Genomic DNA, 72,089 nt, shown 5'->3' on the forward strand with positions numbered 1-72,089 from the left:
TACCAGTAATTAGTGAATCCCCTCAGTGCTAATAATTCACTATGTGAATCCCTTCAGTGCGAATAATTCACGTGCAAGTCCCTCTTAGTACTTGTAATCCACCATGCTAGTAATTCACTAAGTAAATCCTCATCAGTGCTAATAATTCACTAACAGAATTAGCATCTCATAGCTGGGCACTAACGAGTAACTTCTTTATTATGGGTTGCAGCTCATTGCATGCTTAGCAGTATATATGTCACATGATAGTCTTACTAATCTTTTTGGAAATGTGTAATATCTCCATTCATGGCCATGCAGAGCACCTCATGTGGTACAGAACAGGATCTGAATTGTATTCCTACACTGTCAGAGTAACTAGAGACCATCTCTCTACACATTAGACACTTCAGTGCAGCTGAACCATCCTGAACAGGCAGATACTAATTTACCATTCTATACACACATAACTGAAGAACACATTTATATAGCTTAGTAATACCACTGTAGTTTAATTGTCACCCTGTGAGCAAAATGTCTGTGTTTATTGCTATTATGAAGCTATGTGGTAACCATTATTATAAACATGGCCCCTTTTTAACTTCAATATGCAGGTAATGATTGGTGAAATTATTTTTCCCATAACTTAATGGACTGTATCATGATAACGCGAATGATAATGTGTTTACCATCCCATTGTTAAAAGAGTGATAAGGTGGTAAGTGTAATATAAGATGAGAAGTCTTCCTGATCTTCTGTATTTTTAATTTTACTATCTTGGAGTGTGAATTTTTTTCATATACTGTAAACTATAACTGGAGCTTTTCTCCTCAGGTCTTCACTGAAAATGTGCTCCTGGCCCAACTGGACTAACCCGGGTAACAAATGTCAATAAATAAATAAATAAATTATGTAGGCTGACTAATAGCATATTAATATTATAGTATACATTTAATGATTTATATTTGGTGAAAAAAAAACACAGTGAAATGTATGTACTGATTTTGAATTATTATATGTCAAGTTTTAAAGGAAATGTAGTGTGAAAAACTACATAATCACTCCTCAGCCTGTTTTGCTAAAACAATCTGGATCATTAAGGCTTCAAGTTGTTTCATTGCACTGTTGACACTTTCCAACTCTTCTATATCCTTGGTTTGGGAGTGTATCATTTATTTTTTTGTGTTTTCATTTTTTTAGGAAAAGATATTTACAGTTTTGGCCTGTTGCACATGATGTGTATGTGTGAGTGACTGTGTGTTTGTGTGTTAGTGTATGTGTGGTGTGTTTCTGTTTATGTGGAGATCATTATTCAGGGACAGAATTTTTGGCTGAACCTGGCTACACCCTTAAACCCTTAAAGTGAATGTCAGAAAAATCTCTCTGCAGATTTTTCCACACTTTTGTTTAATAGAGATCTGTGAAGGAGACATTTTACAGGAAGAGGTATTATACTTTACAGGAAGAGAGGTTACTCTACAGATAAGGTCTAACAAAGATCCAGCTTTGCCCTTAGCACACCATACCAGGTTCTCTTGTTATAGATTTATTTATTTTATTTTATTTTATTTTACATTTGTTGACCGGGCTATTCTGGCTGGATATATGTCCATTTTCAGTAGAGGCCCGGGGAGATAAGCTCCAAAGTTTAAAATGAATTTACATTAAAGAAATACATGAAAATAACAGAGTAAAAGAAAGCATTGTAACTGGAGACATAGTTTTAAAGTGTAAAAATGCAGTAATTATAACATGAATGGTAAAATATTGTGACAAAAATATTGTTACAAGTGACATTCTGAGAGAATACTAGCGTCATGTACAGTAATAGAGGATAAAGGAGATTAAGAGGAACGTAATATATGAAGATAGTAGGAAGGAGATATAGGTCTGTTGATGTAAATGAGAAGTAGACTTTGGGTTTTAAGGTATAGCTTTTAGTCAGGTTTCAAGAGCTAGAGTTAGTCAGGATTAGTACAGGGGCACAGCCATTGTGATTTGAGGTAGAGCTTAAGTCTCTTTTTAAAGAGAGATTTTGAGGGAATAGTAGAAAGCTCAGAGGGAAGCAGGTTCCAGTGTTTTCCAACAGTGTTAGAAAAAAGGGAATCTCCAGCCTTGTTGTTTGCTTTGTCAGTATTTGCTAAAAGCTTGTGTGCGGATCTAAGGGACTTTAAATTTTGGTAGGGGTAAATAAGAGTAGATAGTATAGGTGTTTTGTCAGGTTGATAAAGAATTTGATGGGCTATGGCTAGTTGATTAATGTTTAGTTGCTGCTGTAATTCAAGCCAGCCTAGTTGCTTTAGATTAGTACAGTGGTGGGTTCTGAAAGGGTTACCTGTAGCAAATCTAGCTATGTTGTGGTAGGAGTTTTCTAATTTCAAAAGATTCTTTTTTGACAAGTTAGTAAATATGGGTGAAGCATAGAGAAGGGGAGAGATAAGGTGGGAGTGGGCAATAGTTTTTCTAGATTCTGGTGTGAGGAAAGGTTTGATTCTGTAAAGAGAGCTTATTTTTTTATTAATAGTTTTCAAAGTGTTGCTTATATGGGTATCGAAGTTAAGGTTGTTGTTGTCAATGGTAGTGCCTAGTAGTTTGGTAGTAGGATCTTGTGAAATAGGTGTGCCATTTTTAGATGTTATTGTAAAGTCTATATGGGGCAATTTACTGGAAGGAGTAAAGAGAAGTAGTTTAGTTTTTTTGGGGTTAAGTAGGAGACAGCGTTGTGAAAACCATTCTTCTACAGAATTAAATATGTGTTGTGTAAGGGAGTGAAGATCTGATACAGATGTAGCTGAGCAAATGAGTGTAGAGTCGTCTGCATATTGTATGCATGTAGCTTGGGGAACTACTTGGTGGAGGTCATTGATAAATAAAGAAAACAGGAGGGGACCCAGAATGGACCCTTGGGGGACACCAATGTTAACAGGTAGCTGGGAAGATAGAGTGGAGTTCCAGAGTACTGCTTGATGTCTGTTATTTAAGTAGGATTTGAACCAGTTAATAGGTTGGATTTCAAGTGACAAAGATTGAAGAATGTGTATGAGTATTTGGTGGTTGACCATGTCAAAAGCCTTGGACAGGTCTAAGAAAAGTGTAGAGGAAAGGATGTTATGGTTACGATTTTTGTTGATTGTGTCTGTAAAGGAGAGGAGGGCAGTGGTGGTACTGTGGGAAGGTCTAAAACCATGTTGGGTATTAGAGAGCAAGTTATTTTGGAGAAGATAGTCAAGCAGTTGCTTGTGTATACATCTTTCCATAATCTTAGATAAGGGAGATAGTAGGGCTATAGGGCAGTAGTTTGAGATTTCAGTGGAATTTCCACCCTTATGAAGTGGGATAATATGGGAGACTTTCCAAAGTTTAGGGACATATCCCTCAGTGATGGTTCTGATGATGAGTATGGAAATTGGGTAGGCTATGGATTTGGCTGCTAATTGCAAGTATTCTGCGGGTAGTAGGTCAGCAGAGGGAGTACATGGTTTGAGTTTTTTGATAAGGGAGAGAATGTAAGTTGTTGGGACAGGTTGGAACAGAAAAGGGGGAGGTGGGTTTAAGTTGCAGTTAGATATAGTTGTGTTTTTACTAGAGAGTTGACTTGCTAGAGTTTGAATTGTTTCGGTGAAAAAGGAATTAAAGTCATTAGCAATTTGGTTGGGATTGTTTATGTCAGAGCCTTGTGGGTTGGGTGTGACAGGTTTACTTGGCTGTAGTAACTGATTTATGTTTGCCCAGAACTTTTGCGGGTTATTTTGGCGAGTTTGCTGAGATTTCAGGTAATAGTTTTTTTTATCAGTCATTATTGCTTTTTTGGTCTCATTTCTCAGTTGTTTGTAGTGATGGTAATCTGTAGTGTTTTTAGTTAAGTGAGATTTGTTCCAGATTTTATTTCTGAAATGGATTTTTTGCTTAGTTTCTTTTGAGAGCCAAGGGGCAGATTTAGTTCTAATTCTAATAGAGCGAGTGGGGGCATGGTAGTTAAGTATGACTAGGAACTTAGCATTAAAGAAATCTACAGCTTCATCAAGAGAAAGGTGTTTTAAGGGGGACCAGTTACATGCATTCATTTCACTTTGAAATAGCTCCAAGTTGAAGTTTTTTTTTGGTTCTGATTGTTCTAGTTATGTTTTGGATAGGTGGGTTGGTTTTGAGCCTGATAATGTAGGTTAGTAAGTGATCACTTATATCATCAGGGAGGGTTCCTGTTTCATAGGTATGGGGTTGATTGTTGGTGAGTATCCAATATAGGGTGCTTTCTTTTTTGTTAGTCTTATTTATTCTAGTGGGGGAGGTGATAGTTTGTGAAAACCCATAAAGATTAATATGGCTAGTAGGTTGTGTGTTGCTGCAAGATTGCCAATCAATGTTTAAGTCATCTAGGATGATTGTTTAATTGTCACTGAGTATGTGGTAGCACATTACTTTCTACAGACTATGTTTGCATAGTAAGTTTGTTGTATTCATCATATCCTTGACCTACAGATTAACAATTCATTTGATGAAATATTAAACTGAGGCCCCTTCTGCCTGAGTTGATGGTAGGTCAGGTAGATGTGAAAGATCTCATGGCACCTATTGAAAAGAGTAGGGGAAGTTCCCCTGATGCCCAGGTCAAATTTCCCCTAGTAGTATAAATACCACCTCAGGTATCCACTGAAAACAGACTGCTAGCCTAGTGGGACTAACCCCATCAACAAAGGATGAATACATAAACTTTCCCTTCTGTATTGGTAGCATTGTCATAACACATATGCTTTCAAACAGGGCAAGAGCATGGTGGATGGCAAGAGCATAGGGTCTAAGATAACAAGATGAGAATAAGCTATTAAAAATGTTGTAATATAGTATGCTGTGCAGAAAACCAAATGGAATAGTTAGTGTAAAGCCACAGAATCTCCAAAAAGTTTGGTATCCAAGACTAAAAGAAACATTTCAAATTAAATCTTGTAGTATTTGTATCCAGTTCACTTTGCTTTTATTCAAGACTGAAAATTGCACACAAAACTGAGACAGTAATGCTTTCACATTATTCTTTTGCAAACAAGTAGCAGTAAATTAGAAACAAGGAGACTGACACTTTCCACTTATCTGCCATGTTAGAGTGCCCAATAATTCAACTGACAGTCTACCAGCTTAGTACAGAGGATTAGGGCAATGAGCTGCTAAAACACTTCATCCTGTCGTCCTAGAGATGACGTCTTCAAACTTTATTTGCCTGTTGATTGATAGTGAACAAATCACACCAGGTATTGATCCAGGATTGACCCTGAAAAGCAGAGAAAGTTATTCCTAGTGAGTTTGTCCACATAAAAATAAGTGAAATAAATAAAACTGCATCACCTGTTTATCAGATCAACACTCCAGACTACTGTTTTTGTTCTGTAGACTTTTAAACTATACCAAGTGCTTCTATTTGTTCTTGGAAACAACACATAGGTGAAATATTAGCAAGTGATACTGAAAGGCAAGGTTGCAGTGGTAAGAAGCTGGTAATATGCTGTATGTCCAAAGTTTCCAATGGAATAATCCAGGACTGTAAATGTTTTGATAGCTTCCACCAGAGGACGGTTCTCTTTCTAAAATATAACAAGAGTATCTTTGAAGCAACAGGGTGCATGAATATGTGGATCTGTTTGTGTGTTTCTGTGTGTGCTTGTGCCCATGTGTGTGTGTGTGTGTGTGTGTGTGTGTGTGTGTGTGTGTGTGTGTGTGTGTGTGTGTGTGTGTGTGTGTGTGTGTGTTTGTGTGTACATCAGTAAATAGTACTTCTAAAACTGTGGTGATATGGATAATTTTGTCCAGCAGATAAGTTAAACTGATTGGAAATATCCATAAGATTGGTAACATTTTAAGCACTGATTTAAGTTTTATATGCTAGCGGCTTGGTAAGATGAGAAAAGTGACTGCAAATTCCACCCCTGAGCTGTGGCGCCATCTTTAAATACTTAGACCATCTGCTCCCCCTCCAGATTTCCTACCTTACTGATAGTTTTCTTTCCAGATAGCAACTCCGCAGTTGATTTCAACTCGCTCTGTTGGCCCTCACTGCACTCAGGCTCACTCCGCTTCCCCTGCCTTACCCCCATTCCCACTCACCCCCACATCAGTTACATTTATACTTACTCTAGCGCCTCCCCCTACCCAACCACCCAATTATCCCCCTCCAATTCCCCTCTCATTACACCACTAGCCACACCTCTTCACTTCCCCTCACATTACACCATTAGCCACACCTCCAACCAAACCCACACATACCCAACATCTTAACTCCTTCATTACCCCATCAGTACAGCCTCTTCTGCACCACCGCATCTCGCTATTGCACACTAATTCTCACTCCTTTAGTCACCTAGATTCCATACTACAATGTCCATCTCTACTATCACTACTCTACTTACTTTATCACTCTCTTTCAATATCCTACTACATCTAACCTCTCTACATCATTCTTCTACCTATTCCTCCCACAGCCCATTATCTCACTCCTCATACAGTCTGAGCGCACATCTTCCTACTCATAAATTTCAGCCAGCCTTTACAACACAAGCATATTATTATGTACTAGAGTAAAAATCCTCCCCCACCATCACCACAACAATAATATTTTCTCTGTAAATTATCCAGTTAAGGTAAAACAGAAACTAGAATACACTACTCTCTCATATCCTGTAACAAACCTATCGCTATGCAGAGACATACAGCCCAACCCAGGTCCCATCTCCTCTCCTCTGCAACCCCACAGCTCCCATAAATCAATAAACTTCTCTACAATTAATCTACAAAGCATCAGAAATAAGATACCTGACTTCCATGCATGGATAGCCTACAACAAACCCAATATTATTGCCACAACTGAAACATGGCGAAAACCCAATATTAAGGACACAAAATTCCTTCCCCCAGATTTTGCCTCTCTTAGGGCTGACAGACCCTGAAAAAAGGTGGAGGCATCTCTCTAATATACCCCATGTCCTTCACTATTGTCCCATACACAACATAAAAACCCATCCCATAGTTCTCCACAACTGAATTTCTAGTTTCTTTCCTTAAAATGAATAATTTCAAAAACCTCTGTATGACAGTCATTTACATTCCCCCAGGCAATAATCCTTGCCTGGGCAGCTACTAACATAGAAAATGAGACTATCATACTGGGAGACGTAAATATCAACTGGCTAGACATAGTCCCACACCACTCTAACTGCAATATCAGTCTATATAAGTTCACCCAGCTAGTTAACACCATAACCAAGCATAATAAAATTAATACTAATGGCTCAGTCCTAGACAGGATTTTAGTGTCCGACCCAAATAAGATCACATCCTCTGGTACACCACTTACCGTTTTTTATACAAAGTGAATGTACCACAACAATTAACAAACATCAGTACAGGGTTACCAGAGATGAATCTCAGTTCTGTCCATCTAGCTTTAACCAAAGATTGCTTAGCATCAACTGGGATGCACTAAAATCACTTCTCCTTGTTCTTCAACTCAACCTTCCTCAGCATACTAAACAATCTCGCTCCCCCTGACAAAAGAGAGTAAAGACCAACCATTCCAGTTGACTAACAAGATCCACTGTGGATCTCATGAAATGCAAGGACAAACCATGGACAATCTGGCAAAAAAACCCAAAAACCCATCTGACCTCGCCATATACAAACAGTTCTGAAACCAGGTTAAGTGCTTAGTACTACAAAACAAAAAAGAACACTACCTTACATTACAAAATCAATACAAGCAAAACCCAAAGAAATTCTGGAGCTCTCTCAACTCTTTATTAAACCCAGGCATTAGTAATAATCCGTGACCAGACCCAAATAAAACACCCACTGAAATTGCTGCAACCTTCAACTCCTAGTTCATAGATAGTATAGTCAATCTAACTATTACCTTTCCCAAGACCAACTTATCCACCACAGACCCATCCACAGTTAACAACAGTACACCGCCTATTCCCAACTTTACTCTGTCACCTATACCCAACTCACCTATTAAATAATTGCTTCTAAAACAAACCATGCACAAATGCCTCTGACAAAATGCCCGCCAAGTACCTGCAAATCTCAGCCAACTCAATCGCTTACCCTATCAGCATACTTCTCAACACATCTATCCAAGAATCCTATATGTCTATCATCTGGAAAAAGCTTAAATCCTCCCTCTACACAAGTGGGGCCCCAACATAGACACCACCAACTTCTGCCCCATTGATATACTATCACCAATCTATAAGATTCTGGAAAAATGTATTAATTTTCAACTTCTTCACTATCTGACTCACAACCACATCCTCTCCCCCACCCAACATGGATTTAGGCCAGGACATAGTACCACCACTGCCCTCATATCCTTCATGGACACTGTCAACCAAGCCTGTGATGCTGGTAAAAACATATCTTCACTATTTCTTGATATTTCTAAAGCTTTCAATACTATATCCCTCTCTCTCCTTCTAACAAAACTCTCTAACATAGGTACTTCACGGGTCTATATTAAAAGCCCGAAACCACGAAACATTGAGTGTATGTACATCGACACATAAAGGTCGAAGTATATACACAGTGAAACACTAAAAGAGTGAAATCCAAAATGCCGAAAGAGTTCCGTCATCAGAATGTGCCACACAGGTAAGTAAAAAATAATACTAAATAATTAATTTAACACGCTCTTGCTTCACCCCACACATCTCCCTACCTAAATATATCAACTCCAAGGCCACACTACAGTGGGGAAAAGGATATATTTCCTTATCCCCACCATCACGCTGCTGACCAGGAAACATGTTCGGCGTTTCGGATTTCACTCTTTTAGTGTTTTGTTGTGTATGTACTTCGACCTTTATGTGTCGATGTACATACACTTGATGTTTTGTGGTTTCAAGCTTTTGATATAGACCCGTACCGCACCTCAAACTCTAATCTGGTTCAATAATTACCTCAATAACAGGCAACAATCAACTAAATAGCAGAACTCTTACTCCCCTTTCCTAAACACCACCACTGGTGTTCCTCAAGGCTCTTTTTTAGGCCCACTTCTGTTTAGCATATTTATCAATAACTTCCACACCACACTCTCTCAAGGCTCAGTCATCCAGTATACAGATGGCTCTACTATCATCTGCACTGCAAACAACTCCTCAGAACTACACCAACTCACCCAAAAATCCCTCATCTCCACCGAAATTTGGATGTCTAATAATCATCTTGCCCTGAAGCCCAACAAAACCAAACTAGCAATCTTTGCCCCCAAAAAGTCCACAGCCCTACAAAATGAGAACTTCACCATTCAATCCCTAAATGGTACCACCATTGACATTGTACTTAGCACAAAACTCCTAGGTGTCATCATAGACGAAAACCTCACATCCGACCTGCACATCCAGTCCAATGTTAAAAAGGCACATCAAAAGCTTGGCACTATCTACTGACACAAACATCTACTCAGTTATATGGTGCACCCTTCCTCACCAACATTCAGTCCTCTCTAAAGTCCAAACTGGACTCATGCTACAACAAAATTGTTGTTTGTAACTAATGCCTCCTCTCATCCCACCACTGCTTATCATTACGAAGCCTAAAATGGCTTGAACTTCCCAACTATCTCACCTTTATCCTACTAACTACAGCTCACAAACTCATCCATAATCCATCCATGTTCCCTGCTCTGTCTTCTGTACTTATTTTATACCATCCTAACAGACTACTCTGATCCAACAACCAACTGCTTGTAAATGTAGAAAAACCCAAACTTTTGACTGTACAGATGCTTTACTCCTTTACCATTACAAACCTTGGAACCCCCCCCCCCCCCAACACTTAGATCCACCCTTTCAATAACCCTCTTCAAGATGTCTCTGAAACAACACCTCTCCTCATCTTGGCTGTGCACATTTGCTAACACCACATCTCATATAACCTAACTTCAACCATCACAACTATTCTCACCCCCACTCTACTACTCTAGCATCCTCCTTTCACATCCACCTGTCTTTTTACTTACTAATCCTCTCCATCCTGTCCACTTGCCTCTTCTACTAACCCTCATTGTCCTACCATTGATCGCTCCTGTCTACTTCCTTCTCTTCCTAACCCATATAGACCTACCATTGAACCAGGTGAGATATTCAGGTAAGCTCGCAGCCTACCTTAATATCATACCACCACTTATATCTGCAACAAAATCCACCAACTTTGCTGATTCCTGCAACAAGACTCATATAGCCTGTCACTCAACTATTTCACCTCCTAAACATGTGAAAAGTTGAAGTACCTAGTCTCTAATTAATTCATATATCTGCTTTTCACCCACTGCCTGAAGTGCCCTGTATAAAGTTTGCTAGCTGAAAACTACTCATATGGAATGTTCTCAATTTTTTTATTTTATTTTATTTATTTTACATTTATTTTACATTTGTTGACCGGGCTAGTCTAACTGGATATATGTCCATTTTGAGTAGAGGCCCGGGGAGATAAGCTCCGTGAACACAAAATTCATATAGATTCATAGATTCATAGATTAGTACTAGGCTAACTGCCCTTGTGAGCCATTTTAAGCCTAGACAATTATCCCCTGTGAGATTCAAACCCTGTACCTTGTGTCTGTAAGGCAAACACCTTAACCATTAGGCCATCCTCCCAACCCCAAATATACATTGCACATTGCAGGTACAATACAGAATTAACAAAGAGGGCAGAATTCATAACACAGTGCAAAATGCAGGTACAATACATAATATAACAAAGAAGGCAGCTTATTGTATAATTATATTAATAAAAAATTGTCACAATAATAAGCATCCACCGAAGATGTAAGTGACATTATCTAGAAGGACAAGGTTTTGTTGTTATTAAGGAAAATAGAACTTGTTAATGAGAAGTAGAGGATAGGCAGAACCAAGTTAGAAGAGGAAGTTTATTAGTCAGGTTTAGTACAGGGGAATAACCAGTATTTTCCGAGGAAAAGTTTCAGTTTGTTTTTGAAAAGTGATATAGAGGAAAGTGATGAAAGTTCAGTGAGAAGAAGGTTCCAGGATTATCCAACAGTATTAGAGAAGAGAGATTCCCCAGCCATGTTGTTTGATTTACAAATATTTACAAGAAGTTTATGTGATGATCATAAGGTCTTCAGATTATTATAGGGGATGATGAGGGTAGATAGTATTGGAGTATTGGAAGGCTGGTAAAGGGTCTTATGAGCAATTGTCAGTTGGTGGAATTTAAGCTGATTTTGTAGTTCAAGCCATCCTAGCTGCTTTAGAGTATAACAATGGTGGGTTCTAAATGGGTTGCCTGTGGCAAATCTGGCAATATTATTGTAGGAGTTTTCTATTTTGTTGAGGTTATTCTTAGATAGATTAGTATATATGGGTGAGGCATAGAGCAGTGTAGAGATTAGATGAGTGTGAACAATAGTTATTCTAGCTGCTGGAAAAAGGAAGGTTTTGATCCTGTAGAGAGAGCTTAGTTTTCTGTTAACAGTTTTTAGAATTTTAGTATTATTAATATGGGTGTCGAAGTTAAGGTTATTGTCTATGGTGATACCTAGTAGTTTGGTAGTTGGATCTGGAGATATGAGAGTACCATTATTGGATATTACTGTGAAATCTATTGGAGAGGTCTTTCGAGTAGGAGTAAAGAGGAGGAGTTTAGTTTTTTTGGGGTTCAAGAGGAAGCAGCACTGTGTAAACCATTGTTCTACTGTATTAAACACCTTTTGGGTAAGGGGTGAAGTTCAGATGTAGATGTGGCTGAGTATATTAATGTGGAATCATCTGTGTATTGTATGCATGTAGCTTGGGGGATTGCTAGGTGAAGGTCATTGATAAATATAGAAAAAAGGAGCGGTCCTAATATGGACCCTTGAGGGACACCAAGGTTAACGGGCCAGTGGGTAGATAGAATATTATGCCATAGCACGGCCTGTTGTGTGTTATTTAAGTAGGACTGGAACCATTTTATAGTGAGTGCATCTAGTGACAGGGATTTGAGGATATTTATAAGTATCTGGTGATTTACCATATCGAATGCCTTGGACAGATCGATGAACAGTGCAGAGGAAAGCATATTATAGTTACAGTTTTTGTTAATACAGTCAGTAAAGGAAAGGAGGGCAGTAGTAGTGCTGTGGAAATGTCTGAATCCATGTTGACAGCTGGAAAGTAAGATATTTTGGATTAGGTGGTCTAGCAATTGGCTATGGATGCATTTCTCCATGATCTTTGCCAAAGGAGAAAGTAGGGCTATTGGAGAAATCGGTAGAGTTTCCACCTTTATGAAGGGGGATAATATGTGAGACTTTCCAGATGCTTGGGATGTGTCCTTCACTGATGGTTCTATTAATCAGAATGGAAATGGGATAGGCAATGGATTTGGCTGTTTTTTGTAGATATTCAGCGGGTAGTTGGTCTGCTGAAGGAGAGGATGGTTTCAGTTTTTGGATAAGGGTAAGAATATATGCTGTTGGGACTAGTTGGAAGAGAAATGGAGGAGGTGGGGTTGTGTTAGAGTTAGGTATAGTTAAGCTATGAGGTGGTAGCTGACTGGCAAGTGCTTGAATGGCCTCAGTGAAAAAGGTATTGAACGCATTGGTAGTATGCTTGGGATTCTCCTGTTCTGTGCCTTGTGGGTTTGCTGTAATAGATTGCCCTGGGTGTAGTAGTTGGTTAATACTTGCCCAGAATTTTTGTGGTTTATTATGGTGAGTCTGCTGGAATTGTAGGTAGTAGTTTCCTTTATCAGACAGTATAGCTTTTTTTTTGTCATTTCTCAGCTGTCTGAAGTTTTGTTGGTTTACAGGGTTTTTAGTCATTCACCATTTAGTCCAGTATTTATTTCTAAGATAGATTCTTTGCTTGGTTTCTTTTGAAAGCCATGGGACAGATTTAGTCTGAATTCTGATAGAACAGGTTGGTGCATGGTGGTCTAGTATGGCTAGGAATTTATAATTAAAGTATTTAACAGCTTCCTCCAGCGGGAGGTATTTTAAGGGAGACCAGTCACATGCTCTAAGTTCACTTTGGAAGAGATCAGGGTTAAAGTTTTTCTTGGTCCTAATTGTCCTGAATGTGGTTGGGATGGGTAGATTGGTCTTATGTCTGATGATGCAGGTAAGTGAGTGGTCACTTACATCATCAGGAAGGGTTCCAAGTTCATATGTCTGGGGATGATTATTTCTGAGAATCCAATCTGAGGTACTTTCTTTCTTATTAAGCTTGTTTATCCTGGTAGGGGAGGTAATGGTTTGAGAAAAACCAAATAGGTTAATATGTGTGGTAGGATGACTACTGCTACAGCTCTTCCAATCAATGTTAAAATTACCTAGGATTATGGTTTCTTGGGGGAAGTTTTGAGATAGCCAGCAAAGGATATCTTCTAAGGTGGCACTGTTATTACCAGGAGGTGTATAGATACAGGTGATATAAATGGATTTGAAAGTGTTACGTTGAAGTTTGGAAATAAGGATTTCAGCATTTGAGTCTTGGGGTGATTTATAGTCAGAGGTAGTAATCTGTAACCCTGATTTAAATAGGATAGCTATCCCCTCGCCTTTCTTGCCTGCACGGTCAAGTCTCAAGATATTATATCCAGATGGGATAACTTCATTGTCTTTAGTCATTTGTTTTAACCAAGTTTCTCTCAAACAAAGAATATCAAAGGAGTAAACTTCTAAGAGAGCATGGAGTTGTGCAACTTTGTTATTTATGCTACGTATATTGAGGTAAGCTATAAAGAGCAAGTTTGGAGGTTTGGTAAGGGAATAAATAGTAGAGGGATTGAGGTTGAGGAGTTGTATAGTAGTAACAATTGTTGGGCCTGGGTTTGGGTGAATGTCTTCATCTTTTAATGAGAGGAGTTGTATTTGACATCTAGGATTTGGGAATTTACTGTATAGGTTTAGAGATCTTCTGGTATTGAGAGAGTTATATCTAATGTGGACTATTTTATGATATTTTGCCAGTAGATAGCTGGGTGTAGATGTTATGTTTATATGGTTAGTGAGGATAGGTAGTGAAGGAGAGGTAGTTTGCTTATTGGGGTAGTGAAGGTGTGGACATAATGGGTGTTCGTAGGAGGTAAGCAGGTAGGCTAAAGTTAAAGTTGGTAGACGTATGAGTATGAGTAACAGCTGTAACTAGGCTGGGGTGGGTAGTTTATACATTTGGATGGGTTAGTTGTTAGGTTTTATGTGGTAGGCACATATGTATACTAGGTGTGGATAGGGAGAGGTGGAGGGTGTGGTGGGAGAGATAGGGAGTGGCTAGAGAAGGAGGGAATGGGTGTTTGATGGCTAATAGTATAGTTCCTTGTGATTGGTGGGAAGGGGAGGGGTGTGTGGTTAAGTAGTATAAGAGTAGGACCTCTGGGGTGGGTGGGAATTGGGGGTAGGGTACGGGAGCGGAGTGAGCCCACAGTGTGAACAGAGCAGGTAGAGACAAGTAATGGAGCAGCTTAATAAGAACAATCAGCTACTGAAGGTAAGTTAGCTAAGTCAGGAGTGGGTAAGAGCAGAGATAAGTAAGGAGGCTATGAGAAATAGCTGGGTGTAGACAGTTGAAGTAAAGGGTAAAGTGAGAGTATATGTATATACTCTGTATTGCTTGTATAATATCTTTGATTTGAGAATGATTACTTATGTACTGTTTTTTCACCAGTTATATAAGCTGCCAATAATATGTACTAAATGTCTTTATTAATGTAAATTCTGTATTGTGTGTGAAATGTGTTATATGTGGAGCTTTTCTCCCCAGGACACCACTGAAAATGGGCACTTCTGGCCCAGCTGGACCATCCCAGTAAACAAATGCAAATAAATAAAATAAATAAATAAATAAATTGCTACTTATTATGGCGATCTAAAGGATGCTAAAAGTCTACAATACTTTATTTTCATAGAAAATAAGCTTACATCTGTAAAGGTTTAGTTTCTATTGTGCACATATAACTAATGAAACCTTTTTAAGAGGTATGTTCTTCACAAGTGGCTGCAGAAATGTTGATGAATTATTTGAACAGATTTTACTGACTTCAGGGTAAAGAAGCAGTCCTGCAGTTTAAAACATTTGACTAAAGGGCCAAATCATTACAGCAGCACAAGACATACAACTGAGAATATACTTGCTTAAAGAACTGAATTTGACCTTAGAAATGGCAAATATATGAAGCATTAGACAGCACTACAGTGCAGATCATGTCCTTGGACAACAATGGTGAAGGAGAAGCAGTTGGCATATGTATAAGTCTATGAAAGGAAAACACAGAAATAAATGAGGGTAAAGACTATGAGAGATGGGGAAACATGCATGCATTTAAATTATGAAAGCAAAGTATATTGGTTATGTGGAAGTAAATTGCTTTGCAAAATGTATTACAAAGAAAAAAGTCCAGGTCATAGAGCAAAGCTAGTGGTTTTATGAAAACAAAAAATACTTCTTCTTAACAGAGAAAGCAACCAAAAACAGAAATGTCAGATGAAAGTATATTGCACAAATGGATGTACTTTTCAATTTTTCTGTTTTCACTTTTAGAACTAGATCATGGATCAAGACAGAACAAATTCAATTATGATTTTAAATTAGGCATGGTAGTTATCTATAGTATGGATGTAATTAAATTATAAAAATCAGTTGACTATGTTAATAAGCGGTGTAAGGGTTATAGTCTGAAAGGAAATCCCCCAAAATGCAAAGCTGTTAAATTTAGGGAATGATATATCTGCAGTGAATATTATGCTGGTAATTTTATTTTATAAGAATGCAGTCCCTTTAACGATGTGAGAACTACTGTAGATTATTACTTGGACTTTTGAACATGTTTTGCAGGTTGCATGTAAGTGCTGTAATATACTTAACTTGATTAAGGGTCATTTATAAGTAAAGTATGGAAGAAACATATATGGTACTTTTATTTGTTTTTTTATATTTGCTTGACTGGGTAAACCCCACTGGGTGAAAATAATTTTCAGGGTGACTCCACCATAACTATGCAACATAAACACATAAAAATGTTGGTATATACTTAGTACATTAATAAGAGATACTAAAACAGCAAAGAAGTACAGGACAATATAATCATCCAAAACAGTCTAATTATGGGCAATGCAGTCAGGCATCAGTTACAAGCAAAAGTGAGTTTTATTACATGGCACACTGAAGCTCTTCTCTTACTTTACCATATATCAAATAATCTATAGCTAGTAAAACAATTTACACTTAGCTTAGTATAATACTATGATGCATCTGAGCCATTAATATCGATATTCAGTTTAGTGATTAGTATTGTAAGAATAAACTGTTAAAATAGGGAAATTAACAGCTTTTTACATTAACTGTTAAAATGTATAATTTTTCACATTTAAACTCTTTAATTATTTATTTTATTTATTTATTTTATTTTACATTTGTTAACCAGGATAGTCCATCTGGGTGTGAGCCCATTTTCAGCAGAGGCCCTGAGAGAAAAGCTTTACAAAACAATACTTACACAGGCAATAATATAATAGGAACAAATACAGTAATATTTTGAAGTAAGTATAAATATAAATTAATAATTATAATTATAATTAATAACTATAGCACTGAATGTCAGGAAATCAATACCTTAATTAAGTAACACTGAAGCAGAAGTCGGGAGAGTGATTTGCCATTGCTTTATAATTCTAGGCATTATGGCTATGCCCCTGAAGATTACATAAAAGGTTAGGAAGATGAGATTAGAAAAGAGGTTAGTGAGAAGGGAAACTATTATACTACTCATCTCTAGCACAGGGACACAGTTACACAGACATTTCTAATTGTCTTCTTGAAAACTGCATAATCTGTGTAATGAGATATGGTAAACTGTTCTACTAGGTGGGAAGAACTTAACTGGGAAACCTGTCATCTGACTTAATGAGTTACTACAGGGATATGTTCAATTAACTAAATGGCCAGGCAGAAAAAAATGCAGCAGACACCTGGAAATATGAGTTTTTTTACAAGTAAGCAATTTAAAAGTTGCTGCTGATAGGCTATTCTGTTTTTTCATGTCCATCCAGGCAAGGCTTTTCGAATACTAGGTTGTCAATACATACTGGAAAATAGACTGGTAGTGAGGCAAAGTGCTTTCTCATATGTAATTTCTAGTTTCTGGCTTACTTTATCATTTAACTTATTAAGTAATAGTCATGCAGGAGCTTTGTAAGTTGTACTAGTACATGTGCAAGCATTCAGCATGTTCAGTTATACAGAATCCTGTAGATTACCCTCTGTTTTTGGTAATGCTTTGGGTTATAAAGCAAGGCTACAATTTAATACAATCTCCAGCTGCTCCCTGATGGATGCCATCTTAATAGGAACAGAGAATTCCATAATACTATTATTTGTGTGGAAATTGGCCATCCTCAGTATTATATTTATCAATGAGCATCATCTTGGTTTTCTTTTCATGTAGTATCAGCTTACTGTGTGTGTGTGTTTGTCTGTGTGTGTGTGTGTGTGTGTGTGTGTGTGTGTGTGTGTGTGTGTGTGCACGCGCACACGTGCCATCTGGAGAGGTTGTCAAAATGAGATTGAAAGGTGTTGATTTGTGCATGGCAGTCACTAAATATGCTAATCTACCTTTAATTTATCTGTAAACTGGCTAAAATTAAGTATTAAATCATTGTTATATAACTTGTATCTATTCTTAACCAATGTTTTCATATTATGTCTCATTTGGTACAATTATTTAAACTGAAGTTGTTTTTTGCATTATTTTAAAGACTGAAAAATGTATTGTTCTTAAAATGTTTTGCAATACTGGAGCTTTTCTCCCTAGGCCTGAAAATGGACTCGTACCCAGTTGGACTTTCCCAGTAATGAAATGTCAATAAATAAATAAATAAATCAATAAATACATAATTTAGTAAAGAAAGAAACAACTATATATGGTAGGGTCAAGAAATCAGTTTGCTAGACTAGTATATAGTGATCTGTGCTTAGCTGCATATCATTTGTGACTCTGAATAAGACCAAGGGTCCTAGGACTAAGTCCTGTGGAAATTCCACCTCACACAGTATGGTGGCCAGATAGCATTTTACCAGGCTATAGCTTATGTGCAGTTTAACAAGAAACTGTCAATCCATTCCAAGGCTTTTGTGCTAAAATCAACTGCAGAGTGTCTTTGTTTTAGCAGACACTGGTCTACCCATATCAAAGACACTAGAGATGTCTATATGGATTGTTATAATATGTTTCCCATTGCACTACATATTGTCACATTAATCACAGATGTATCTATGTATCTATACATGTACTATGATCCAGTGTGAAATCATGTTGTGTTTAGGGTGGAATACCATATTCTTCAAGATACCATCTGACTTTTAGCTTTATGAAGGAAGGAAGTATATTTATTGACCTGTAATTTTGTATTTTAGGAACAAATTTACTCTGCTAACATGTTTTAGGCACAATTGCATCGTGTAGACTCATATTTTGAATTGTAGTCAGTGGATAAACTACCCACCATCCAGTACTTTTAATGTAGGCTGGTGGAAGGTGGTATATGGAGGTAGAACAATGTTCTTTGACATCTTCCTTCCTGCTCCTTTTTGCTACCTAAATATTGGTGATATTATTAGGTTAGAAATGGTGCAGAGAGAGACAGAGAAAGAGATAAAGTATTTAGGTAAAAAGCATCTTTTCTCTGTAACCCAAATTATTATATACATTTGCGTGACTTAAATGTACATTTTGTAGCTTATGGATTCCTATACGGGAATTGTAGTGTTTGGCTGATGAGTAAATAAGACAGGGGCATAATGGGACATCCTGACCCCTTATGCAAAAATTGGAAAAAAAGGGGGATTGTGGATGGATTGTAGATCTCTATTAAGTGATACCATGGTTAAATTCCAAGCCCCATAAACCCAGTAAACACCGCTGCACATGCTGAGCTATTTATAAAATCTCTGTACAGACATATTTATAACTGTACACAGCAAGATGTGTCCACTTGTATTAAGAATAAGACAAACTCAAAAGACAAGCCACCCCTGTGGAATCAAAATATCAATTGGTCATACAACCAAAGAAAAAAAATATTCTCCAAACATAAGAGGAACAAAAGCATACATACTAAAAAACCCTTGACCAATCTATACAGGCAGCTAAGAGGGTTAATTAATACTCAAAGGCTAAATTTGAAGAAAAATAGCTTCTCAGGCAAATGACAACTGCAAAGCTTTCTACAGCTATGTCCGTAACCCCAGGGGAAATATGCAAAAATTTGCAGAACTTATTGTAAATGGCATCACCCACTCAGAACTGGAGGTCATTGCCAAACTTTTGGATGGCAGGTTCAGTTCAGATTTCTCCCCCAACTCCCCCCAGTAGTCCAAAGGAAATACCACATACCACAACCCCCCCCACCATTACTAGGGAACAGATCATCAATACACTTTCCAAGGCCAAAACCACTGCATAGATAGATCCAGATAACATCCAGGGATGCTTAATAAAAAGCATGAAAAATAACCTCTCTGGTCCACTTGAATCACTTTTCAACTGGAACCTACAGTCAGGTTGTGTACTCAAGGAATGGGAAATGGTTACAGTCAATCCCCTGTGCAAAGGATGTCCAACCACTGATCCAGGTAACTACAGGCCAATAATTCTGACCCATCACATATATAAGGCCATGGAAAGAATCATCACGGACATGATAAATGAGGGCATAGGTAACCTGCAAATGCTGGACCCATCACAGTTCGGCCTTGTTAAAGGAAGATCATGCCTATTAAATCTGGTGGACTTTTTTGAAAAGGTTATCAAAGCATTGGGTGAAGGCAAAACTGTACACACAGCTTACCTTGACCTTGCCAAGGCTTTTGATACAATACTTCACTCAGGTATTATAGACAAACTCACTAATTTTGGTATAAACCCTTTTATCACCCACTGGATTGCCTACTGACTCACTGATAGGACCCAAGAGGTCAAAATAGGTGAGGCCACTTCCACCAAGGTACTGGGCCCATTCCTTTTTGGTATCTATGTCTCTGAAATGGAAGCAAATGCTGAAGGTTTATGGTTGACTAAGTTTGCAGATGATTGCAAGCTGGGGGTTATCATAAACTCCCCTGCAGACATTAGCATTCTTTATGAAGGCCTATCTCTGACTAATAAATGGTGCTAAAGACATGGTCTTAAACTCAGTGCTAAGAAATGCATAATTGTGCCCTCTGGGAAGTCAACCATCCCAGCTAATTACCATGCTGATAATGCACCCCTAAGAGTCAACCCAGCTGTCAGGGATGTGGGTACACATATAGACAGTAGCCTTACCTTCAACCACCATGTGACCACAGTGGTGAGGAAATCCTTTTATGTTTCACAAATTTTATAATAATAAGTAAGGGCATAACATCTAGGTCCACAGATGTCATTATCCCACTGTACTCCACCCTTATCAGACCAGTCACAGAGTATAATGGTCCCTTTAGTATGTACCTGACCAGGTATATGCAGCAACTACAGCAAACACAGAGGTTCCTCATAAAAAGAATACAAGGCATAACAAATCTGCCTTATGCAGAGCACCTTAAAGCCGTTTCCCTCTACTCAGTCACCTATAGATTGCTGAGGGGTGATCTATGCCTGCTTACAAGGCATATGCAAACCTCACACTTATGAATCTCCTGCATATTGGAATTCAAACAGTACTAGAAATACAAGGTCTAGGGACCTGAATTTTATCTTTGACTTAGACAGAACATGCTGGAAAGACATATATGTGCCCCAGTGACTGCCCCTTCTGTGGAACAGGCTTCCCATCCATGTGAAGCTGAGTGCATCTATTAACCAGTTTAAATGCAATCTACACCAATGGATTGGGAATAGAAAATGTACACAGGGCCTGGTACCCATGTCCCTTAAGGACAGAGGTAGCTTATAAATGCCTGGCCCTCAATGTCCTGTTTGGATACATGACATCATTATTCTTTTGGGAAAATTTGGCTAGGTTTAGAAAGGCATCCTGGGTTGTTAATCTATGAATTCATGATAGATATAATGTGTGTTGTAATCCGCTTGAGGTGTATATTCAAACTGCCTTGAAATTCAGACCGAGAAGGGAAGTGTACCACAGGATATGCAACTTCATGTAACTACTAATTAGCATTACAATTATATGTCCCATGTATAAAATTTCCCTTTTTTGAAAAGCTATAAAACATAGCTGGAACTAAAACTTTGTACATCTTCATAAGACATCTTCAATAATGAATTTCTAACTGCTTAGAATTATTTATAAGTTTAGAACAGTCAGTATATCTGCTGGCATTCTCCAGTTGTGGGTGATATATGAAATATTTGATCAGACTATTTATACTGGACATCTGGCCTTTTGGGGATAGGTGTTACTGCACTGCATCATCATGTGGAGTTACAACTTCAACAGTCTCTCTCTCTCTCTCACACATTTCAACATTTGACTACTGCAGTCATCTATTTAGTGATTTTAAGAGTACCAGCGGACACTTTAGGTATTTTTTTCTTTTTACTGTCTCTCTGAGGTAGCCATAGTTGTTTTATAAAATATTTGTGGTTTATTCTACGGAGCTTTCCATATTCCCTTCAAACTACATGAATCTTGATTCTTCTCCCTTATCACTGACTTCTTTTTCATTGGACTGGAGTAACCATGATCTCTCTTTGATCCACGGATGATCTGCAATTGGGTATACATGCATTCCTTAGTATTGTTGTTGTAAGTGCTCATTGCAAATGGCACAACTTTGCACTACCTGCTCTGTCTTAGTTGGCATTTCTTGCCAGCATACTAAATCTCTTGCTTTAAAATTGCACTTTATTTTCCATATGGGACTTGTATTTTTTCTCCAGCATTTATTTTCTTCCATAATTTTTTTCAGAGAAGAAGTAAATTTTGCTCATGACTCTGACCATGATTCAAAAACATATAGTGCAGTGCATTAGACAAAATTGCTAGAAGCGTGCCAATCCCTCCCTTAGCCATCTCCTTTTGTGTAGGCAGGCAAGCGCAATCATGACAGACCAGATGAGCTGCCCAGTTATTGCCACAAACAGCATTCACATCCACCACCAGCTTATGTTGCACACAGTCAGACAAGGCTGGGCTGCTGATATCTTTTTTCAGTAGTTCATGTCTGTGCACATAGAGTACCTGTAGGAGCTGTTTCTGCTGGTAGAGCTTTTCTAGGTGATTCCTTTCCTCGAGCACTGTCTTTTAAACTGTAGAAGTGAACATACAGTTTTGTCAGTGTTCCAACACATATGCACGGCAACAGCTGTAGAATTCACACACCCACTTGTGAAGAAATTTTGTTGTGTTCTAATAAGATGTAAAGTTTTGATGCTTGTTCTAGACCTACTGTGGCAAATATGTTGCATAATATGGAATACAAGTGTTGAATGAACATTATATGTGAAAATGTTAAATGTAAGAAAATACTGCTGTTGTTAGTGGGTCTTGACAAAGAGAAAGAATTTGACAGAGTAAACAATGGAAGCATTTGCATTCCTTGATACAATAATAAGGTTGATTAGGAAGATATACAACTGATCGGAGGCAAAAATTAAAGTCTTAGGGTTCTTCTTGGACAAGTTGTGTATGAGCAGAGGAACTGGGCAGGGGTATCCTCTTTCCCCTTTGTAATCTGATTTATACTTAAGAGCCACTGGCAAAGAAAATAAGATACTCAGAAATTCAAGGATGTAGTTGGTATGGTAATCAAGAAATTTGGCTTTATTTGCAGATGATATTATTTTGTACCTGCTAAAACCAGAAAAGGACATCTCAGTGCTGTGGAACATTTTGAGACAATTTCAAGTCTTTTGGAGATGTAAAATTAATGAAGATAAAACAAAGGCTATAACTGTAAACTTTGTACCAACCCTTGAATTAGTTCAGCAATACCAATATTTATGGGGACAAGTTAAATATTAAGTATTTAGGAACATGGATCAAAAAGGATTCTGCTTAGCAGCTAAAGATATGTGGAAGAGACTAAACAAAAGATAAATATAACAACTGAGAAAATGGAAGCTCTTGTTTATGGATACGGATACCAAGATACACACACTGAAAATGTTTTTTAGTCCCTTTAGTTTTATATACAGGTCAGACATATTTTATCAAGCAGTGTGGAAGTTGTGGACAATAATTAAAAAGGAGTTGAAGAAATTTCTCTAGAAGGGGAAGAGGACTAGGATCAGGTGGGATAAGATGATCCTACCATTAAAACAAGGTGTTTTAGGATTACCTGATTTGAAGGGATATTTTAGAGCTACGCAGTTAAGCCTCATATACATAAAAATAAGCAGAAATCTATACTTCAAGGTTGAAAGGGATGATGATGATGATAATGATGATGAAGCAGGAGGAATCCAAGAAATAAGGAGAGAGTAGGATTTTGGATGCAGATCCTTAAGGAGAATAATAGCCACACAGAATATTGTATTCATAAAGTAGCAGAAGGTATTCTAAGGACTAAGCCAACATAAGAATGATGAAAGGAGAATTTGAAATTTGAAAATAGGGATGACTGCAATTAGGGGTACAGAGAATAGGCAGGAGATTGGTGGAATTTACTGGAGAAAACTGGCAAAGGAACCAAGGTATTGAGAGAAAATAACTTGACAGGGAAAGGTAATAGAATGGGAGGAGGCCAAGAAAGCACTTGAACTGCAGGCTAGAGACTGCTTTCTCTATCAGGGACTGATATCAGAGTATTGGCAAAGAAAAAGGGGTAGTGGAATCCTAAGTGAAAGACCTGCTCTGGTAGAGTTTTTAGTTGAATCTAGAACAGAAGCTGTTGATAAAAAGGGATAATTGTTAGGGCATATAAAATATTGTGCAATAAATATATGAATCAATCAGAGGAGGTTAGAAAAGACTGGGAAGAGAGAGACTGGATAAGCAATTCACAAGGAAACAATGGGGAACATATGTATGGCTCCCAAATATGCAACTAAATCTAGAAGCTTTTTACTCAGAAGTGTTTGCATGGGCATTTTTATACCTCAAATAAAAGTGTTAAAAATACTATCAGAGATCATTGAGTTGAATTCTGTAGTATTTGAAACTCACTAAAACAATCCCCATGGACCTTCTGACATAGGAGAAGGTGGCTGCAGCCTACACAACTCTGCTACTTATATAAACTAACTTCAAGATCACTTTACCTCAGAATAAAGGGAATATTCCAAGGTACCACAGTTCTGATTATTTTAAATGAAGTACATCTATTGAAACTGTTTGTTCATATTTGAGAATGGTGATCTGTACTCTATCATGCTTCTGTCTGGCACCCAGACAACAGTTCTTTGAAATACTTCCAGTGCTGTTCAAATATTAAATGGAAGACTGAAAAACCTGTTGCTTCCTAATGGTATTTATAGTGCACTGTGTTCATCTAGTTTATCTTCCAAACCCTTGACTTATGTCTAGTATTGAATAAAGTCTTACTATGTCTATATCTACTGGAAATGTATGTCATTGTTTCATGATTCTAATTGTGTCAGTCTCTATTACATCTATGTTTCCTATAATTGTCTACTATATCTCCTGTGAAATGTATTGTACTTCACCCAGGTTGTGTCTGAAAATGGTCAATCTTAATCAATGCACTACCCTGGTAAACAAATTTAAAATACCTGATAAACAATAAATAAAATAAAATAAAAAGTACACTACCATTTAACATTCTTAAAACTACTTTTAATGCAAACAAATGGTAATATTCTCTTTTAGTCAGAGTAGTAAGATTAATGTGAAAGCAAATATTGACAATAATAACAATAATAATAATAATAATAATAATAATAATAATAATAATTGCACTTTCTACTGATAAATATTTCTTAATTACAGACATGTTTTCCATTGTCTTCAAGTCCTGTATTCATGTGGCAAGTTTTATAAGCCTGTTAGTAAACCAGCATCATCACAGAGGATACATTTGCTATGTCTGTGTACAGTACATAAAGGGTCTGAGCAGCTAAGTGTAAGTTTGATTTTACACTGTGAATTTGTTTTATCATGGGGGGAATTTAATAAAGCCTACATGGTCTTTTTACCATGCAGGGATCATGCCATGCTGATTACACAAAAGTAAGCAGGTTTGCAATCCAGTAAGCACTGCTGAGCGGCGCACATACACAAGTCAACACGGGAAGCTCCTTGGCATGCAAATCACATCATAACCAGGTAAATCTCATGGAAATAAGGCAGGTAGAGTGATCCAGCAAAAAGATAGGCAGCCCTGCAGACCCTGTATCAGTATCTGTAGTGTACAAAAAATTTGTACATTCCATGTACAGGAATGTAGACAGACAAAAGGGGCTGTAAAAGTATAGACAGATGGACAGAAATTGCATACCACACACAGATATGAGTGAAAATATTCTCTGTGTGTCTCAAAAGTTACAGAAAATATGTTAAAATACATTTTTTTAATAATCTGGCATGTTTGCACAGTGCACCACAGTGCGCAAACATGCCTTAAAAAAATTAAAAAAACGTTGAAATAAAATTAATATTATGAGACAGAAAGGTATTACAGGACCCTGTGTGGAGTATCTACAATAGTGCATTGGTGCTGTTGCTGACGTTGTAGGGCTTGGAAGCATGTAGTTTCCAGGTGGTGAGCACTGATCCCTATGCAAGTGAGGTGGAGTTACTGAATAGCATAAGGGGGTAATCGTGTCCGCATATCCCCTCCATGTAGACAGAGAACTGTGTCGGTGTCCACACAGGAGGTAGCTGACATCAGGAGTGGGTGTGTACAATAACTACTAAGCTGATTGGAGCTTAGCTGCACCTATTTGCATGGCGCGCCACCATGCTGAGCACAGAAGTCTGGGGGGTGTACTGATTTCTACCTATGAGGTCTGTGCTTCTGCGTGTTTGCACAGGATGCCACTGTGCTGAGAGTGGAAGTCTCAGGGGTGTGTCTACTGACTGCTAAGCTTTGTTTACCTATGGGGTGCACCGCATTGCTGAGAGTATCTAAAAGGCAATGATGTAGTAATTAGTTTTGATCCTTGTTTAACTCAAACTAGGGCCATTAAATGATGTTAATGATGTACTAGGCAGGTGCAATGCATCATAGGTAGCCAATCACACAGGCACCACCTACATTAGAGTACTATAAAGTATGCATACACCCTGCAATCTGATTTTTCCCCCATACTCTGCACCATTGGAGTACAGACTTGGGAATTTTAACTGAAAGAATGCTAGGGGCTGCTGCAGGTCTGGTACATCTGTGTGTGCTAGATGCTAAAGTCAATACTGCTGCTGCTGGCAATAGGCCTAGCAGAGAAGAAGAAGAGTGTTCAGACCCAGGGTAACCTTACAGGGGCTACATGAGCTGGAGATTGTAGAGTGCTACAGGGTGGACAGGGACATACTACAAGAAGTCACTGAGCTCTGCCACTGTCAACTCAGATCCAGAGCCAACAGAGGGGAACCCATCCCTTTGGCAACAAAGGTATGTGTAGCCCTTAGGATAATAGCATCAAGTACCTTCCAAAGACCAACTGGGGAAATGATGGGGGTCTCACAGCATCAGCATCCAGGGTACTCCACCAGTTCCTGAATGCCATGCTACCACATACCAGTGAACACATTTATTTTACCTTCACCTCTGAGGTGAGGGCCAACAATATGCAACCCTTCTACTGTGTAACATACCACCCTGAGGTACTGGATGCCACAGATTGCAGTCATGTATACATCAAGGCACCAAGCGTAGAATCTATGTCAACTGCAAGGGGTACAACTTCATCAACTGCCAGGTTGTGTGCAATGCCTAGGGCATTACCATGAATGTGTATGCTGGCAACTCTGGCAGTTATCACGACTCCTAAATCTGACACACATCACAGCTGTATAGATGTTTGCTAAGGAGGGACATTCCACACTGCCATTTAATGGGGGATGCTAGCTACGCACTGGAACCATGGATGATGATACCCATCAGAAATGCATATACACCAACGGAAGAACATCATAATGAGGCACACACACAAACTAGAAACATCATAGAGTGTGTGTTTGGGCTGCTGAAGTCATGGTTCCGGTGCCTTGATATATCTTGTGGAGCTCTGCAGTACTTACCAGCCACATGTGCACAGATGTTCACAGAATGTGCCATGCTACACAATCTGATCCTGCAGAAACAGCTGCAGCAGGATCAGTAAAGGGAAGGGATACACAGCCCTCCATCAGTGCCTAGGTCACCACAGCCACAGTCACAGGAGAACTTGGAGGAGAAGTCCCCTAATGATGTCTCTGTAGGCAGCTGTAGGCATGCCCAGTACAGCCTGGCATTGACTAAGAGACAACGCATAGCACATTCACTGATAACCTAGGGCCCGAGGGACTGATATCGTACTCCTACTCACATACATATATTAAAATAGCTGATGCCAGGCAACTTACACAACCTGTACCTAGCCACATATTGGCTGTGCACTGCTTGCATCACACAGAGTCATCCCTGACCTACAGGTCTGTCAACTGCTGCATTCACTAGGTAAGTCTCTAACCTACACATTAATTGTAAGGATTACTATAATATGGTATCATATGTATGAATCTGCTGCTGTTATGCAAGGAAATATAGTGGGCTATTTGGACTGATATAACATCCACATGGGACTACAGATACCCAGTCAAATTATATGTGTTCCGTAATATTCACAAGGCCTCATGGTTAGAATATTCTCAACATCAGGCAAGGGAGATGTGATGCTAAACAGTGACCACACATGATATGTGGACAACTGTCTACCCAAACTGATCATGTGCTATTGTTCCCCCACTCCCAATACTGCAGTGTACGCATATAACTGCTTTTGAATGCTTTTATATATGCTTTCCATACATAAATGCTATAGAGTGTATATGCATACATTTGATGTAGACAGTGCTTTTGAATTTGTAGCTTTAAATTGTAAATGAATATCTTAATTGATATCCATGTTTTATTGGTTGCTTCTTTTACAAACAGTATTTAAGAGCGTCTTCTGTGTGTCGACATGCGTGAATGGGCGTTCCTTTGTTGAAGGTTGTGCATTAGGCCTGGCAAGCCAGCACGTGAAAGTCTACTGCCAATCATTAGCGGACCGGAGTTCCGCTGTGGCGACCCCTAACCGGGAAAAGCCGAAAGTCACAAAAATTTAAAATGGCTTTTAACAGTTGGTTTTTAAAGTCTGATGAAGTGTCTTCTGAGACGTGAAAGCGCTTACTACACTGTGATTTTTGGAATAAAGAATTAAACGGTCTGCTTCGATTGTCATGGTGATTCTCACTTTGTGCTTTTTTTGGATTTTTACTTTTACTTGGTGAGGCACTTTACCCTTGATGTTCTCTTTTTTTGTATTATACCCATATAACTGCTTTAACAGAAAATCAGCTATGGTATATCAGTGGACCAGGCAATCTCAGGGCTGTAACATAGATATTACTCACACATTGTCGCTCTTCATGCAGGATAACAATATACATATTTATGCTGTTGATTGTGTGATGAATGACCCCTCTCTGTCTGGCAACCTGTGTGGCTCAGTGGAATAGGGAAGCTTGCATGGGTGATGGTGTTGATGGTTCTAATCTGGAATTACTCACATCTTTTGCATGTGAGGTAGGACTATGTTGGTGTTTTCACAGACTGTCATACCACTCAACCTCTTAGTGAAAGAAATCTGGATGAAGCCAGAAAGATTGGTGGGACAAAGGCTGAAACATAGGGACAGATTTTATATATTGTTCCCATAAACCTAGAAAGTTGCTGAAATTAAAGGTGTTGCATTGTTACATATTTTCTGAAGGATATAAAGTCTGAAACACAAATGTTTGTCTGTATTTAGTATAATGTAGTGACGTCAGTATTCAATAATTCACCAGAAGACCAGAAATACATGAGGAACAGACCAAACATATGAGGCAAAACTCTGGACATTCTGTGAAAATCAGGACAGTTGAGAGGTATGCCTCTGTCAACCTGTTGGTGGTGTAACATTACCAACCTCAGTCACATATTAAGCACAGCACACATCTGGGGAATGCCGTAGACATTTTGAATGAAGTGCAGTACTGCAGAAACAGGGGCAGATGTTAATGTCAGTAACATACAAAATCCCGGACAGGAGTACAGGTATGTGTGGCCTGAAGTCACTTTATAAGTACTGACAGTCCGACTGGGCATGCCCAGACACATAGTTAAAATGAGTGCAATTCTGTTGCCCCTTCATCAAAATGACCTGTTATGTATAACTGTCTATACATACAGACATCGATATACATATCCGTCTGTCAATATTTCTTCCTCACATGTATAGTATATCTATTGCTATGTAATGTCAAATAGATATATACCAATATATATAGCTATATATATTAAAATGATACATACACTTCCCCCGTATATCTGCATAACACATATACATAGCATACATACACAGCTACATTTATATATACATCCCTGTTATATACAGAAATATGTGTGTGGATGTCTGTATTGTCCGAAATACTCAATAATGGTGAGTAAATCTGCACTATCACACAGCCATACTGTTGCTCAAAACATCCAAACTAAGGGTGCAACAGTACATAATCCACTTACCTACAGACCTCTGTGCCTGCTGGATGTCACCATGTAGAAAGACACAGGTGAGCAGGTGGTGTAAAGTATAATATTGTCAATGCACTTATGGACAAAGCACATTGTCCCTGCCCACAGGTTCCCCTATGTAACTGCAAGCAGCCACATATGGCTATACTGGTAACTGTACACATATAGCTAGGATGAAAACAGTTATCTCACTGCTAGGATACTACATGCAGATAACAGTATGAAGCAATATCACTCTGCAGGCCACAGATGCTGTTCAACACAAGCCTAGTTTGTGTAATGCACAAGTACTGTGTCTGCAATTACATGTACAACAGACTTAATCTGTGGCATGTGCGATAAGTAATGTGATATTTAGTGTATAAGACTAGACATGTAGGGGTTCTGAACTCACTCCAGTCCACTTGGTGTGTGTATATTATCTTGCAAAAAATGGACATGCTCTCATGGGCTATCCACCTGCAATTGTTATGCACTTTTTGGGCCTGTAACTTGCCTGATGATGTCAGTCACCTTAAGACTACCAACTGACAATATATCATTAAACATAAGCTGTGGTGCATGTGATAAGTATTTTGATCTGTAGTGTATAAAACTAGATAGGTAGGGGCTCTAATCTCACTCCAGCCCACTTGGTGCATGTCTGTGTGTGTGTATATTCCCCTACAAAACAACGGACATCCTCCCATGGGCTATCCACCTGCGATGGTTATGGACTTTTTGGGCCTGTAACTTGCTGCTGGTTTCCAAATTGCCCTCCTCTACAAGGGCTGATGATGTCAGCCACCTTAAGACTACCAGCTGACAGTGTAGTGTCAGACGTAATTCATGCCGCATGCGATAGGTACTGTAATCTATAGTGTGTAAGACTAGATAGGTAGGGGGTTCTAATCTCACTCTAGCCCACTTGGTGCGTGTGTATATATCCATATGATGTAACCTAGACAGTGCTTTATTTATAGCGGGTGATGCGGCCCCTCAAAGGACTGTCCACAACAAGGCCTGCTTATGTCATCAACCATAATATGCCCTAAAGTGATAGTACTAGCAGACATGAGGTGTGTTTTGTGCAACATGTACTGTGATCTGTAGTATGTTCCATTACATAGTTAAGTGTTCACATCTACATATAGCCAACTTGCAATATGTGTGTGCCTTGGCGTGTCCTGTACGCAGTGATTGAAAGTGGTGCTAGCCTTAATGTAGCCATGATTGCTTGTGAGCCTGTTAGAGCATTGTACATCATGTTATGGAACCATGGGATGTTTGAACTGAACAAGAATAATGTCCATACAGCCTTCACAATCATAGGCATCGTCATACCCGTAGTTGCAGGATCAGCACATATTGCCCCAGTCCAAAAGGGACACAGGCAGATGCCCTGTGTTGAGATGATGGTCACCCAGCCAATCAGACAGATGGCATGTGCTGAGGTGCACTGAGCTGCTCTGTGTGCCATTAGGCAAGGTTCTGTTCCAAGGGAGTGTTTCAGTCTGCTAGACAAATCTGTCCCACAAATATTTAGTACTAACGTCACATATTAGGTTAATGTCCTTACAGTGAGTCATCCCTCTATTATGCTATACAGCCAATACAACATCATATGACATAAGGTACACAAATGTATGTCATGTACTCATGACAAATGTCAGCATACAGTATCTGTTGGTAACAACTACTACTAACATGGTGAACCAACACTGCATTACACAAGTACATGTTAACTAATATAGTCACCCTGTGTATCAGACACATAGCTTTATTTCCCTGCATTGATAGTGAGGATGACAGGGATGTGGCAAAGGTATCATCACTTACACAGGGTGTTGTGTGGGGGTTCAGGAGGCTTAGGCTGGCCCAAATGGTGGACAGCATGTGTGTGAGTCAGGAGGGGAGCATGAAAGATGGACCATGGAGAGGTGCCTTGTTTGTCTGTAGGTGACCTGCATTTGACAGTGGTGTGTGAATGTGTGTGTGTACACAGTCAAGCTCAGTGCTAGCTCTACATGTGTGTATGTTGGACAGCTTTGGACTGTATATGGTAGAGCTGACAGTTCACTATCTCCAGCCCCAAACACAGGATCTGTCTCTGCCAGGAGTTGCACTGGCACCTCCATACCCAAGGTCAGAAGTGGTGCTAATATCTGACAGTGACTGCTGTCTGCTGGAGCTGAGGCACCCACAGGACCACCCAGGTCCATGAGCCCATGGCCTGCCACATTGTGGTGTGGACAGCACACTTCTCTCTGTAGCGCTAGATGTACTGCCACTATGGGAGCGTGAGTGTGTGTGGCCATGTGGACTCTCAGCAGATGGGGTTGCTGACCTAGTCCCATGGGTACGATGCTCAACTCCAACCACACATTCCAGCATAGACAATGTGCAAAGACAGACACTTTCTCAGCCACTGTCTGTCCACTATCCATAGTGTCCCCAATGCGGTGGATGCAGTCACAGATGGCAGACTATGCTGCGTCCATAACCCTAAGCATCCATTTGATGTTGCATTCAAAATGTGCCTGTGCCTCCATGATGGCCCAAAACATGTGCCAAGTGACCTGTGATGTGACACCTGCAACAGGTGGTGGATGGACAACAGGCCTCTTACAAGCACCCCTGTCAGTCCGCCTATGTGGGACCTTGCCAGCTCTCTGGCTGTGTCCAATGTCTACACTCACTGGAGCCATAGGTGCCACACTTTCCTTTTCAATGTCCCTGCCCTCTGACTTCCAATATATGTGGCCTCAGAGGATGGGGTATGTGTGGGCATACAGACTGTGTGCGGCAACAATGGGGCAGAAGAAGGATGTCTACCTCTGGGACAGATTCAGCTCCTGACACCCCCACCTGTGTCACACTGTGGCCACCATCATCATCAGAGTCTGAAGAGACACTGACATCAGGTTGTGTAGGGGACAGACATAAACCCCCACAGTCACCTGTAATAAGAAAGAAAAAAACAGTACATTAATACCTGCACTATTGTGTACAAAAAGTCACAAGACTCATAACAATGAAAATCCGCAACTGGAATAATGGTCAGACAACTTTCTTTTCCACTTTCATCCACAAAACACTTCCTCAGAACAAAATACAAACTCCTCAGGACCTTTATAACAATCACTTGAAGTAACTCAAGTACAACATGACCAGAAATATTTAACTTTTAATTAGTCAGTATGACACTATACTTGAAAAAACAACACATAAAAACCCAGTACAACTCTCTTAACAAATATCTGGAAATACACATTTCACTGCTCAATATATTTACCTTCAACCTGTTGTATTTTAAAAGGCGTTTCAGATTCCTTGCCTCATTTAAACCGGGTGCCTTATCTGCTCTTAACTGTAACTGCCAATCTGTATCTATTTGTTGAACTACACTCCTGTGACTACCCCTTCGTGAAACCTTAGGTACCTGTTCCAGACTGGAATTTAAAAACATTCTACGCTCTTTACACACATTGTTATGTTTACATAGGGCATTATTCTGAACCTTCACCATACTAGAATATAATTGTTCCTTAAAAAAACAAGTGTCATGCTAACCAGGAGCAGGATCATGGCCTTGGGCAATACTTGACGGACCTGTGAAATGTTGAGGGTGGGATAATGTCAGTACTACTGCATGTTGCAGCACAACAATGTAATATATTCATATATCTCACATTTACAGTAGCTACTGTGTTACTTGTTGTATTGGCCGCAATCTGAGCATGAGTGTATAACTGAGGTTAAACCCCCCCCAAAGAACAAACACCTGACACCCACATAAAAATATTTACAGCCTGACACACTGTCTGCTACAGTATTACAATGCTGATCACAGTAAGCTTACCTGCACGCTCCTCAGCTGTGGAAACTGTGGCACCCACCTCCACGATGTATGGTGTGATGGATGCCTGGCAGCTGTTGTGTGTGCCTAGGTTTGCCAGGAATTCCTCAGTGGCCGAGAGTGGTTGTTCTGCTGCAAGTCCTCCACTAATGACAGCATGATCCCTGGCTACATCTGCTGCCCTTCGTCATGCAGCATTATCATGTCGGTTGCCCAATGTCAAATCTGCTCATATGTCCTGCCCTGCTGGCCCATGCCATTCACATCATGGACAAGGTCTGCCTACAGTGCAGCCCACTGTTCCCTGCTTTGTCTCCCCCTGGACAGTAGGATGTGATGATGTTGCTTTAGTGCTTGCAGTAAAATTTCATTCTCCATATCCGAGAAGGGTGCATGGCATCTACAGTACATGATTCCTGAAAGACCACAAAAAGGGAACACATTACAGGATCACATATGTGGACATACACCATGTACAGATACAGCAAGGCCAAAATAGCTGGCACTAACCACTGCTTGCTCACACATGTCATACTCCACAGTTTGCAAACAAAAAAAGTGTGTGGATACAAATGAGATAATAGCAATAGTCTGGTAGTCCCATGTGTGCCATGACAGCTAGTGCTGCATTATCATACACCCAACACTCAGGTCTACTGTGGTGTGTCCTCTATGGGAAACCCCTCGATAATATGTCATGTAGACAATGCCACACGAATATGCCATTACAACCACTATAAAGGGACAGTCCAACGAGACCAGTGTGCCACAATGATAAATTGTGCCACAATGATAAAAGACAATGCTCCCTTGATGTTTTGGACATCCTGTGTATGTGTAAGACAGCAGGATGTTACTGAAATGTCATTATCACAGGTCTAAGACAGTTTTAATGCTGTATTCACTATTTCCCATAAGTCTATTCACCCATCTGCAACCTGTTGTACACAAAAACATTTACATACCTGATGGAGTGCAGTAATCCTGTGTTGATATGTGGTGATAGTATAATTGTCACAATGGCATCCTCTGTGTGAGGAAGGTCTCATACAGAATAGTTCCCCATAGCTATCTGCTTGCCTTTTAAACATGTTTCCCAGCAGCAGGTGATTACCTCTAAATGAATCTGTGGTTCTGAAATGCTAATTGCAGCCAACACAGCTGATTTGCACTATCATCAGCCAATGACATGCAACCACTGTACAATATATAAGGCCTTCATGTACAGTACCAACCTTTTCTAATATGTTGTGCTGGGCATGACTGAACTGAGGAAACTACATCATTGCACAGGGTAAGTCTGCAGCAGACACCTTTACATAGAGATGGGTGTGCTATAGGCTGCAGCAACTGCTGCAGATAATAGACATAGGCAGAGAGTGTGAAGACTTCAGAGGAAAACAAGCTGTAGGAGTAACTGTGTGAGCTGTGGGAGCCTTGTTGTACAGCCAGGCCCAGAGTGAGAGTACGTTCATGTGTTTTTAAGGTGTGTTTAAGGTAAGTATGTTAGGCAATGGTATCAATAGCAGTGTACTAGGCAACATGTTTGGTGTGTCCTTGAGCAAGATTGGGTGTATATATATATATATATATATATATATATATATATATATATATATAGATATACATATTTATATATGTGTGTGTGTGTGTGTGTGTGTGTGTGTGAATATGTTCATCATTTGGTCTGGTACAAATTTGTAGCATGTATAAGGCCAGTCCTTGTTACAAGCAGGGACAACAAATTTGTAGCATGTATAAGGCCAGTCCTTGTTACAAGCAGGGACATCAAATGTGTATGTTCACTGTTCAACTGTGGTAATCTGCACTGTGACTCTGAAAGGATTGTGTGGTGCACTCTGATAAAGTGGCCCTCATTCCCAGTACCTGAGTTGACATTCTCTGTGAATGCATATTACTGCACGACATGACAATTTATGCACATATACATTTGCTATCTGGATACATGAAGTGTGTTCCTACCTGCAGGCCTGGGCCTTCCATCAGTTAAAATCAGTCAATTAATTTAATTTGACATGCATTGTGTGGATAAAGAGTGCATGACTCTGTCATTAATTGCTAGCTTCACAATACTGAAAATTCAGTGCTACACACCACTGGATTAGAATCCAGGACTGTGTGTGGCAAAAATGTACTGTTTATGAGGCATTTAACAGACTGCGTTACTGAATCATTGCTGTAGCAGGTGTCTTTGCAAGACATATGTGCACACCTACAGGCTGTGACAATCATGTCCTACATCCACCAGTATGTACAAGACTTTATATGGATGTGTTTCTGTACCAGGGCCCCAGTTGCACATGTATTTTGCCATTAATGCCTTATCAGGTATCTTTCTACATGTTTCTGATAAAAGGGCACATGTACCTGCTATCAGAGGCATTACTTACATCCATTATTATGACTTTGGCTTTGTAGTGGTGTACTATTGCACCAGAGTCTCAGGAACACTCCCATGTTTTCCATTACATTTTATTCAAGTTGAAGCTAAAACGCACTGAATGACTGTAACTGGCAATTACTATGTTTTTTTTAAAGCACATATCTTAATTATGAGTTGTGTGGCATGGCAGGTTAATGCACTGATCTACAGGTGCGATGGTCTTGGGTTCAAACTGTGGGACAGGTATTTAGTTTGTAAATGTATAAAAGGAGAAAAGCAACACACAAGCAGGCCCAGGTGTCCACAGTACAAAAAACCCCCACAAAATCCACCAAGAAAAGCTAAGAAAGTTCTTTTTTAGCGCAGTTAAAATTTAATGTTCGCTATTCGTCCCAAAGACTTCATCAGGATGAATAGCGAACATTAAATTTTAACTAAGCTAAAAAAGAGCTTTCTTGGCTTCTCCAGTGCTTTTCTTGGTGGATATTGTGGTTTTTAGTTTGTAAATGTGTAATAGAATTTTAAGGACACATATACTCAATATAGCTCTATTTAGCTGAGCTTAGTGAAGCTGCTCACCATGGTGTGCCACACAGCATTGCGCTAAAATGATATAAAGAAAAGAAAAAAGGGGAGATGGGAAAGTGGTGAAATGGGGTGCAAGCAGGGGAAAAACATAGTGGAAGTCAGGTAGGAATTTGCAGGAAGGGTGTAGGAAAGAACCATGGCTATCCATTTCTTGTACAGCAACAACTGTGCACTTTGATAGAATGTGTACATGGACTTGGACTCTCACCCACACTGAGAGGGGTGAGGACAACAAAACTGTTGTCAAGCCAATTAGACCAGATTACATTGACGAAAAGGATAGCTATGTATAGGGCAATATTTTTTTTTGGGACAGGTGCCCATTTTTTTTCAATGTGTGAGTGGAATGTTGGGGAAGGGAGACAGATATGTGTGGGGGAGGTAAGTTTGGTAGGTGAAGATGCATTTGCAGACAGACGAGACAGAAAAGACAGGAGACAGAGGTGGTGTGTGACATATTAGGAGGGGTGAACAACTTGGAGAGGGAGGGTGTTGTGGAATACAAGTCTCATGTGCCTCCAGACAGCAGGAGTGTGACTCACATCCCACCCATGGGACTGTTGACACTGATCCTTCACTGCCCCAAGGGTGGCAGTGCTGGAGGCTGGGCACCAGGGTGAGGCTGCCCCACCAGGTCAGCCAGCATGTGCTCAATCCAGTGCAGGCAGCAGTCAAACCCACGGTAGACTATCCTGTGCACCAAGACCAGCAGCTCATCCTGGGTGACAACACCCACTCCAACACTGCTCCCAGAGAGGGGCAGGGCCCCATCCTGTGGGGTGGTACTACCCCACACCACAGGTAGTGCAGGGGTAGCAGAGGGGGCACCACTGGTCTGGTTTCCAGATGGGCTGGGACCCGGTGTCATGGCCAGTTGAGGCAAGGTAGGGGGATCACCCGGAACTGGCCTACTTTGACATGTTGTGGTGATAGAGGTATAGCAATAGGGTAAGGTTAGTAATAACCAAACCATTGTTAGTATTAACAGAATGGAACATCATTTTATTTTATACAAATACATATTAGTGCATAGTATGTGTAACACAACAGTATATAACATAATGGTCAGTATGGTAACAGTAAGAAGTAAGCCATAAGGGCAACAAAATAGTTACTTTAAAAAAGTATGTTAATAGTGAATCATAATAACACATAAGAATATTACATCACATATTGCAAAAATATAGTTAAACAACATATGTTAATATTAAATCATAATAATAAATAACAATAATAAATAAATGAAGATAAGGGGTTGGGAGAGAGAGAAAAAACATTCCATTAGTGGCATTGCAGATTATATCCCTGAAAACACTGATAATAAACACTCTACAGGTGTTTCAGTTTGGTACAGTGACTTCAATTCTCCTATAGCTGAGGTATCACAAACATACCTCTCAAGCTTTTAGCATGGATCAGTATGGGCCAAGCAATGACAAATGTAGGTACACAACTACAGAGAACAGTTTCACGTAATGTGGACGTATATAATTGCCAAGATGTTCTGTAAGCAGATTTGGTAATACGTTGCATTCCAGGTAGTCTTTATCTGGTAATCTTGTGACAGAAGGATTAGGCAGTTTTAATTACATTACAAAAAATTGTGACACTTGAGAGGCATATTTGTGTACTGTACATAAAATAGACAGCCATCATGGCTTAGTTGGGAGACATGGAGCTAGAACCCAATAGCTGTGACTGCAGGGGACATCTGCAAATAATGTAATAATTTACTGCAGCAACTTAGTACAGACATACAAGGAATGCAGCCATACTGCAAATAAACAGATTTATTTATGAATCATCAAATGCTGGTGAACACTTTCTTGCTATTGATTTTAAAATGATGTGAAATCTAAACACAATATCTGCTCATAATATGGGCTACCTCACCCATATACCTTTTGTTCCTGGGGAGAGTGAACATGTGAGCATTACATGAATGATACTGGAAATGTAATACTAATCATCACTGGATTTGAACCCAGGACTGTGTGTGGAAAAATGCACTGTGTATAAGGCATTTATCAGACTGAGCCACTGAGTCACTACTGACTACTGGGTGACTGATACTGGCCTAGAGGTAAACTGGAACCATACTATGAGCTGAGCAATACAAGTTACAGGAGATTCTTCTTGCATTCTAGAACTATTACAGTGTTATAATTGACTGCAGTGACTGTAGAACACACATGCATGGAATACAGCTGTACTGCATATATTAATACAGCTTTATTTTAAAATCAACAATGCTGGTGAGCACGTTTTATTGGTGTTGCTTTGAAATATCTGTGTAGTCCATACACAATATCTTCCCGTGGAGTGGGCTACCTCACCCATATACCTTTATTACCTGAAGTAGGAGGAACAGAGAGCATTATGTGGCCAATATTGGCCTTGAGACAGCCTTGGACAGTACTATGAGTTAAGCAATACAGTTTGCAGGCCATTCGTTTTGCATTCTACAGCTATTACAGTGTTACACTTGACTGCGGCAACCTTGCCATAGACAATCAATGCATACAGCTCTACAGCAAGGGTTATGGCAACACAATCCTGCTGTGCACCATTTTGCTCACTGTTGTTGGTATTGTTTATTGTTTATTGCACTACAGTTGTTATTGTTCATTTATTGCACTACAGCTCTAATTGCACATGTATTGCACTTCAGTTGTGCATGCCCATTTATTGCACTACGGTGTTTCTTGTGTATACTTTATTGCAGTAAATGCTTTAGTCTTTCTTGCTTATTGCACTACAGTTAGCATAATACAGCCTTACTTACCACATTCATGGCGCAACCTGGCCAGTGGTTGGGACTCAACATTGCGAACTCTCTCAGCTGCAGCTGTTCGGAGGGAAGCACACCATTATGCATACCAGTTTTGCAGACATTCAGCTTGCATATTGGTAAAACAGAGAAAAAATTACTTACATATTTGTGGGGCATTCCCTGCTTTAGCTTCTTGGACCCAGGTGTCCAAGGTTCCCCTCTTTCTCCTCTTCAGGTCATCATAACAGAAATGACACTGCTCACCTGTGTGGGGGATACCAGTAACACTGGTGAGTTTCCTGGCCAAACAGTCCCAGGCCTCTGCCTTACACTCCGAGCCCTGGAAACTGCCCTGCAGCAGCCTAGGTTCATGTTTTTTTTTACCAGGAGCCCAACCATGACCCTGGATTCCTGAATACTGCACTTCTGCACACAAAAGTGCGCACCTTCACCAGCACTGCCTGCCATATCAACAGTTGATTGAACTCCAGTGAATGGTGCAGAATTCCTTCCTATTGCATTTAATATAGGTTGTTTTCCTGCCCTTAAACATCACTGAGCAACATTCAAAAAAGCACTGCATTGCTTAGCAGCACACAAACCAGCTAAGCACAGCTGAGCAGTGCGAAAATTCACACAACCATGGTTTTAGTGAAGAGTAGCACTGCACAAATATTGGTAGCCATTACCATGCTTATGCAGTGCTTAGCATGGTTGAGCAAAGCTTAGCAGAGTGCAGCAGTGCCATATTTCACAATTTTGTTATTAAATTAAACAAAAATTGCACATTAAATTACAAATATGTTCTGCTTGCTATGGACTCAAACTCAGGACTACATAAGGCCATAACTCTACCCATTTAGCTACTTGGATATTATGAAAGCTAGTATACCTTCACATATAGTACTAGGCTATATGTTATCATTGCTGAGTACCACACTTCAAAAACTCATGTAAACAAACCTATAAATAAATAGTTTATTGCATCTGATTTCTATTTTTAGATGTTTGGCAGGTGTCAGCTATGTATGTGTAAGTGGTGCTTGGCTCTGCGGTGTTCCACGCCGCACTGCACAAATGGTAATTACAAGAAAAAAATTACAATGGAAAAATAAAATAATTAATTATGATAATTGATTACATCTGGTTTCTATTTTTACATGTGTAGCAGGTGTTAGCTATCTATATGTACATCTGGCTTGGCATTACTGCGCTCCTCACCGCATCATGCAAACATGCAGAAAAATAATTAAAAAAAAACAAATAAGACCATTTAGCTTATATATTACACATTTAACACAATTCCCAGCATTTCAACAGTGGCGATGTGTATTACAGGGAGCCATACCCTGTACATAACATCTGACCAGGCATCCACCACCACAGGTAGCCTCTACACATCTCCCTACACTGATTCAATATCCCTGTTCCTATGCTTTCCCTTGGCAGTGCACCATCATTAATATGCATGGCGTGCTGCCAAGGGGGGACTGTGGCCATGTACATGGATAGATTCCGTGTAGGCACTATATGGTGCTTATACATAGTTTATTGAATCCTGGGGCATATCTAGCTTTTACAAGCTAAATGACTGAAAATGCTAGGAGAATTTACTTTTGTAAGCACAATTCTTTCAAAATGAACGCTATACTTTTTATTTTTAAATTCACAATGACAGATTCTGATCTAGTGTTTCCACCCAGTAGTCAACATACATTAACATTTTGTACACAGATTTCAGTGTTTTCTAATTTAATTTGCTTAAAAAATACTTTTTGACAGGATATCGTACTTTGAATCTATGTCTAGCTTATTCCTTCCTTCTACTAATTCTTAATATATTTTGGCAACAGTCTTCTAGTCTGCCATGCATTCCTGCTTCAGGGTTTCCTATTTTCAGTTGTTACTAGGCAACTGACCAGTTCAGCCATATGAAGCCTAGCTAATTTAGTCCCATTGGTAGATCAATCTGCCTGCTCCCCGTGTCCATAGGGGATAGGGGACACCATGGTAAATTTGCAGTTTCCCAAACATTCTTTTAAGGGAGATTTATTGATATTGAGGGAAGTTCTTTGATTTACAAAAAGCAGGATTTTGTTCCAAAAGTGGGAGATTCATTGGGCGAAATATCAGTCATGCCAACAAGTCCTATTTTTGTTGCAATATAGATCGCCAGATCTTGTATTTGTATTATTACAGGTCTTACAGATATGCAATAGATCTAGGAGGACTTGGTCATTCACAGCTTTGTAGGTCTGGCATGTTACTTGGAACAGAAACTGTTCAGAGGATTTAAAACTGTATGCGGATTTCTATAAAATTAGTAGATCTGTGCTCAGGATGAGAGGAAAAGCAGATTACAGTAGATGGTAGGCTAAAACATTTTATAAAGAAAGCTATTCAAGCCTACTAATTAGAGGAGTCCTTAAGAGATCAAGAAACAACTCTAACAACTTTATAGGCAAGCTCCTATAGGTTATTCTCTGGAGAGAATGTTAAAAACATGCCATGTATCAATGATGGAAAGCATTTAATCTTGGCTACAGTAAGTCTAGTAGACAGGGAGGACAACTTCCCTCATGTAATGTGAGACTGGTCCCTCTTATAAGACGGAAAACTCATTTTACTGAAATCCAAATGGTTGGACCAATTTGAATGAAAATTCATGTCATTAAAAAGTGTAGAAGTGTACAGACAGTATCCAGTTGTGTCATTTCATATCACGGGTGTTATTACTGAAGCAAGCATAGCACGGTATATGTGACTTGTGATGGTCAGCATCATGTTGGCAGTCATAGATCTGCAGATATCCGTGTCTGCTCTCGAGCACTGATTCACTCTGTGGAATTTCTTTTCTTTTGTCCATAGTTGTGTGTAGTTGTGTGATCATGGAGTTAGTATATATATATATATATATATATATATATATATATATATATATATGTCTGTGTGTGTGTGTGTGTGTGTGTGTGTGTGTGTGAATGTAAGGGGGGTGGAGGGGGTCTTTCCACTCTGCAAAATGCATGTTTTTAGGATAAATGCCTTGTGGAGGAGGTTTTCAGTGAAATGGGTTCAACCATGAATTTCAATGAAATTAGTTATCAGTGTTATGGGGAAATTTATCCAATAGCATGCCCAGATATTTAATGCAGTCAACCCAAGGTGTAATATCTCCATCCAGGGAGAAGATGATTAGGGATTTCATTGGACTGGCTTAGCAATTATTTGTGCTAAAGCAAATGTCATTAGATTTTAATGTATTGTGGGGAAGAGAGATTTGTTTGACTCAGTCTTCCGAGGAGAAGTCTGAATGGAATTCAGCTTTCACCTGAACAATTCTAGAACTTGTGGCTATTATGTCCACGATATCTGCATATTACATAAATTGCTAAATTCCTCCGTTTTCTGCATGTGTTTAATGGAAACGTAACAATAGGGGTCTAGTACTGATCCTTGCAGTATCCCACTGTGCATTATCTTAAAGCTATAGGTGGACTGATTAATCCTAACATGGAGCTACCTGTATGATAAATAGTGCTTCTTTTACTGAGATGGGAGGGTCCCTGGTCCCAGATTGTGGGTTTTTGTAAAAAAACAAACAAACAAATTATAGGACAATAAGATGGCTCAGAGGTTGAGTGCTGCCTCACAGCTGCAGGTCTAGGGTTCAGTTCTGACTTCTGGTCACTGTTTGTGTGGTGTCTGCATGGCTTTTCTCTGGTGAGTCCAACTTCCTTCCACCTCCCAAAAGCATGTTGACTGACTGGCTAATCTAATCTTCCAATATATATTATATCTGATCTCACTTTTCTGTCTGGATTATGACTAAAAAGAGTCTGAAGGTCAGTTTCAACAATTTAAATAAACAAATAAATAAATTGTCATGGTGGAAAATCCTTGATGAAGTCTAGGCATGAGCAAATCACACTGGCCATTTACACTTTGTTAGTTCCTTGCTTGGGTTAAATTCTAAGCTAGGTAATAGGCAGAAATCAGTACTGCCGGAGGAAGGAATTGATTTGAGTAAACATACCTCTTTCAAGTAAATATAGCTGTGGAAAAGTCTAGACAGAGGTATATAATTTCAGCAGAGTTGTTGAACTTTCCATTTATAAATAGGAACTGTGTGGTAGATATTCTTTTTAGGCAAGATATCTCAATCGAAGAGTAAGGAAATGGGTAGGGTACTTATTTTATGACCACCAAGACTTAAACAGCTAAGAAGCAATGGCTCAATCACAACTGATTGAGAACACAAATTCTCAGAACTCTACCCCTTCTCATCAAAAGCAGTGTTTTTGTGGGGGAGTAACCCTGCATTCTTCATTTGGGAAAATTTGCTCTCCACTGCCTGCTTTCATATATATAGCAAATCTATGGTTGAAGAACATTCAGGAAAGAAGAAAATCCAGCAGCCCACAGAACCATACTACATATATAACAATAGAAAAACTTTTGAGGAAACTGGATGAATAGTATCATCAAGGGATCCAGTAAGGAATTTTGTTTGCTCCCACATTTAGGAAGTGGGAGTGGATCAAACCATCTAACACAAAGATCCCTTTATTTTCCTTAGTGGTTTAAGGGTTTCTGAAGCTGACAGGGCTTGTAACTTAAATAAAGGCTGATCAGTAGGTTATTATGGAAGAAGGAGACTGAGCAGGGCAGAGATGGATGCAGAAGCAAGTAGTAATGCACTCTGCAAAGGTTTCTTTATATAGACTTAATGTTGCTTAGGTTGTATGATATATAGCAATATATGTGAAGCATAATGTTTGTTAATTTTAACTTGTTAATACAGTTTGATTACTTTCATGCAAATGTAGGCCTATGTTACAAGTGATGATTCAATAAAGGTTTAAAAAATGTTGCCCTTGATTAGGATTTTGACATTTTTCCAAAATATTTTTGGGTTTGTTAAGGTTAAAACTGAAGCATTTGGCAGAAGTTGTTTTTGCAGTACATAAAGCTTTTTTGTATTTGTTTCTAAGCTTCCCGTATGTTTGTAAGTAAAACAAAACCAGTGGTAATCCAGAAAGGTTGAGTATCCTACCTGTAACCCAGAGGTAAACAGGACTAATGTGAAACAGAGTATAAAAGATTAGACCATGTAAAATCACTTTAGCTAGCAGATCTAGGAGATTCGCTCTCTGATATCCTCCCTACAAGAGGAATAAATATGTCTTGTTGAAGTTTCAAGAAGTTTATTAAGTGAATTAGGGAGATGGATGAGCATTCCTGTTCTAATACATTACAGCCGACAAGTCACTTATTTAAAGCTAGTTACAGCCAATAGTCAGAAGATCCATGGGAGCTGGATGGTGGAACATCTGGTAAAAAACAGAGACAATCTCAAAACATAGAGGTTAGTCTCTTATTTGAATATTCCTGAGGGACCCACAAGGGTTTACCAGCTCAGCAACCTGCAGAACCTTATTCTTAGTTAAAACATTTATTTTAACTTTTTTAACAAACATGCAAAAAGGAGAATTCAAGCGTGATTATACACCATGATCAACCACTACAAAACTACATTTAAGAAACACTTTCATCTGAGCTTCATCAGGTCCATCTGATAGAAGGGTTTGTAGAGTGGTTTTCATTTTGATAATTGAAAATGCCAGGGTATTGACATATGTTATTAACCTGTTTGTACCAAATGTAATATGAAAGGCTGTGCTGGCTTTTGTGGGACTCATATTCCTTGAAGCACATTATGAAAATGTTATTGCGGAACTTTTTTCAGTCTGACTTGTCATTATTAATACTTTTATCACATGTAGAGTGAGAGGCTGTGCCTGGTTTTATGGGGCTTACATTTCCTGAAATACATTATGAAAGATTAATCTTCTGTTGCTTGGCAAAAGAGATTACAGTGTCTGTTTTTAAGAGGCTCACATACATGATTGATGTGACTTCCCTGCTCTTCTTCCTAATGAAAACAGACATTTTTACATGCAGGGGAGCTAGTCACTTAGACCCCCACTAGGTGACTACCATTTTTTTTAATGCATGCATTTAGAGAAATAGCTCACAGTGGAAATAAGTAACAATGGTTGTTTTTACAGAACTCAAGGATATGCCCAAGCAGGTGGAAAATGTAAGTACAGTTAGGGACCTGAGAACTTTCTGTATAGACTTTTTGTGCCTATGGAGAAATACAACAAGGTGGCAAATTGCAGACTAAACAAAACCTTTTCAAAAATAGGTAGCTCAGATTTTCTTTGCGAAAAGGCAAACTTGTGTCTATGGTATAAAGAATACAGCAGTGTAGCATGGAGCCTTGGGATAACATTTTCACTGTAATGCAGATTCCAGAAAATATGTTAAATGCTGACTAAGTGACTAGAACATCCATACCTGGTGGAGTATTCACAGTGACAAGGAGAGTGCCCCTAGTCTCAGAGAGTGGATCTTTCATGTTGCAGTCTGGGGTCTTCACTGTCAAGCCTCTTCCTGGGTCTAACAGCTAGTGAGGGCTCTTCTGTTTGAAGTGTTCCTCTTCACATGTTTCAGGTGGTTAACTCAGTGTAAAAAAAAAAGGGCTAGATAGCTCTGTGCCTGCCTTTATAAAGGACTGGAAACTGGAAAGGATCAAGTGAGAGGGCAGCTAACCAATCTCCTGAGAGGATGAGTGGTGCCATGGAGGCTGAGATGGGGTTTGATGAAGTAAGAGGGTGATCAGTCTGTGGGTGTTGGATGTTAGTCAATCAAACTAGGAATCTAGTATTTGGTGTCAATTTTTTCAGTCCAAACAGTGAAAGTAAAACCCAAGTCCTAAATGATTACTGAAAAAAAGCATTTTCAAACATCTGAAAATTACTGTTTAAGTTTGTACACATTATGAGATTGTAATAAAAAAACAAAAAAAAAAAAACAGATAACTTGTACCAAGATAGACTCAGTGATAAGGTACAAAGCTAGAATTTGGTGCCCTTTTCTCAATCAAAATAAAGAAAGGAAAACTCAAGTCCATAATGGGCAGTAAAAAAAAAAATTCAGACTCCTGACAGTTACTGTTTAAGTTTGTGAACATCTTGAGCTAAAAACAAAACAAGAGTGACTTGTTTCTTGCATTATTAGTTCACCAGCTAAACTGTACCAAGGCCGATGCAATATTAAAGTAAGATGATATTTCAGAACATGCTTCATACTTTAACAATGCATCTACCTTGGTACAAACTTATAGTGGTGGCCCAACATGTGTCATTAGGGTTATATAATTAATTGTTTGAACTGAGGAGGTACACAGTCTAGAGATGGGTAGATATCTTTAAGGAAGCATTGTAGGATACCAAATATATGTGTTAGAACATACTTATACAGTAGTAATTATTTAGTCTTGGGAGGGTGAGAGCATTTTTGTGTTTATGTATTTGTAGTTAACGTTATGAGATATACTTAAAAGTAATGAAAAGGAATTATAGATTTGCAGCTGAATACTAGGCTAACTGCCCGTGCGAGCCATTTTAAGCCTAGTTGATTATCCCACTAGTTTAAATCACCCTTTCCTAATTCCAAGATCTATATTTATATACTACCATAGGATATAGATTAATTCTGAATAGATAGTGATTATTTCTAGGTTAATAAGATGGAATATTTACAGGGGCCATATCATACAAAAGAACATTTAGATGCTGCACCCATCTATAAGTAGCAAAGGAGGCAGCCCTAGAGTAAATGTTGTCATTCCCTTCAAAAGATCCAGGATACGCTTGAATATTGATGGGGTGAACTTTGCTTTACATGGATGGGAGGTCTATTCCAGAGCAGTTGTAACCTCTGAGAGGTGTACCTGTCTCTCCAAACAATTCTGTTTAAGTTGTAGAATAAGTTTAGGTCCCTAGAATGAGTATTTCTGATACCATTTGGCCTGCAGATGTGCAGTAGGTCAGTCAGTATTGGGTTAGAGGATGACTTATAAACCAAAAACAGGTATAAAAGGACTTTCTTACCACTGAGAACATTTGTTGGTTGAATGTTAGGCCACTGTCCACATAAGTACCAAAATCCCAAACTAGAAGGTCAACATTTATGGGCATATTGTTACCCAGGGTAGTGGATTTTCCAAAGGATACAATAATGTTATTTTTGACGTTTAGATTTAGTCCATGGCTCTGGTACCACCTATTTGTTTGGGACAAACCTTCCTGCAGAATGGCTGAGACACTTGGGGATTCAATTATTGCTCCTAACTTGCAATTATTCGCAAACATTATCAGCCAGAGATCCTTAGTGTTGACCTTTACTTCAGAGAAGTAGAAGTAGATGCCAAACAGAAGAGATCACAGCACCACATCCTGCAGGACTCCACTGGTGACTGGTTTTCTGTGGATCTTGACCTCTTATATCCTCCTGAGCCCTATATGTGAGACAGTTTGCCATCCATATTATGTACACTATGGGCAGCTCTTGGGAAACTGGGTATGATAGAAACAGAATAGTTGTCAGTGATACATAGGAGTGAATATGTTAGACGTGGTACAGCTAATGTCTAACAATCAAGTAGCTGAATCATTACAGAAAGGTTAGAATGAAGCTAGTCAAAACTTTAGGGTTTATAGGTGCATGGGATTAAAGGGGACTAGCAGGAAGCCTCTTGATAGGTTGGTTGGAAGTGAGGTGGGAAACACAGAGTAAAGATGCAGAAAGGACTAGATATTACAATGTAGCAAGAATAGAACATGGGAAGAAAATGACAGTTTGTATTAAATTCAAATATGGGTGACTATGCTGTGGGAATACAGGATTACACCTTATTCAGAGCAGACAGAATACAGGCTATCAGTGGCAAAGCCTGAGGTCGGGAAGTTTGCATATATGTAAGCAACTGCTGGCGTAATAACAATGAGATTGCCTTCAGTCATTGCTCAGCAGACACTGAATACCTTTCACTTAAATGTCATCCATTCTATTTGCCTATCAGTAAAAACAAAATGAAAACTTCAGCAAAGCTACAACTTCCACTGAGTGACCTCCCAAACCTCTTGTATCAGAGGCACATGGGATATATGCAAATGACCCTTATGAACATCAGGCGTTTCAGCTAATTGGCAATGGTTCATCAATTTAATGGACAATTTCAGACCAATAATAACAAACCCCACTAGCTGTAGAGATGCATATGTCAGCTTTGTCAGCACAGAACAGAGTGACTAAGTATAAGAAACACAGGGCTGTTATACACAGCTGATGTCCATTATCATTAGGGTCACTGCAAAAAATATCCCAAACAACAAACTAAAACAATAAGTAAGAAGGTCACTGAAAAACCAATCAGTAAAAACAAAATGAAAACTTGTTTGGGCATTCAGAATCGCCAATTAGCTGAAACACCTGATGTTCATAAGGGTCATTTACATATATCCCATGTGCCTCTGATACAAGAGATTTGGGAGGTCACTCAGTGGAAGTTCTAGCTTTGCTGGAGTTTTCATTTTGTTTTTACTGATTGGATTTTCAGTGACCTTCTCACTTATTGTTTTAATCTATTTGCATAGGGAATTTGCAGCCATTTATATCAATGCAGTCTATATACCTCCAAGTGCAAACACTAAAAATGCACTTGCTAGCCTGTACAGGCTATCCTGCGAACTACAAAACAAAAATCCTGAGTGTGTGAACATTATGGGAGGGGATTTTAACCAGGCTAAGCTGAAAACAGAAATACCACACTACTATTAATATATGAACTTTGCCACAAGGAGAGAAAATACATTAGATCAACTGTATGCAAATGTCAAGCAAGCTTTCAATGCAGTTTCCCACCCACATCTAGGCAGCTGAGATCACAGTTCTGTCTTGCTGATCCCAGCCTACAAACCCATGCTGCTAAGAGAAAAACCTTCCAGGAAACAAGTAAGGATCTGGTCAGAAGGAGCATTCTCAGCCCTGCAATACTGCTTCGAATGCACTGACTAAAACTTATTCAAAGAGGCTGCCACCACAGATCAGCATGTAAACCTGATGAGAATATTGAAACTGTAGTGGGGTATATCACCAAATGTGTTGAGGATGTGACCACCTTGAAGGACGTAACTACAAGGGCAAACCAAAAAACATGTCTCACTAGTGAAGTCTATGAAATACTGAGATCATGTGCTGCCTTCAAGCATGGAGATAAAGATGCCCTGAAAGTTGGCAGGGTCAACCTGAACACAGTAGTAAAAACAGCAAAATGTGCTCATGGGCTAAAAATACAAAAACACTTTGCAGATCAAAAAGACCCTAGGCAGATGTGAAAGAGCATCCAGTGCATTACTGATTACAAAGCTCCATCAACACGATGTGTAGATAATACAGACTTTCTAAACAAACTTAACACCTTCTTCACTAGATTTGAGGAGATAAGCAACACCACACCAAAGAAACGGCCCATAGAAGGGGATGCCACACCACTATGTCTCAGCCTGGAGGAAGTCTGAATGACCTATGAAAAGTCCACCCAGGTAAGGCGGCAGGTCATGACATTATTCCAGGTCATCTACTCAAGGACTGTGCAGATCACCTGGCATCTGTCTTCACTGATATCTTCAACACATCTCTCAGACAGGCTAGTGTGCTAAGAAGCTTCAAGTCTGCCATCATCATTCCGCTGCCAAAGAAGTCATCCCTGGTCACATGAAATGGTACCGACCTATTGCATTCACACCTGTGGTGATGAAATGCTTTGAAAGGATGGTCAAAGAGCATATATCATCTTGTTTGCCTACATCATTTGATCCTTTACAATTTGCTTACAGATCAAATTGCTCCACTGCAGACACTGTATGCCTGGCATTACATCACACTTTGAACCATCTTGAAGACAAAAATTGCTACGTATGTACCGTATGCTGTTCATAGACTTCATCTCAGCCTTCAACACTGTAATACTGCAGCAGCTGTTGTCTAAACTAAGTCAACTAAGCATAGACAATACACTCTGCAACTGGATCCCAGACTTTCTGACCGACAGGCCTCAAAATGTTCAAGTTGCAAAGAACCACTCACGATGCATCACCTTAAATGCAGGGGTCCCACAAGGTTGCATACTAAGTCCACTTCTCTTCACAATATTGACCCATGACTGTTCTGGAAAACATCAGCAAATCCCATCATAAAGTTTGCCGAAGATACCACAGCGATTGGCCTCATCAAGAATGACAACGAGGGGCACACAGAGAGGAAGTAAACCAACTCACCAGATGGTGCACTGACAAAAACCTAGCACTAAATGTTGCAAAGCAAAATAAATATCTTTTGACTTCAGGAGGAAGCAATGGTCCCATGCACCCATCACCATCAGTGGTACGGCAGTGGAAAGAGTAAAAAGCATCAAATTCCTAGCGATGCACATCTCAGTTAACCTAAGCTTGGCAACAAACATCTCCAGTCTTGTAAAGAGAGCCTACCAATGGCTCCACTTCCTCTGGAGACTACTCAGAGCAAACTTCCCCTCCGACATCCTCCTGACCTTCTACAGGGCCACAGTCGAAAGCATACTGACTATCAATGTCACAGTCTGGTATGGAAACTGCTCATATTTAGATTGCAATGCATTAGAGAAGGTTATAAAGCAGGCCAGGAAAATCACAGGATCAAACCCCAGTCCTTACAGGACCTTTACTCTTGCAGATGGTATGGCAGGGTCGTGAAACTAATAAAGGACAAGTATCATCCTGCACATGGACTATTCAACCTCCTGGCTTCAGGGAAATGATACAGAAGCATCAGGTGTAGAACATGAAGATTCAGGAATAGTTTCTTTCCACAAGCAACCAGACTGTTGAACAACTAACCTTAACAATGTAAACACTCCCTCAGTTCATGAGAAGGCAAGTGCAATATGACTGTCTTACTGTCGTAGAATTAAACTATTATATTTATCTTATTTATGCAATCTGAACTAAATTATTACTTGCACAAGTACGGGAACTGTGAATTATGCTATGCTGCTATCCTATCTTAAAAATGGTGGTGGGTAAGTTATCTCTGTGTGTATTTATATCTGTACTGTCTGAAATTTTTCTGTTATAGCTTCCTTCATCCTCTTGCAAAAACTGTTTTCAATGCAAACGAGCCTGAAGCAATGAAACTTCATCCAGTGATACATTACGTTTGTTGATCTGAATGTCAGTAAGATTTACTTTGACTTTGTGTCCAATGATCATACAAAATTAAACGTGCATGTTGATTTACAGGAGAGGTGTAAAGAATGCTGTACACTAAAGAAGGGGCATTCCAGTGGACAGCAACTTATAGTGGAAACACCACACTTATCAGCAACAATGATGAACTCTTGGCAGATTCTTTACAATGGGGAGGATGAGGCGGCAGAGGAATAACAGTAGATTATTAGTACACAGTGCAATGGCAAATAACAGTAAACATCAAATTGTAAGAAATAGGTTGTTGTAGCACTTTCACTGCTAGCAGTATATCTGCAAATAAATCTGCAAATAAATGAATGACTAATATTGCTGAGGCAGTCATATACCATGTGAGGAAAGCATTAGTTACTCTTAATAAAATAATGATAGACAGGATACCTACAAATATATAATTCTTTCTGTGAGTATTTAATGTGAATTTGTCTCTTTAAATGAGATGAAATTAAAAGGTATGTACTGCGGCTAAACTATTGTTTTTGTTCAGGCTAACATTGAACTACCTTGAGTAGGAAACGCAGGAAAGAACAGTTTGTGATGAAATAACCATTTGTGCACCTGCCTGGTGACAAGAAGAGAGGTAAAGGGGATACCTTAGACTGTATGAAAATTAGGTGATAAGAGCTGAACCTATGAAACATGTTAGACTATCAGAAGTATTATTTCATTGTATATATTTTTAGAATAGTATTTAAATAATTTGTATTTTGGTAGTAGTAGTTGTAGTGTCTTAAATCAGACTGCAGAATCATAAATGTCTGTAACTAATTTGAGTGCCTGTAACATTAGAATGCCTGAGTGCTTGTAAGCTTGTTGCCTCCATAGCAGCCTGAGTAAAATGGATAATCCATGCACAGCTTTATATAATACAATTCCTGATGTTATCTGTCTGTGCATGTTAATGGGTTAGGATTTCTTACACTTCTCAAGTATAAACTGAAAGCGGAGCCAATGATGAAAATGAAAACTGCTGTAATGCATAAAATGAATGCCAGGATAAATTGTTTAATAAAATGGGAATACCTTGAAAGGTTAAGGAAACTAATATGTGGATCAATTCACTTGTAATTGTGGAAAAGAAGCATGGATGCTTAGAATTATGCATGGGTCCCAGAAATATGAACAAATACAGCAAACAGGAAAATCACAAGCACCACAGACAGACATTAAAAGCTCTTTTGCAGAAGCTTGTCTCTTCTTGGACCTGAATGTCCCATCTGGGTCCTACCAAACAGAGATGGGTGAAGACAGTGCATCTTCAATACTCCATTTGGAATACATTGTTTCCTCAGCATTCCTTTCTGAATCTGTTCAACTCCAAGGTTAGTTCAGAGGGTGTTGGAGAAGTTTTTTTTTTTAACAGCATGATGGTTTGGGGTAAGTAGGACATAATGAAAAGCTAAAGCATTACCTCATGTAATACATTTCCAGACTGATGATAAATAAGCAAAATTGGCACTGTGGGAGTAAGTAAATTTATATGCCAAGGTGACACATTGCCATCTGCATTAGGCATGTGGCCTGAGAAGTTTAGACAACAGAGAAAATGCTTGTTTCACTGGACAAAACAGAATCGAAAAGAACACTAGTTCTGGTGAACTATATGGGAAAACATATTTGTATTTATCAGTCAACACATGAGATCTGAAAGTATTCCTGGAAGATGGAACAGTATGAGAGAGACGCATGAGATGGAATGCAATGTGCTCAAAAGTGGTTTGGTCCAGGAAAAGATAAATTAGGGGAACCGTTGTTTCAAAAGCATGACTGAGTGGTTTCTATTTGCATATGATTCATATGTAGTACCTGCCTAAATATAAATGTACCTATACAAATATTAGACTTTGGGTACAGCCTTTGTTGTAAACAGATTCTTAAAATATTCATCATATGTCTGTGGTTCATAAGACTAATCATAGACCAGTGTTTGGAATTGTAACCAAAGCCCTGGAAGAGATACCACTACATTTTCAGTGTCCACTGTTATGTTCTAAAAATACACCTTCACTTTTGAATAGATTCTTGACAATAAGCTGGAAGAAAGTACCCTTAGTAGAGACAGCCTATGTTAAGGCACTAATTCCTGCATCTACAAACAGGTTAATACAAACTGCCAATGACAAAAAGATAAAATAAGTCATATAAAATTCCACTTAATCAGAGCTGTCTGAATGGCAAAACCATATTAACACTTCAGGAGAGAGGGAACAGAAACTGAAGGAGCTTTCATGAAGGAACTAACAATAGTTAACCTTGTAGTGAGCAGGCCACGTAATATCATCCTAATTCATGAAGGATATTTACTAACTGCGAAATGGAAATGGAAAGCCACAGATGTTGTGCATTGGCATCTCATGCATAATATCATTGAGAGAATTTTCCATAGCTGTGAGGCATGCCAGAAACACAGTCACCAACTGTAAAATGAGATATTGATGTGAGATATAAAACTGCAAGAATCATGCAGGCAAGGAAGTGCAAATTTATTTTGAAGTCAAAGACTGTGTAGTGATTAGAATTCATTAATCAGACCATTAGGAGTCTGCAAAAAGTGATTGCAAACATTAAACCATGTTTAGCTAGACATGGAATTTGAGTAGTTCTAGTAAATTATAATAGTTCAGATGCCAAGAGTTTAACAAATTTGCAGTAGAATGTGGGATTGAGCATATAACTACCAGACTGCTCTTTCAAAGTGTAATGCCCTGGTGGAAAAAGGAATGCAAATAATAAAAGAACTGTTTAAAAAGCTGATTAGAGGGTAGTGACTCATATGTAGACTCATCTGTGGAATGAAGACACTTCCCTAAAGATCTATTGATGAACCTAGGACTAAGAAGAACGCATTCAACTGAGCATTTGTCAGTGTGAGTTCAAAACTACAGAAAAGGCAGGGTGAATTAAATTGGTACCCTTCATGTCAGATTACATAGGGCACAACACAGGAAGAATTAAGTATTTTTATTTTATTATTACCCCATCCCACTGAGTAATCATGAGAATGGAGATTCCTATCATCATGTCAACCTAGCTCATAACCTAGCAACTCTCTGTCTCACTCAATTTGATACAGACTGAGAAAGAGAACACTATATATATAGAGAGAGAGAGTTGCTAGTTTATGAGATAAAGCAGTACAAGGGCAGCGATCTCCAACTTGATGGGCACTAGTAACTACACACCACAATAATGCATGATTTTTTGATATAAGGGTGTGCCACAATAACAGTTTAATTAATCTTCCCTCCTGCTTTCACTGCCAGGTGCAGGTCTGGAGGACTGAAGGCCAGGGAGGGGCTGCTAGCACAAAATGGGTATGTCACTTTAGTCAGAAAGTTCCCCTACTGCACCTCTGTGTAAGTTTCAGATTGTGGAGGGTAAAACTTTGGGGAGGAACAGAAGGCATTTCCTTAAAGTGCTATTTGATGAACCGCAAGAAAATGACAGAAGCCTTGGTAATGTACATTTTGGGTAAAGAGCAATTGTGCATTTATTTAGTTGTTATTTGGCTAGGATAATTGGTCCAAATATCCTTTCACGGAGGCTCTCAATAAAAATCTGCCCAAACAGAGACCTCCAAAGCTGAGGTGCAAGCAACCACCATCCCCCAACACTACCCAAATGACACATAGCCCAAAAATCAGTGTGCCACTCAACGTCAGCCCATAAGGCAAAACAATGTACCCAACACACTAGTCATAGGTGACGCTATAGTCAGGCACACTGATGTCCCACTCACCAGGCTAAACAAGGAGAAAGTTACTGTTAGCTGCCTGTCGGGTGCCAGGATCCACCACATAATGCAAGCACTCAGGTCACTCCACAACAAGTGCAAATATGACTTTGTCATTGTCCATGTTGGAGTGAATGACCTGAGCTGTACCTCCCTGGACTATATGAAAAGAGACATGGAGGAGCTCTCGGATCATGTTGCCCAGGCAGGTATGACCCTAGCCCTGAGTAGCATCCTGCCATCACCCAGAATGATACCACAATACAAGGACAAAATGATTGACTTCAACAATTGAATAAGCTTCTGGTGTCATTCCAAGGGGATCCAGTGTCTGTCTGCCTGGGACGACATGATCGACAGACCACGATACTTTGCCAGAGATGGCCTGCACCTGTTGCCCCTGGGATTCCGGATACTGGCTAATGCTCTTGCCACCCCTGTAGTGCCTTTTTTACACAAGGTTCAAATGACAAACTCACCACCATAGCAGGTATAAGCAAGCAAAATCTGACGGTAATGCTACTCAGTGCTAGAAGTCTAAACCTCAAAATGCACTCACTGGAGGCACTCCGTAAAATGGAGAACATCGACATCTGTGCAGTGACTAAGACTTGGTTCAAGGCACCAGAGAGCACCCCTGCATTACCAGGCAATAACTCATATCACACCTTTCAGCCTCCTAACCTGGACTGAAACACGAAAGGAGGAGGCGTGTCCATATTCATTAAGGATATCCACACCTCCAGGCTAGTTGCTCAATATAATGCATCTGAAATTATCCAAGTGCAACTAACACTAGGCAAGACTGCAATCCAGGTTGTAACTTGTTACAAATCCCACACTATGCCCCAGGATGCTCACTTCATGTTTGATATACTGAGTAATATTAAGGTACAGCCCAATACCCTAATAATGGGCGATTTCAACTACCCCAGCATCAACTGGAAAAACTACTTGTAATAACTCATTTGCTCAACGCTTTCTGGAATTCATAAATTTCAATGTCCTGGATCAGCTTGTCCATACCCCCACCAGAGGCAGCAATATCCTGGACCTGGTCATTACCAATATGGGCAACCGATGTTCCATGTCAGAGGTCAACTCCTCGCTGGTCAGATCTGACCACAAGCTAATCACCCTAGACATCAATATCCTACCCCCACTCCTCATTAAGAAAACCACAGTAAAAAACTTCTCCAAAGCCAACTTCATGCTTCTTAAGACAGAAGTGGCAAGCTTCATGACACCCATACAGATGGACAATAAAGGTACGACTGCTGAATCCTATACAAATGCATTGTATAAGCACATACACGAGTGCATGGATCGTGCCATCCCCAACAGAACCAAGATGCTATCCTCCAAAAAAGGAAGCCAATCTGGTGATCCCCTGCCATAAACAAACTCCACAACAGAAGGAAGAAGCTTTTGCAAAAAAGAGTAAAATCCTCTGATTGCAAGAACTCCCTGGTCTGCTCAGTAAGAAGCTGAGATCCCTCATAAAATCCTCCAAAGCTAGTTACAAAAATAAAATCACGACTGAGTCTAAAGACAACCACAAAACATTCTACAGCTATGTCAAGAATCTCAATGGCAACAATCAGATCTGCTCTGAGCTACAGCACAATGGCACTAGATATACAGAGCCAACTGATATTGCTAACATCCTGGCAGATAGGTTCAGTGCAAAGTTCACCCCCCCCTCACCCCTTCCCAAAGGGCCCATCACGATACCGGAAGAATGCAAAGCCCCTGTAATCACAGCTGCACAAGTAAAGACCGCACTTTGCAAAGCCAAGAACACAGCATCCATGGGACATGACAACATCCCAGGCTGCGTTCTGCACTAACTACAGAATGAACTGGCACTCCACCTAAGTGCCATATTTAATCATAACCTCACTTCAGGCTTTGTGCCTACTGAATGGTGCACAGCGACGGTTATCCCACTCCACAAAGGGGGTGCCACCACGGACCCTGGGAACTACCACCCCATTATCCTGATGAGCCTGGTCAGCAAGGCCATGGAACGTATCATCTTGGAGCTTATAAACAAGGACATAGGTAACCTCTAAACTCTGGACCTCACTCAGTTTGGGTTTGTGAAAGGTAGGTCATTCCTAAACCTGATTGACTTCTTTGAAGTCATCACCAGATCCGTGGATGAGGGTAAGGTGGTGCACACAGCCTATCTTGACCTCGCCAAGGCTTTTGACATTATCCCCAACTCTGGAATTATAGATAAACTCACTAGACTGGGCATAAATCCCTATGTCACAAGATGTGTGGCCAACTGGCTCACTGATAGACCTTGCACAGTGAAAGTAGCTGACTTCAAATCCAACTTCAGACCTGTGACAAGTAGAGTACCACAGGGCTCAGTCCTGGGTCCTCTCCTGTTTGGCATCTACTTCTCAGAAGTCCAGGCTATTTCAGCAGGTCTTTGGCTAACGAAGTTCGTAGATGACTGCAAACTAGGTGCCATAATAGACTCGCCTAATGATGTGGACATTCTACAAAGGGACCTCACTGAGTCTGATGCTTGGTGTCAAAATCATGGCCTCAAGCTCAATGCCAAGAAGTGCATTCTCATCCCCTTTGGAAAAAACACTGTACCCATGAACTGCCATATAGGCAATAGCCTACTAAACACCAAAAGTGTGATAAGAGACCTTGGGACACAGGTAGACAGTAGTCTTTCCTTTGATAACTACATTGCCACAGTAGTCAGGAAATCCTTCTACGTGGCACACCTCATCACAAAGGGGTTCACCTCCAGAAAAAAAGAGGTTATTGTTCCTCTCAACTCATCCCTCATCAGACCCATTATAGAGTACAATGCCCTGTTTGGCATGTACCTCCAAGACATCTACAACAACTAGAAAGGCCACAGAAATACCTCACTAAGAGGATTACTGGCCTCAAACAGATGCCATATGCAGACCGTCTCAAAAAACTCCAGCTCTACTCCATCGCTTATTGCCTACTCAGAGGCAACCTCTGTCTAACATAAAAAGCCATGTCAAACCCAGATCTGTTGGACATGCTACACTTAAAGAAACCCCAATCCCTCCAAGCCGCATGCTCCAGGGACCTAAACCTTGCCACCACAATAAATAGAACATGCTGGACGGATAGATTCCTGTCCCATAGACTTCCCATGTTCTGAAACAGACTACCCATTCATGTCAAGCAAAGCTCCTCATTAGCCCTCTTTAAGAAAAATCTAGACAATTGGATGGGAAATAGGAAGTTCACCCCAGGGATCACTTCTGTGGCTCTGCTAGACAGGGGCGCAGGAAAATAACTTTGTTGGGTAATGAAAGCCAGGGAACTTTTTTGGCTAGACTTATATAGGCCCCAGGACCGACAGCCTAGTACCTGCCTATGAACCTATGACCATATCTCTCAACCTCTTAGTGCAAAAATTCTAGCCAAAGCCAAAATAATGGATGGGAGGGGCAAATGTCCCAAATCAGGGCCAGATTTTAAATATTGCTCTTACAAATTTAAAAAAGTTGCTAGAATTATAGGTTTTGCATTGCCATGCATTTTCTGAAGGATATGAAGTCTGAAACTCAAATATCTGTCATTATGTAGTGATTTTGCTTCACTTGTCAATGATTTGCCAGAAAACCACAAATTATATGAGGAAAAGACCAAAAATATTACCTACAAATCTGAACATTCTGTGACAGTTGAGAAGTGTGGCTATGACCCAGGCCTAGAGATACAATAAAAAATATAATCTGACATTTTTCTTGTGTAGCAAATGGTTAATATAAAACATAGCTAAAGCATAGGTAACTGATGGCAATTCTCTGTACTCTGACACTAGTATTGTGCCTTGCATATGATGTGTGTACACAATGTGTGAAATGAATCAGTGTTAAAGAGACATACATATTTTAGCAAAACAAATACGTAGATATTGTTAAACAGCTTTCTGAGTTTGGGTCACATAGATACAGATAAAGCTTGCTGGTTTAAAAGCAGTCCTTATTTAAAGATTAGTGTTTTGTATACTACATATTTCACTGAAGCACATTCTGGGTCTTTTTATCATTGTCTTTATCCATTATCAATAATTGAATAAAACATGCCCTCCTAATGAAACTGATAGCAGCATTGGTAACTGAATTTCCTGTAGTTGTATGCAGAGGATGCACTATTAGATGGATTTTAAACCTCTAACTAAATATTTCACACTGTTTTTATGAATTTATAATATGTTCTTCCAATATATTTTTTAGCATATATCTTATGGAGTTTTAAAATCACTTCAAAAAGTAAAAAGAGAAAGACATATAGATAATTGCCACTAGAGGGCAGTGCAATGTTGTGTTGCAATATTTTATGCTCAATGCAATAGTAGAATGTAGGAATGTAGCCTAGCATCAACAGTGTGTGTGTGTGTGTGTGTGTGTGTGTGTGTGTGACTTGCGCATATCCATCCATCAGTACTGCTCTGACTTTTCGCACTGCCCTTACAGTTTATAAAACTCCTTCAATAGTTAAATTCCCTTTCAAGCCTTGAGCTTTATTTAATGCTGTTATTTAGACCCTAGTTCTGAGGTTTCAGTTTCACAGTACTTCTTATGGAACAAGAAGGCAAAATGTGGAGAACACATGATAAAAGGTTTAAATGAGGAACTCACAGCATGACTAAAACATTTTATTTTCTACTTATAGTATTTTAAACAATCTTTTTATTGCATAAAACTTTATTTGAAGAACAATATGATTTAGTATTATTATTCATGTGTGTAGTTATCCATCCTTTGTTGACTGGGTTCATTCCACAGGCTAGTGGCCTGTTTTTAGGGGAAACCCAAGGTGGACTTGATGCTACTAGAAGAAATATGGCCAGGGAATCTGGAAAATTTTCCTACTGTTGCTAATAGGTGCTATGGCATTATTTACGTCCACCCGAGATATCAACTACTCAAGCAGATGGGGCTAAAGTTTTAACATTTCATCCAAAGGATAACACACGCAGGAGCACAGCACCCCCCCCCCCCCATGCTGCACTGCAGTAGCATCAGTAATTCATCTGCCTGGGGTGGGAATAGAACACAATTATTTATTTAGTGACATTTGTTGTCAAAGAATACCTGATTGGGAAGTTCAGTTTTCAGAGGAGTCCAGGGGAGAAAAGCCCCAGAAACATTAAAGTACATACACACCAAGAATAACTCAAAGATAATGTGAAATGGCATATGATATAATTCAGAGTAGTCTGATCAGTCAGTAGTATGGTTCCAGGGTCTATATCATATATTCGAAATTCCAAAATGTCGAACACCATATGTTCGAACTTGGAATTTCGAATATTGAAAACATCGAATGCTCAGAATAGTGAATTTTTTCTCAGGGAAAAAATTTGCTGTTCTGAGAAACATACACACAACACAAGCACACCAAAATAAATAAACCACACACATACAGTTAAAAAAACCCAACCCCACACTAAACCACACATACATTACTAACTATCCACTTACCTTAACCCGACCCTAACCCTCAGGTCCGTAACTATCGCACACATACCCTACAAATCTATACACAAACAAACTAATACACACACATACAGTCAACACAACACAACCCCACACTACACCATACATACATTACTAACTATCCACTTACCTTAACCCGCACCCTAACCCTAAGGTTCGTAACTCTTGCACCACAGTTGAGGAAATAGCGAAGCCATGGAGTGGCCCACCGAAATCTTGCCCTAAGTAATATTTTGATATTCCGGGGCTTCGCTATTTTCACCATTCGATATTTTGGGTTCGATGTTTTCACGTTTGGCGTTTTACCTCTTTGGAATTTTGATATAGACCCTGGATCCAGCTACAGTTGGATGGATATTTAACAAGGTGAATCAAACTACACTTGACCAAAACTAGGGAAGCCAAACAAAATACATGATGTAAACAGGATGAATACTAGTATGACACAATAATTGTTGTAAACATTATTTGAAAATACAGACTTAAGACTTATGTATATGTGGTAGATGTTAAGAAATTAGTTAAAACTATTCTTAACATGCAACTGTAACCACCAGCTGAAATAAGAATGGCAATAAACTGATTAAAAAAATGTTGGTTTCAGTGAGTTAATGAATGTTAAGTGTGACATATATATCACTTGGCATTCATACATACACTTTGCACAAAATCACTTGAAGAATTGTGAAGCACAGAGAGGGGAGATTCAGGGAGAGAAGTAGTCCAGATGGAAATAATACACAGTGAGTATGGAAATGACACCAGTAGAAATGTGTAAACAGGAGTTTTTCACCATGGCAATCACATATTCTTAATGCCAGGCATTGCGGTGTATAGTATGCTAGAATGCATACAATACCAGCAACTATAACAGAACAGCATGTGTTAGTGGCCACTGTTGGAGCTAATGCCCATGATGTGGTATGTCATGACCCAACTTGTTAGTGCAGATGGTATTGCCAGTGCTTAATTTATCATCAATTGGCTCACCCAAAAGTTGGGGCCTGTTCTGTGTGGCTAGGGATATCATATAGGAGCTTGTTGAATTGTGTCACCTGCATGGTCTGCCCATCACAGTGGACACCAAGAGATGAGTGGATTTAATTATCTTGGCTATGGGGACATTTTAGTGACCTACAGGAGGTATGCTAGGAATTTTGCAGATGTCAGTCTTGCTTATTCTACAACAGTTCCTCCACATTATACTGTGTGAGAGAGCAGTAGTGTAGTTAGGGTGGGGTGACAGGGTCAGCTGCCCCGGGTGCAAAGTGTTAGGGGGATGTGATCAGCTGGTCCCAATCTCTCTCTTTAATGCAATAATGGCTTTTAAAAGCCGTTATTTATTTATGGTCAAACCTGAGCACTGTAACACTGTATGTGTGGTTTAAACGGCTGCAGTTTAGAAGTAAAAAAAATATATATTTTTTAATCTAAATCCTGAAAGCTGTAGCACTCTCTGCAGGCAGGGTATAACCTGTAGCAACTGTTTGCTATATTTGTAACAAATAGTTTGCTGCAGTAATTTTTTTTAATAAAATATGTGTTGAAGGAGAGTTGGGAGCAGGGCACAGAAACGCGACCTGAATGGCTGGGGCAGGAGGGGGTGTATCATGCATCTGGCCACCTGTTTGGTGTACCAGTAGAAGGAACATCCTTTTTTTTTTTCTACTTTTCAGTGGAAGAACTGGGGGGGGGGGATAGATCTAACTGCAATAAGCTGATTGCTTACAATGTAGTGATCGGCTTATTACAGTGAAGTATTTTTTTTAATTTTACTCTTCACTTGAAAAGGCGCTAGTTCATAGTAGTGTCTTAGGGCCCCTGGGATATTAGCTACTGGCAAAGGCTGTTGCCATCCCATAGTGCCTTTTTTAGGCAATGTCACAAGGACAAAATTCCCGATGTAAACATTTCATCAAAAAATAGCCTTAAGGTTATGCTGCTAAATGCTAGGAGTTTTAGCATGAGACTGCAGTCACTGGAAGCAATCCTCACCTTAGAAGATGTTGACATCTGTGCAGTCACGGAGACCTGGTTAAAGGCTATGGAGAGCACCCCAGCTATACTGGGTTACACCTCCTTCCACACTTTCAGACCACGGATGGAAGGCATGAAAACTAAAGGAGGTGGTGTATCAATATTCATTAAAAATAAATATACCTCCAGATTGGTTAAACACTATGATTCCCTGGTAACACTTCAGGTGCAACTAACTGTTGGTAGGACACCTATTCAAGTCATTGTCAGCTACAGTACCCCCTCCATGAGTCAAGGCATCCACTCTACCTACTTGGATCTACTGGAATCTGTCAAGATACATCCAAACACCATGGTTCTGGGTGATTTTAATTACCCATGACATTGACTGGGTAAATTACTCATGCTCAAACTCACTTGCCGAAAAGTTCCTCGAGTTCATTAATTCCAAAAACTTTGGACCAGCTGATGGACACCCTAAATAGGGACACCAACATCTTGGATCTGCTGCTTACCAATATGGGGGAACCACTGCAGCACCCCCACTGTGAGGTCCTTCCTTGTCAGACCTGACCTCAAATCAGTCTCATTTGGAATAACTATCACACCGGACCCCCCCCATTAGTAGCAACTAAACTAAAAAACTTCTTCAAAGCAGATTATATCCTTCTAAGGGATGGCATAAATACCTTCACTGCACCTCCCCCCTCATATGAAACTGGCAACTATGCCAAGTCCTACACCAATGCTTTTTTTACAAACACCTATTTAACTGGATTGATGCAGCTGTACCTGATAGGACCAAAACAAGCTCTTCAAGGAAGAGCAAACCTGCCTGATGGACAACTGCCATTAATAGGCTTTACAATAAGAGGAAGAAATTGTTGTCCAAAAGTAAGAGTGAGAGTGTCCTAAACGTGAAACACTCCCTCCTCAGCTTAAACAAGCAAATAAGACTTCTTGTGAAGTCCTCCAAAGTAAACCATGAAACGAAATTAGCATCCTCAACTAAGGACAACTGTAAGGCATTCTTTAGTTACATCTGTAGCCTAAAAGGTTAAGACCCAGATTTACACTGAACTAGCAGTTAATGATACCATATACACTGAGCCTGTGGCCATAGCAAACCTGTTAAACCGACAGTTTCTGTGAAAACTTTACTCCCCTGTCCTCACCACACATACCCCATGACATTTCTTCTACCCATCCTCCACCTTGTATCTCTAGAGAGCAGGTCATAAATGCCCTCTCTAAGGCAAAAAACAGCATCTATGGGACCTGATAACATCCCAGGATGCATCCTACATGGGCTCCAACAAGAATTAGCAACACCATTGGGTACTCTTTTCAGTCATAGTCTAAGCAACAGCTTCATCCCAGCTGAATGGAAAACGGCCACCGTTATACCCTTGCACAAAGGTGGTGCTTCTACTGACCTCAGGAACTATAGACCTATTAGCCTGACTAGCCTTATCTGCAAGGCCATGGAGTGAATCATCATGGACCTTATCACCAGAGATATAGGTAATCTCCAAACGCTTGACCCTACTCAGTTTGGATTTGTCAAAGGGAGATCATGCCTGTTAAACCTGGTGGACTTCTTCAAGACAGTCACTGGAGCCCCAGAAGAGGGGAAAACTGTGCATACAGCCTACTTGAATTTGGCCAAGGTTTTTGACACTATTCCCCACTCAAGCATTATTGACGAACTCACCCAGCTAGGTATCAACCCTTATATCATTAGGTGGGTCACTAACTGGCTCACTGATAGAATCCATACAGTCAAAATAGGGGAATACACCTCCAACAGCAGACCTGTAACCAGTGGTGTTCACAAGGATCAGTCCAGGTACCTCTACTGTTCAGAATCTATTTCTCCAAAGTACAAGCAAAAACTAAAGGTCTGTGGCTGAGAAAGTTTGCTGATGACTGCAAACTGGGAGCAGTCATAGAGTCCCCAAATGATGTCAGCATCCTACAAGAGGGTCTTATGCAAACAAATGACTGGTGCCAAAGTCATGGCCTCAAACTCAATGCAAAAAAAATTATTATCATCCCTTTCAGTAAGAGCAATGTTCCAGCTAACTACCACAACAATAGAAACACCCTAAGCATGCAATCAGTGGTGACAGACCTGGGCACACAGATTTACAGCAACCTTACTTTTGATCACAATGGCTCCACAGTGGTAAGAAGGGCATTCTGTATTGCTCATCTCATAAGTAGGGGCATTGCCTCCAGAAAAAAAGAAGTTATAACCTCCCTGTACTCTTTCCTCATCAGGCCAATAATTGAGTACAATGCCCCTTTTGGTATGTACCTTTCCATGCACCTGCAGCAACTGAAGAGACCACAAAAGTTCCTCACAAGAAGAATTCAAGGTCTTCAGCGTCTATCCTATGTGTATTGGCTGAAATCACTGTCACTTTATTCTGTTTCATACAGACTACTCAGAGGTGATCTCTTCTTTGCATATAAGGCAATCTCTGACTCTGCTTTATTAGAAATGCTGCATATTCGTAAGTCCAATGGCTCATAGGTTACTCCGTCTAAAGACCCCAGCCTGGTATTTGACATTAACAGAACCTGCTGGAGGGACAGATTTGTCTCCCAGAGGTTACCACACCTGTGGAACTGACTCCCAATCCATGTCAAGCAGAGCACTTCTTTGGCCCTCTTCAAGTGCAATCCGGATGATTAGATGGGTAACTGTAAATTCACCCTGGGGGTTCCCCTGTATTTCTCTTGGATAGAGGCAATAGGTGCTGATGTTAGAAACAAGGGTAGAACTTGGCTAGGCTTGTAAGTGGCCTAGGGCCATTAGCCTAGCAACTTCCTATGATCCAATGGTTGAACCAGCTAGGCTTCTGTGAAGGAGAATATATTGTTCCTGCGGACTACAGAGCATACACTACCATCATGCCAGTATTGTACAGCATTTGTCAAATTTCTATGGTCTTGAGAGCTGCTAATTGTACAGATGATGCCAGTAAAGTATTATCTGGTCCACAGGTTATCAGATACATCAGCTGAAAGGGCTTTCATTCAACTGGTTTGCAGTGCTCAGAATATAAACTGTAATGTGTCTGTGTACCAAGGACGCAGTTCCTGTGATTATCATATCTGGCACATATCCAACGTGTGCCAACATTTCATGCAGGATGACTCTTCACAGGGTCAACTACTCTATAGGTGCATATGTGGATAGATAGAGAACCCATTTCATAAAGATACATGCACTTAGGTAGCAGGTCATGTATAATGGTGTCACAATTCTGTGTTACAGGGGATGCTGGATATGCACTGGAACCTTCAGTAATGATGACCCCCTTCTGGATCTGCCCAGAATATGGCACAGATGGCATACCATACTGCTCATGCAATGACACTGAACACTGTGGAAAGAGTGTTTGGCCAACTGAAAGGTTGCTTCTGTTGCCTAGATGCACCCTGTGGGTAATTGCAACAGTCACCTGAGACCTGCAGTTAAATATCTGTAGTGAAAACTCTGTTGCACAACATGGTTACACAAAAACAGTACCAGCATCAGGGACATTTTACAGTCTGCTGGGCCCATACCTGTTGGAACAGGGGATGAGAAACAGGGAGCCAGTCAGAGAAGGAAAAGGTAGGAGTGGAACCCCATGTGAGGATGAAGCAGGTGCAATACATTGTAGCACTGGTAAATAGGTAGAATCTGGTTCACAACTATAGGCCATGACAAAGACAACACAGAATAAAATGATACATGAATAATCAAACCCAGGCTATGCAATACAGTGCATGCACTAACTGTGCTGTGCATCAGACATTAACTTATTCATTTTGGTTGGGAGTGGGTAGGGCACAGTCATTAGTTACACAGGTTGGTAATACAGTGGCAGATGACACATATTCATATAGCCCATGGTCATGGCAGGTGGATATGGTGGCCACACAGACTGGTAGTAGGTTGTGGGCATTAGGGATTATATTTTCCAATGGTGGGGTGAAACTGTCATGCTGCAGACATTTGCAGTGTGCACTGTGGTCTCTGGTCTTAATGTGATCTGTGACAGTGATCGCAAAGAACTATGACAGCATGTGCGTGTGCTATAACAGGATGACCTCATGATGGCCATGTGGACACCATGTGTAAGCATGGTGCTCCATCTGCCTACATGGGATGTTAATGATGTAGAACTATGGGACTGAGAATGTGCAGCCTGGTGAGGTGTCTGAGGGCTGGATCTTGTGAATCATCATTGACTATATATGTGATATTAGCCAGGGCCAGGTGTGGTAACTTCCCTAACCAAGGTTAACAGTGATGTTGTCTTAGAAATGGTCTGCGTCATTTTGGTATGCCCAGTCTGTTAATGGCTACCTGATATTTGGACCCATTCATAGTAACTAAACAGAAGGATATGTGGAAATAGACAAGACAATGGTTACCATTTGCCACGTGAATGCACCAGTAGATTACATGTTAGTTTTCAGTGACATGAGCAGCACCATTTGCTGTCTGTACCTATATTTTGTGTCAGTGTTCTTCTAGTCCATGCCACTGTGCAAGTGATGCATGTCTTTCTGTAGGACATATAGGTGTTGCATATGGTCTCACAGGCCATGTAGCACACTGATCATCTGCACAATGATGCAAATATCAGCCAGCTGTCTCTGGATCACTGACCTGCATGTGTTGATTATGGCAAGTGATACACCCAGGTGAAGAATAGATGTGGAGTTATGACAACACTGCAGCCCACCACACCTCTCCCTTGTATGCCCACACCCCAGGCATTCCAGATCACTGATGCCATCTAGGCTGGGAAGTCCTGTGTGTTGTGGGTGGGACATACAGCTACAGGATATCAGCCAAACATTAGTGAGGCTGGATGTTTGGCCTATCCCTGCACATGCTCCTCTTATGTAGAGATATGTGTGAGCCCTCCAATGTTAGTGTTGCTGGCAGTACTATTATGTCATCATCCAGTGCCATGTGCACATTGCCATTATTGTTATCCCTAGGTGAACTACTGATATCAGGCAAGTGTTGTCTTCTTGTGCTAGGCCCTTCACTTCTGTAATCTGTGAAAATATAAAAAATGACAGCACTGTAGTAAGTTGACCACCCCAGAATTTTTACTGTTATATGATGTGAAGAAATTAGACACTGTCATTTGTGCTAGCATGTCTGGCTGAGTTTTTGTACATCATTTTAGATTAACCTGTGTATTATATGTCAGCATGGCTAGCTATGGTATTGTAAATAAGTTCTTACATGCTGGTTTATAATCTGTTTGTACAGAATGTTTTAAAGACTTTAACAGTGTTCCTTTACATTTCTAACTGTGCATATTTGTGAAGAAGATTCAAACTGCAGACTGTCTCAGAATCAGCTGATCTGTAGATGATGCCATTGGAATGTTGACAGTTGCTATGTGTTACTGTCAAAGGCTGAAAGACAGGAAGGAATTTTGGTAAACAGCTGTTGGTTGATTTTCAAAATATGAAATGAAAATTAGAACTGGAACAGTTGTGACAGTTAAACAAGTCTATAAAAGAGCCTGCTGGAGACAGTTGAAGTTAGTTGTCAGTTAACAGCCAGTTGCAGCTGCCAGTTTTTCACAGTATCAGTGGATACCCAAAAGGACTCACCAATAACTGTATGCCTGCCTTTGCTCTGTTGTAATAATTTAGTTTAGATCAGGGACAGTGTTCTTTATTCAGATAGGAAAATTATAACTAATCAGAGTTTTTCTAATTGTTGAATTTCTGTCCTGTATTATTTCATTTTCCTGGTGATTGAGTTATGTTTGTTTATTGGAAATTACTGTTTTATATTTTTAATCATTTTGCTTATTATTAAATATTTTTATTAACTTGCATTGTGGCTGGTCAATCAGTGTTTTCTTTAGTGATTTGAGAGTGCTTATACCTGCTTTGATAACTTCCCTGGCTGCTTTGGGTCATTTGCTATCATTTGTTTTAATATCTAATTTTCATAATTGGACACCCCTTTAAAAGGGCATGTAGACTCTCTCTGATTTGTGGCAGTGTGTTACCGTATTATTTTGGGGAAGGGACACAGCTGGAATTCTGTGTCAGGCTTTCCCAGAAGTGTTTGGATGTGTGAGATTTTATTTATTTAAGTGTGAGTATATCAGAGGTCTTAAACTGGGACACACTGCTCTGAAGTGTGTAATAAGGAGTTATATTTGGGGTGGACAGAAGTATACAGTCCAGTCCCAGGTTATATAGCATGCTCTGCTCCTGTTGTGCTCTTAGGGGAAATTGTGAAATATTACTCCTGTTTAAGTGATGATCTCACATTGGAGTTAGTAGTGAGGATTGAAGCTTCTTAGTTACTGACCCAGGATAGTGGGGAACACCACATTATTGTTGGCAGTCCAGTGGGGTATTATCCGGACGTCACATATGATAAAAACTGCGACTACCATATTGATACTTACATACTTATGCAGGATACTGCATTTACAGAGTGAAGGTACCTGGAGAAGAGCTACAAAAAAGTCTCTTGCTGAATAAGTACTGTATTACATGCAGTGCACTGTACATTATGGTAATGTAATGGCTAATTACATCCTTGACAAATTTATTTATTTTATTTTACATTTATTTTACATTTGTTGACTGGGCTAGTCTAACTGGATATATGTCCATTTTCAGTAGAGGCCCGGGGAGAAAAGCTCCAGGACAAAACAGATGAAAAAGTAAAAAAAAATTGTGTAGAATAAAAATAGAGTTTACATAGAAAAAACATACAAAATACTGGGATACATTTTCAAGACACTGGTTTGAATCATCTACAAGATATTAACACCCTATTAAAAAAACACCCTCTGAAAAACAAGAGTTTACATAGAAAAAACATACAGAATACTGGGATACATTTTACAACACACTGGTTTGTAATCATCTACAAGATATAAACACCCTGGTTAATAATAAATACAAAAATAGAGAAGACAATAGTTAAATACTATTTACAAATATATAGAAAATGACATTTATAATGAGTCAAATCATAGAGGTTACAAATAAACTGTTCTGATTACATATACAATAAGTACAAAATTGACAAAAGAGGGAAAGTAAAAAAAGTAATCTTAATCAGTTAGTCAGGGTTGTTACAAGGGCATAGCCATTTTGTTCTAAGGAATATTTTCAGTTGTTGTTTGAAGAGGGGTAGAGAAGGAAGAGAAGTTAACTCAGTAGGTAGAAGGTTCCAGTTTCTCCCAGTAGAGTTTGAGAACAGAGAATCACCTGCCAAGTTGTTTGACTTACTAATGTTAATTAACAATTTATTTGCTGATCGTAAGTTAGTGAGATTTTTATAGGGGGTGATGATATTTGAGAGTATTGGGGTATTATTTGGGTGGTAGAGGATCTTATGAGCAATGATAAGTTGACTATATTGAAGCTGATGAGGTAGTTCAAGCCATCCTAGTTGTTTCAGATTCTTACAGTGATGGGTTCTATAGGGATTACCAGTGGCAAATCTTGCAATGTTTTTATAGGAGGTAGCTAGTTTGAGACAATTATGTTTTGACAGATTGGTATAGATTGGTGAGGCATAAAGGAGTGTTGAGATTAGATGAGAATGGGCAATAGTAGATCTAGCTATTGGAGTGAGGAAGGATTTGACTCTATATAGAGAGCCCATTTTTCTGTTAACTGTTTTTATTGTGTTATTAATATGGGAGTCAAAGTTAAGGTTGTTGTCTATAGTAATTCCTAGAAGCTTAGTGGTAGTGTCAGGGGATATGAGGGTACCATTGTTAGAAGTAACAGAGAAATCAATAGGTATGTGCTTCCGGGTAGGGGTAAACAGCAGGAGCTTAGTTTTTTTAGGATTAAGGAGGAGGCAGCGTTTTAAGAACCATGACTCTATTGTGTGAAACATTTCCTGAGTTAAGGACTGTAGTTCTGATGAAGATTTGGCTGTGCAGATTATTGTTGAATCATCTGCATATTGTATACAGGTTGCATGAGGAGTAGCTTTGCAGAGATCATTAATAAAAAATAGGGAATAATAAAGGACCAAGAATAGAGCCCTGGGGAACACCTAGTGTAACTGGTAGGTGGGATGATAGATTATTTTTCCACATAACAGCTTGCCGTCTGTCACTTAGGTAGGAGCTAAACCATTGTACAGCTAGAGTATCGAGAGAAAGTGATTTAAGAATGTTAATAAGCAATGTGTGGTTAACCATATCAAAAGCTTTTGCTAGATCAATAAATAGGGCTGAAGAGAGAGTATTATTATTGCAATTTCTGTTAATAGTGTCAGTGAAAGATAAGAGGGCTGTAGTGGTACTATGGTATGGTCTAAAGCCATGTTGGCTTTGTGCAAGTAGGTTATGTTTTAGTAAGTGGTCTAGAAGTTGATGATGAATACATTTTTCCATTATTTTTGCTAAGGGGGATAGTAGGGCTATAGGTCGGTAGTTAGAGTATTCATTTGAGTTGCCTCCTTTATGTAGGGGGATAATGTGTGAGATTTTCCGGATGACTGGGATGGTTCCCTCGTTAATGGTTCTGTTTATTAGGATTGATATTGGATAAGCTACTGCTTTGGCAGCTTTTTGCAGATATTGTGCTGGAATCTGGTCAGCAGAAGGAGTACAAGGCTTAAGTTTTAGAATGAGTTTGTGGATGAAGTTAGTGGAGATAGCTTGGAATAGGAAAGTAGGAAGAGAGTTGGAGATGAGGTTAGGAAGGCTGGAGCTGTCAGGGGTTAGGTGGCTGGCTAGAGATTGGATGGCTTCGGTAAAGAAGGTATTAAACGCATTAGCAGTTTGGTTGGGAGTTTCATGATTAGCACCAGTTGGGGTTGGTGTACTGCAGTGACCGGGGTGTAACAGACTATTGATACTTGCCCAGAATTTCTGGGGGTTGTTTAGGTTAGTTTGCTGCATTTTACAGTAAAAGTTTTTTTTGTCTGAAAGTATAGCTTTTTTTGTCATATTTCTCATTTGTCTAAATGTTTGTTGATCTGTTAAGTTTTTTGTAGTTCTCCACCTAGTCCAGGCTTTATTTCTGAGTAACATTTTTTTCCTGGTGTCTTTAGAGAGCCATGGGGCTGGTTTAGACCTAGTTCTGATAGTACGTTTTGGTGCATGTTGGTCAAGGATATTTAAGAAGGTAGAGTTAAAGTGTATAACAGCCTCTTCAAGTGGGAGGATTTTTAGGGGAGACCAATCACAAGAGCTAAGTTCAGTTTGGAATAACCTTTGGTTAAACTGTTTATTTGACCGTATAGTCCTATATGATGTTTGGTGTGGGATATCAATCTTTTGCCTGATTATATAGGTCAAGGAGTGGTCACTTACATCATCAGGGAGGACACCTACTTTGTAAGTTTGATGGTGGTTATTAATAAGGATCCAATTCAAGGTGCTCTCTTTTTTGGTTGGTTTGTTAATTCTAGTTGGGGAGGTGATGGTCTGTGAGAAACCATGAAGGTTGATATGAGAAG

The sequence above is a fragment of the Protopterus annectens genome, chromosome 10.part0 (assembly GCF_019279795.1).
Source record: "Protopterus annectens isolate FY-2018-M chromosome 10.part0, PAN1.0, whole genome shotgun sequence".
Taxonomy (NCBI): domain Eukaryota; kingdom Metazoa; phylum Chordata; order Ceratodontiformes; family Protopteridae; genus Protopterus; species Protopterus annectens.